This window comes from Camellia sinensis, unplaced genomic scaffold (genome assembly GCF_055761805.1).
Source record: "Camellia sinensis isolate YWXY unplaced genomic scaffold, ASM5576180v1 Unanchor4, whole genome shotgun sequence".
Classification (NCBI taxonomy): domain Eukaryota; kingdom Viridiplantae; phylum Streptophyta; class Magnoliopsida; order Ericales; family Theaceae; genus Camellia; species Camellia sinensis.
The window spans coordinates 4,936,328-5,008,416 of NW_028129277.1; the positions used below are offsets into that span (position 1 = coordinate 4,936,328).

The 72,089-nt window shown below is 39.2% G+C and overlaps 1 long non-coding RNA gene across 1 annotated transcript; it reads left to right on the plus strand.

Annotated features, from left to right (window-relative positions):
- Positions 1-21,416: 21,416 nt before the first annotated feature.
- LOC145816714 (uncharacterized) lies at positions 21,417-23,267 on the plus strand. Its single transcript, XR_014358802.1, has 2 exons — positions 21,417-21,985; positions 22,977-23,267. It is a non-coding gene; the product is annotated as an uncharacterized LOC145816714 (long non-coding RNA).
- The last annotated feature ends 48,822 nt before the right edge of the window (positions 23,268-72,089 follow it).

Genomic DNA, 72,089 nt, shown 5'->3' on the forward strand with positions numbered 1-72,089 from the left:
CTCTTAATCACTTTTTTCCATAAAGGACTTTTAGGTGAAGTCACAGTTTCATGGAAAGTTTGAGGTTCTCTCTCTAATATATAAGTCAAGAAGTCCGGATCAAAGGACTTGGAAGTCTTAGCCCTCTTACTTCTTCTTGGTTTATCTACTTTATCATCGTGATTAATATCACCAGGATCATTTTCAAGTTCCTTTGCAGAACTTTGATCATTTCCTCGGGTTTGGCAAGGAAACACGTCCTCATAGAAAGACGCATTTCTGGACTCCATAATGGTATTCTTGTGCATATATGAAATATCAGACTTGTACACAAGAAACCTATATGCACTACTATTCTGTACATAATTAATGAATATACAATCCACGGTTTTCGGACCTATCCTAACCCGTTTGGGTGTAGGTACCGCCACTTTGGAAAGACGCCCCCACATTTGTAGGAAATTATAATAAGGCTTGTGGCCTTTCCATAATTCATACAGAGTCTTGTCCACTTTTGTCACGACCTAAACCCATCCCTATAGGTTTAGCATCGTAACCAGCTAGTAATCCTAGGATTACCAAATGCCTTTGAACATAATATCATGTAATATAAGGGGACTGTAGAAGCAATTATATGAATGCAATGTCCATAGAGCTGTGTTGACATATATGGGACAGTAAAGTTAAAACTTATATACATATACCCACATATGACGTCATGCACATATCCATCTTACATCGTCATTAAGCACATAACACAAAAAGAACTGTTCGTTAAAACAAACAAAATCTTAAATTATAATTTGATTCACAAAACTTGACCAGTGACATTCCGAAAACCTCCTCGGGAGGGGCACAGGTTGGTCGACACTAACAGATCTTCATGCCATCATCACTGAGCCTGGCCACCCGACTGGTCACCTACATACATAAATATTACAGTGAACTGGAGCCTAGTGAATAATAATATAGTAAGGATTTTAATGAATGATGTCCATAACAGATTCAGAAATCAGATTTCAAATCTCTTACCAAGTTAGAAACATAATCATGTTCGTATTCGTATAAGAAACAGAATCATATTCATATTCAAATCAAGCGTGGTACATCCATTATCGTTAACAAATCACATTGGTCATTCATATCAAGTTCCATAATGGAACCTCTGGTACTAGGTGTCATATAACATATGTAGGCCACAGTATTGTTTCCCCTGGGTGAGGGCCTTATGACCATAAGCCACATTATTATTTTCCCTAGGCGAGGGCCTTTGCTAAGGATACCACTAATACATTTCAAAAAATTGCACTTTATGACCATAAGCCACAGTAAGGCTTCTTTTTCTTGCGATAATCAACCGCCCGATGCCCATCGCTTCCACAATTAAAGCACTTTCCATTGAACCTAAAAGTAGGTTCCTGCGGCATGTAGACCAGCCTTTTGGAGACATGCCTCTAGCTCCCAGCTTTGAGCTTTTGCCTGTCGGTGGCTTCTTCTTCACCCTCGAGGGCTGGCCATGCTCAACCATATTCGCTTTCACAATAGAGGTACTCCCCCCTTTCTTTCTAGTGTCTTCCTCAATTTGGAGCCGGACAATGAGCTCTTCGACTGTCATCTCCTTTCGTTTGTGCTTCAAGTAGTTCTTGAAGTCTTTTTAGCCGTTAGACAACTTCTTAATCAAAGCTGCTGCCTTGAATGATTCACTCAAGAACATTTCCTTTGCATGAATCTTATGCAGAATCACTTGGAAATCTTGGACTTAGCTAATGGCAGTTTTTGGGTCCATCATTTTGAAGTCTAGAAACGACCAATGATAAATTTCTTCGCCCCAACATCCTTGGTCTTGCACTTCTTGTCCAAAGCATTCCATAGCTCTTTTGCCCACTTCTTGGCATAAAACACGTTGAACAATGTATCTGCCAAGCCATTTAGAACATAGTTCTAGCAAAGGAAGTCTAACTGCTTACAAGCATCTAAAGCCATGAGCTTCTGCTTGTCTTTCTCATTCTCTTCTACGACTGGTGGATCCTTACTCAAAAACTTTGCAAGGCTAAGAGTAGTTAGGTAGAACTGCATCTTCTGCTACCACCTCTTGAAATTCACTCCAGTTAACTTCTTTGGGAACTCATGATGGTTGAGCGGTCCTCCCAGAACAACAGGAGTAGCAATAGAGTTGACCGTGGAGGTCACACCAATAGGGTTGACTACAGAGGTCACAATAGAGGTTGGTAAGCCAATTGTCCCAGGGTTTGGATCCCTATAAACATTAGCAGTAGCAGCCACATCAGTGATACTTTCCATTTCTGAAAAATACAACAGAAGTTCACTATTCTATGTTTCCATAAATTAAAATTAACACTAGAAAATCCCAAAGTTAGGAATTTAATTCAAAACTAGTCTCACCACTTACCCTAGAATCGAACACAGTCAGAAAAGTTTCTAAGAAGACTGGAGGGGTCACACTAGTCCCACTTAAGACCCAGTTAACCTTAGACAAAACTTTCAAGTGCATGTTGACTCCTAATCCATGGGAAACAAATTTAGAATTAAGTTTTCCAGAGGATAAACTAGGTTAAAACAAACCAAGTGACAAAACTTACAAGCAATTAAAATATTGCTAAGCAAATTACAAGCAATGAAAAAATTGCCACAACACTTGTAAGAAAATAAAATGCTTCCAAAATATTACAAGCAAACAAACTTGCTTCAACATATTGGTAAATTAACAACAACTAAAACTCAAGCAAAAATTGCTTCAATTAAAAGAAATATAAACCAATCCAAATAGGATTCTATTAATCTAAAACTCCTTTCCACACTTAGGTATTTTTGTTCAACAAAAATCTTAGCAATCCAAATTTTTTATTGCAATCCCAAATTCTAATCATTTGGTTTTGTATTTTCTCATTCCCTTTCGCATAGGTATTCCTGTAAAGAAAGTTAGCAAAAAACACAACAAAATACAAAACAAATAATCGAAAGAAACTGTAAAGGCAATAAATTATTTAAAACCTTTTAGAAATCTACTTAATAGCAAAATAAAGTATTAAAAAACTTTACAAGTTACACAATAAACTTATAACTCCCTAATAAAACTAGACAAGTCACAAGACTTATAACTCGAAAAAAATTAAAATTAGTTGGCAAGAGTTATATGCAATTACTACACAATAAACATGTAACTAATTCTAGCAATTATCATGTAAATGATTCTAGAAATAAAATCATGCAAATAATTTTAGAAATAATAAGCGTGTAACATAAACTAAAATCTAGAAAATAAAGAACATGCAAATTATCTTAAAAATTTAAGAAATAATAAACATGTGAATTAAACTAGAATGTAGTAGATATTAAACATGTTGATTATACTAGAACACTAGAAAATAGTTAGCATGCTATCTTTAACTAAAATTTGAGACACTCATGAGCATGCAAATTACATTACAAAATTATAAAATAAAAAGCATGCACAAGATGGTAGGAAACTAAGAATCATACCCATGAGATATAATGATTCTAGAACTAGACACCATGAAAATATATTTATTAGAATAAATTTAAATTGCTAATCACAATGTGTTCTGTAAAATTAAATTTATATTTAATCCTTAACAGCATGCAACTTACACATAAGGCTAAAACTATAGTTAAACCAATCACATGGAAAATATATTTATTCACTTAAATAAAGTTGATGAGATGGAAACAACATTTACTACCACAAATATGAAATTCAAGTCCATAGTCATTAGCAGAATAACATATATATAAATCCATTGGAATTCTAATCATGAATTGGTGAAACAGAGGGCTCCTAGGAAACAGTTTCGGTTTTTGGACACCAAATAGGTTCTGTAAGTTAATTTTTTCCAAATTGAATACTAGCAGTAGCAAGAAACTAATATGCAATTCTATGAATCTTACTAACAGAAGCAGACCACGAAGATGATGACATGAATTAATCTATTATATATATGAATCTATTTATCTAATTTCATACGAAACATAGAATCTATTTTAAGATTGTTGTACAAATTGTGTAATTAAAAGAAAACAAATAGATTCATATTTAATAAATTAAATTACAGAACATGAAATTAGGGGACTAAATTATACAACTTGATGAACAGAAATACTCAACAAAATAAAATGGTAAAAGAAAGCAAACTGAAGCCTGTGTGATACCATAGTCTCCTTAAAACAGATTCGCCGCCTCACCATGGGTACTAGAGGTATGTCGGCGTCTGTCTCCCAGGATACGATGGTATAGATCCGCTAAGGCAGAAGCACCTTCTGTTTAGTTCTGGTGAACTGACAATGGCAGCATTCTCTCACACAAGAAGAAGAATATAGGAGCAGACTGACTATATATGAAAGCCAAAAATTATGTGTACAAACAAAGGAAGATGGCCTCCTTTTATACATAATGAGGGAGAGAGGAGGAGCCTCCCAGCCATAAAGGCTGGCAACAAATGTAGTCAATTACTCCTACAAAACTGATGGAGTAATGCACAAAACTAAGGAGGAGTAAGTGTGCGAGTTATGCACTCTATATACACGTGTGTATATCTGCAGCCACCAAACAAACCTGACCCAAAAAGATTAGGTTGGTGGGCCACAAATCCAGCCCAACCCAAACCTAACCCATTCCAGCAAGCCTCGAGCTCGAGCCCGAGCCCGAGCCCAAGCCCAAGTCCTAATATCCAAGATCCACGGATCCGAACCTGGACCCGAACCTGGACTCAGACCCATCCCAGTTCGGTCCAAGGAGGCAAGCGGCGCGCGCGTATGGTAATTTTTGCATAACCAACTTGGACCATAGTTTTGGCCCAAGCCCATCCTTGAACCATCCATAACTCCTTTCTTTTAGAAAATTTGGACGCCCCAAAGGGCTCATGCCCTTATCAAAATCTTGAGATTTAAATACCCATCAATGATTTCCTCTACAATCAATGTGGGATTGGTAAATATACATAGTTCCCAATACCTCATTCATGAGGCCAACTTTATGAGACAATTTCTCATTCAATTTTTAATGGTTTTGGTCACTCTTTCTATGGTGTAAAAATCTTCTTACAAAGAATCTAAACCCATTTGATCCTATCTCAACCGAGGGTTAGGACCTACTTTAATTTCACATTAAAGTTACCATAAAACTATTTTTTTCTAGCACTATGTCCCTGTGTTCGACATGGATACAACACTTGTTTTGAAGTGTCGGTGCTTCATAGCTTGTAGTAGATTATTAAGAATATCAAAACTAAAGATTGGTTCAATAGGTAATTAGAAGCCCAAGACATATTTATTTCTGGAAGCACGGAACAAAAATTATTGTAGTATAGGAATCCACCACCAAGTGGCCAATTGAATTTTGTAATAAGGCAATAATTTTGAATATGTAGAGATAATAGAGACATAAAAGATAAAAGAAAGAACAAAAGGGTTTAACATGATCTAACCAATCTTGGCCTACATCCATACACACAAAGCCCTATGAGCTACATCTTTCATTCACTCAACTTAATCCTCTTTGATATATCATATATATAAAGTGAGACATACTAGCAAATCCCTTCAGTTAAGGAACTAAAATAAATCAAAGATACAAAAGAATCACAATATGCCCAAATCATTAGATCTCCATATATTCTGATATCTTTCATATCTTTTGATATCTTTGACAATATAATCTTGTTTCCAACCCTTCCCCTCAAGTTGGAACATGAAACAGTTGAAGTGAGGTGTCTAACTATGATGAAGTTATTGAAAGACAACAACAATTTTTAGAACTCCCTTCAATGACAACTTCAAAAAACATATGTAAGGAATCAATATCATGCAATAGAGAAATGTGCATGTGAATTAGTTATGATGGTAGCAAAAGAAACCAACTGAGAGAAAGAAAGCAACAAGGCCAAAGCAATGACAAATTACCACAAACAGAAACGTAGAAAAAAGTGGTGTCCCGAAAAGAATGCTACTGATACACCGGTAGCCCAAAAACCAAAAAGAACCAAATATATGCTTACCACATCAGCGTAAGGACCCTAAAAGGGTAAAGAAGTAGCCAAAAAATTTGGCGTATCACAGAATAATGCTACTGAACACACCAGCAGCCTTGAAACGAGCAAAAATCATAAAGTTTGCTTACCACATTAGCAAACTAGTGGTCAACACAAAGAAGAGGGAAAAGCGCCTTCGTAACAAAAAAGTGTGAACTGAGAAGCACTCCATAGAGAAACATACCTAAGGTTTGGCAGGCTCTGATACCAAGTTAAATTTTGTAATAAGACAATAAGCTTGAATATGTAGAGATAATAGAGACAAAAAATGTAAAATAAAGAACAAAAGGGTTTAATTTCGTTCAGCCAATCTTAGCCTACATCCACAGACACAAAGCCTTATTGGCTACATCTTTCATTCACTCAACTTAATCCTCTTGTTTACATGATACACCATATGTATAGAGTGGGAGATACAATCAAATCCCTTCAGTTAAGGAATTGAAATAAATCAAAGATACAAAAGAATCATAATATTCACAAATCATGGGATCTCCATATATTTTGATATCTTCCATAGTAAACACCTTTCAATATCTATAATTAGAATAGTAAGATGATAAAAACACTTGAATACAGAGTGAAGCGAGTTTGGACATCCTCAAAATTGATTAGTCCATTGTCAAACAAGTGTATAAGATTAGTATTGAATACCAACTTGAAATATACATGTGATCCTATTTATATCCTATATGTGGTTAATTGTTAATTGCTAATTGCATTGCATCATTTTAGAACTAAGGAAACACGCCTTATTGCATAATATCCCGGATACTATTTGGGCTATGTTATGTCAATAAGGGAAGTGTCAGAATTAGTACTGTTTGATCATTTCCTTGTGGAATGAGAGGTATATTGATAGTAATAACTGATGTAACATTTTGTGACCAAACCTACCTTTTGCATATAAAGAGCATTAACGCCTTCCAAATTAGGACAGGATACCACCCTTCTAGGATTGCAATGTTGTCTTTTTATATGATTTAGTGAATCTTAAATCATATTTCCAAAATTAGGATAGGGCAACCCTACACCCAAATAGGCATAAATGCAAATTATGTGCATATATGGTATCTTGTCTTGAATGGAAATGCTTTGATTTGATTCCAAGATCAACAATTAGAAAGATAGTGATTTCATTTGAAAATATGAGAGTTAGAAATGGCAGTGATTTGATTATGGGGCAATCTAAGTTATTTGGGGTAGCGATTCAATTACAAAAATTTGGGGGAATAATTAGGATTCTAATTAAGATTCTATAGAAAATTAGGGGATAGTTTTCCAAATAAAATGATCATATGATTTTGAAATAAAATTGGGCACTCTTATGGTAAAGCAATAAAATAATGGATAGACAATTGCTTGGGTTGATCATTCTAGTAGGAACCATTAGAAAATTCCTCAAAATTTTCTTGATTGGGAAACTATCACCTAATGGGTGATAATGATGATTATGAGGATCTGATGGTAAGCATTAAACAAAATTGACTAGGTCTATTCATCTATTAGCATGGTTGTTGCAAACATTGCTCTTAGAAATGGAAGCTTCCTAAGCTAAGTGGACCAGACTCTGTCGTTTGTCTCGTACTTAGGGCATGGTTTATGGAAAATTGATATTTGCCTCACTCGAGTCATTGGAGAGGAAGACTCACAAGCCCAAATCCAGAACTCTTCACGATTTCAAGCCTGAAGCCTTGGAGATGCAAGTCTTAGAAATGGTCAATCTAGTCCATACATCTATGGATGCCTTGACCATGACTATAGAACCCTAATCCAAATCCAAAACGAGCTGTAAACCCATATGGCCGCATCACCGCTGCTTGAATTGCGAAAGGACTTCAGTGATAATGCTATAAAATGGCAAGGAAAAATCATGTAAACAATGACTGCGTAATTCCACCAAGGACCATGTCAAGACCCCAGTGAGAAGCCTTTTCATCCACTTTGCATGTCATTATTCAGAGCGTTACAAATCCTCAAGGACAAGGGGTATTTGAAACTCCTAGATCCTAAAACTCTATCAAACTCTCTACCAGCCAAATATGATCCTACTCCATATTGTGATTTTTACTGACAAGTGGGCCACAAAATTGATCGATGTGTTCAACTCCATCATGAGAACTAGGATCTCATTGACAACAAAATCATAGCACCCCAGCAAAAGCCAAACATAACCACCAACCCTTTGCCTGAACACAACAAAATCGACCCTCCACCCTCCAATGTTAGTGCCATATAGACCACCCTAACCCCCTTTAACCGTAGCCAATACATCACATCATCCAACCTATCCGAACCAATAGCACTTATACCCGAAGAGATATGGGTAGATCTCATCTAGAAGAAGGTACAAATAAATGAGCTGGACCCATACTAGACCTTCATGATGCAAACAAGCTCAATGTGGGACCTCGTGATGTAAACAAAAGTGTTAGTCATATCGGAAGATGAGCTAAATCAGCTAGGATTACAGAAGGGAGAGAAAGGCCTTGCCATGTCTAGCAAAGTCAGACCAGTTGAAAAAATGTCGGCAAAAGAGCAAGAACAACCCACGGGGACATATGACCCCAACAAGTACATTGTACCCACTAGCGAGCCAAAGCTAGAAATGGTGCTCCCCAAGTCTTTAGACATAGACTTCTTAGATAATCTTTTGAGCCACCCTGATGATTTTAAAAGGCATCAATATGTTGAGAATCAAGAGTGGGAGCGATTTTGAGGAAAACAAAAGTGACAGTGATAGCAAAACACCAAAAGATGAGAGGTGAACAGACAGAAAATCAATGAAGGCTAAAAAAGTAGAGTACCAGGAATTTAAGGAATATAAGGCTAGACGGATCAAGGCAAGGATTGGAAAGGCATGGATAAGGAAGACACATAAGCTATATGTACACGATGAGGTTGCCATTTATCATTGGTACGAAGCTAAAGAGGTTGAAATTCACTACACCTTCAAGTTCACAGCTATACGGCGCTACATGAAGGCTCAGGAAAAGGAAAAGCAAACAAAAATTGACAAGGACTGGTTCATAGGGGCCTTGTTCGAGGAAGAAGAGTAAAAGGGGAATGAGAGAGCAAATCAAATGTGACATGGGCTAATGGCTTGAGTACTGAGACTAACCACTATACCTAGGGAGAACTTACAATCTGAGATGATGAGAATAAGGAGCTCGCAAAGGAAGTTGCCACTGGACACATAGTGGATGCAATGAGATGCCAAATTAATGAATCTGCCTATTGTAAATTTGTTTTGCTCATGGAATCTGATAGTAATAAAATAAGTCAAGAGAGCTGGGTGAGTTAGAAATCTATCGGATTATGATGCGTCAGTCTTATTGGGATAGTCAAGTTGAGTCTTTTCTCCTTTTCTTTTTAATTTATTTGTTTTATTTTTGAGTCGAAGTCGGATGTCAAGATTCCTCCCCCCCCCTCCGTCCTCCGTTTTTAACAATAATAAAGCTAGTGACTCTGGATACCTCACGGTGCCAAAGGTCGATTATTCTGAATCCAAAGATTTCTAAAGAAAAAAAGTGATATTTTTTTTTTAAGCTTTGAAAAGATTTAATTCAATGAGAAAAGGAAAGATGAGCCAAACTTGGAATGAATGAAATAACATTAATAAACTTGAGTAATGAAGGAAAATCCTCCTCTGGTCTATGACAAATCCATACGGTCTTTCCGGAACATAAGGGCTTAGTCACCCTTTACAAAAAAAGAATTCAAAGAAGCATCTTTTCATAGTCTTATAAAGGTATGCCTGAAATTGATCCAAAGACCTTGCAATATGAAGGCTCTCTTAGATCCTAAAACCTAACTCATAGCCAGAGTGTCAAGCATTGATCAAACTAGAGCAATTTTCCATTCCCTAGCACAAAGTAAAGAGCGCCCTTCATCATAAGAAGTGAAAGAGCGAGGATGGCACCATTACAAGAATGTGATTCAAGACATTCGAATTAGGTAAAAGCCAAGCCATCATGATAGGCAAGAACCATTGGTACCAATAAGTCTGAAGGGGATGAAATTCACGTAATATATTGACCTTATGAGAGCTCGTTTGGTTGAGAACCCCAAAATAAATAAATAAAAAGGGAAAAAAAAGTGACCTATGAAAAATTTAGAGTAGAAAAAGGAAAAAAGGAAAAAAGAAAAAAAAAAAGGGAGTAAAATTATGAAAGAATAAAAGAAAGCTCGCAATACCAAAAACTCAAAAAGACCAATCTTAGCAAAAGTTAGAGCACAAAAGGAGAGCATCAATACCCGAGTGAACCTGAGCCTGAACTACAAATGGCCTAATTCCCATCCATGGGATACTTAGACAACTTCACCCTGAAGTTTGGCCTTGTCTCATTCAGATTCTATCATCCATCAGCACCTGCCAGTACTTGAATATCCAACCGTTAGAAAAAAGGGTCTAGTTGTCGCATCCATAAGATTGCCTGATTATTGAATTTGCCAAGATTGTTATTTGGATTGTTTTCAATAAGAAAGTTGAGCGACTTGTGTTCTTTTCAACCAGACCAAGACACAATATATTTCAAAGTAAAAATGAATCAACCTCATTGCTCTATTTTATTGATAACAATTTTAAACATGACAAATGAAGGCAAACGCTAACTAATTCTCTTTCAATGAAAATCTTTAGAAGCTAAAAACAAAGAAAAAAATAACAAAGGAAAAATAAATTTAGGATTTAAACTGCAGGCACTGTGACTCAAGTCAAGGTCACTCGATTTTCATCCTCTTCGATGATCTCTTCTCGTATGTGTCGACCCACTGGATCTCGCGCTCGAGCCACTCAACAAATGCATGTGATAGTCTATAACTGAAGCCTTTCTCGACAATCATGAGAAGTTTGTTTTGCAAAGCCTTGGCATTTTTCTTCAAGTGAAAAGCTCGAAAAGCAAAGAAATGAGGGTATAAAGGAGAACCCAAATGAACCACTCGCTTATGTCCAAACTGCCTAAGAATCCAATGAGCAAAATAATGGACCATATGGATTAGGCCAACAACCTCCACTTCTGGGAACAGGGGCATCTCTCAAGTCATAGCAGGAAGTGTTAACCAAAAGGAATGCCAAGCTATGCCTTTGTGAGTTTGGGACCTCATTTAGCCATACCACTCTTCAACGGAGTCTATCTTCACTAGTTAGGCCCAAGTATGATATGAGATCACTGAGTAATGGATAAAAGCCACCTGCATCTTCACTAGTTGGGCCCAAGTGTGATATGAGATTGCTAAGTAATGGGTGGAAGCCACCTGCACCTTTAACTTGTCCATTAACCATATTTGGGAAAAGAGAGAAAAGGAAAAGAAATCCAAAAGAATAAATAGGTGTGAGATGAGCGAAAAAAGTGAGTTGGGGTGTGCTAAAAATAGAAAAGAGAGATAAAAGAATAAAGAGGTGTGAGATGAGAAACCAAGTGAGATGGGTTGTACCTAGAGTAATAATGGACTCCCACCAAACTGCGTGGTCCTACCAGCATGGATCTCATCTAAACCAAAAAACATAGAATTCAAACCATAGCCATGAAAATTGATGTCTTCGACACCATCTAGACTGTTCATCCAGGTCGATAAACTATCTTGGAAGACATAGTGCTAAACCAAAAATGACGTTTGGGACCAAGGGTTGATTGGAAAGGTTTAAATGAAGAAAGCATTGTGCAAGATGGGGTATTTATAGGCCAAAACATAGCAATGGTGGCCTAGGAGACAAAACCCTAAGACCTAGATACCCCGGCCAGTCGTACGTGTGTGCATGACTTGTACGTGTGCACATTCACAGTACGTGCACACAAGAATTGCACGTGAAAACATTATATACAAGCAAGAAAGTTGGGCCTATTTAGAGGCATGGCATGCCGAAGGTAGTTGAGGCATTCCGACATCTATGTTTGAGTCATTTTAGGTTGGTTGGGTTGTTTGTTCAAGTATTTTTACGTTGTAATTTTGGTTTTACTTTTTAGTTTTATTCGAAAGAGTCTCTACCAGAACCATGAAATAAACACAAAAGGCCAAGCATTCAAAAAAAGATACTCAAAAAAAAAAAAAAAAAAGGAAAAAGATTTCATTACATGAACTAGGTAAAATGTACAAAAGTTTTTTTAACAAAGTATGGGGCATCCCCCAAGGGCATCCTATACAATGTTTCTAAAAGGGAAAAGGAAGAGAGAGAGAGAGAGAGAGAGAGAGAGAGAGAGAGAGAGAGAGAGAGAGAGAGAGAAAAGAAAATACAAAGGGAAAGGAAAAGAAAAAGAAAAAAAAATGTGTGCAAACTCAATTAAACCCATTGAGGGCACTTCGAAGCACCTTAACAGGGACCCTCGTTATCATTACCCCTTCTACCAAAGTCAACGTAATCCTCACCATAATCACTCCATCCCGCATGCCTAGAGGGGCCAACACCCTGTCAGGAAACATAAAAGGCTCAGAATTAAAAAGAAATATGCCAAACTTTCAAAACAATTGGAATCACTGGAAGGAAGGATACCTGGCTCTAGACATGAGTGCCACTCTCGTACACTCAAACCATCTCTACCAGGCCTGCAATCATCTCTTCACATATGCCTTGGGGACCTATGTCAAAAAGAGGATCGGGGATCAGTACTAATGAAAAACAAAGGCAGAGAAAGCAAAAATTAAAAAGACAAATGCATACCTACACAATCCCAAGAAGGAGATTATATGGTACTATGGCTGGCTTTGGGATGGGCAATGCTACTATGCTTTCTCTCATCATCACTGAGTTGACAGAAGGCATCACCGGAAGACCCTCCAATATTGCAGCACCCACACCTCCAGTTGGCACTGCACCTAGAATTGGAGCTGGAATCTGGCCTCATCCTCGACCCCAGCCAGTTGGAAAGATGGAAAGACCCAAGGAAGTTCCCATCAATCGTCCTCCAAAATGGGCCCAAACGTACTCCACATAGTCCCCCTTCACTAGTAACCCCTCGACATCGGTATCATCGCAGACAAATAGGAGTTCCTTCTTGGTGAAAGAGTCCCTTGTCCTCATGCAAGCCAGGGGAGATGTAGCGATCCGTGGGTCGATCATACCCAAACACGGGCAACAAACCCGCTCAACCAAGTACCAAACCTAACAAAAAGGCAGCTCCAGTAAAAGTCGATGTCGAGTAACCATCTGAAGAACCAGATACCAAGCCTCGCCAATAGGAGGAACACTTGCCCGTGGATGCTACATGATATGAGAAATGCAGTACAATCGCCAGTATACCAGAGGAAGAAGAATATGGAAAAGAGGGTAAAACTCATGTGGTCATGGGTGATGGTGTCAAACATCTGTCGGTACTGTGCAATGGTAAAAAGAAGAAGGGGATGCTACCGATCCCTGTAGGCCCTCTAGTACCGGATGGCAAGAGAAAAGACTTATGGGGAGACACCTTGCACCTCAGGGCCTACCTCGGGGAAATACTTGAAGAACCACATCTACAATAAGGCATAAAGAACAGATAATCAAATAAACCAGCAACAAATAGATGGTACAAAAAAACAAAAAATTAATGGAAGAAAAGAGATGGAAAGCGTTATGCCTCCCATAGGCGCCAATATCCGCTAGCCCAGTGCCTTAGTTATGCGAGATGGCACTCGTATAACCGTACATAGTGGCCAGAGCAGTGCCACCCTAGTCAAACTCACCAATCTAGTCCATATCCATCACAGAGGCCAGAAGGCGGAAGTGGACTCTATTAGACCTATTCGTAAACAGAACGCTCTCGAATAGGTATAATAAGAAGCCCCTAGTATAATGGGCAATCTGAACATGGAAGATAGGATGGTGTGATGGAAGTAGGTGTAGAACTACTGGTATGGAACCAGCCCGCCCTCATGAGGTGGAGTAGCACTAAAGAAATACATCAAGGCATCATCCTAATAGGCTAAATCAGCGTCAATAATTACAAGGAAGCTGCCGACTAGAAGACGAGATATCATCGTGAAGTCCTTTAGTGCCATGGTTATCTCACTAATGCTAAGGAAATGAAAAGTGTTTGTGGTGTCCCACCATCTCTCCATCAAGGCCGCCAACAAGGCATGGCACACCTGGGTGTCATCCAAGGATGCATAAAAAGGACCAAGGCCATAACTGTCCACTAGAATATGAGAATGAGTTGAACTAATGAAAAAAAGAGTAAGACCAAACCAGCAGAAGGCATGAGAGTAGGAGGATTCTACCATACCCTGTAACCCGTATAAGATAAATATTGATTGGGCTTGCAAAGGACCACTGAGTGAGGACTGAGGTCGTCCACCTCAAGAAACCTATCTATCTTGGCCTGCCGGGCCTGGATGGAAGGAACATAGGTGGCTGGATCAAAGGGAGGGAACTATCTAGCCATAAGATGATTTGACAAAAGCAACAGAATGAGAATCTACGCAAAAGGTGGCAAAGACAATGAGATATGGTGCAAAGATGGCATAAATGGTGAAAAAAATGTAGAAAATGAGACAAAAAGCTTAAGTGTTAGTGTGTTTATGGACTATATGAAGTAATGATGGCAATGAGATGGCTTGCATAGACAAATATTCACATATATAAGGAAAGCATGCGAAAGACTCTTGGCATTCATGAACATTATCAAAAATCACTCAAAAAGCTCGTCTAAAGCCGTAAAAACATGCAACAATGAAAGAAAGGCTTAAAATAGTAGAAAGAGAGGGAAAATACCTATGAATGAGCAAAAAGTAGTCAAAACCCAGAATTGTTCGGTAGAAACAAAGGCCACGGCTTGAGGAGTCCAAACCACCAAACAATAAGAAAGCACCGAAGTGGAAAAGAGATAGCCTAGGAGGGAATGGAGGAAGTTTTCAGAAGCAATGGTGAAAGAAATAGGGATTTTTGAACAATTTAAACCCTCCCTATCGTGGCAAAACTACATACTATGGCCAAGTGTACGTGCGCACATTCTTTATACGTGCGCACAAGCGTCGTACTTGCGCAAATCGACAAAATACGTGCACATGCATTTTGTGTTGGCCCACATGCAACCCTCATGCATGGCCAATCTACGAGATTCTCGAGAAATTATCAAGGTACAAGTATATTCTAAACTCGAGCTTACACATTGGCACACCTTTCAAAGCACATCACTTTATCATCATCTCAGGCATTAACACACCTTTTGAGGCACGAGCATTGGCACGCTTCTCAAGGGATAATTATTTTATCATTTATGGCATTGGCACTAGCACACAAATCAGTTGGCATTGCAAAACCACCTTCGGTATCATAACATAATAACTGGCAAATTATGGCACCCATATGACCAACACTTAATGCATTTGGTCAACACTTAGCACTACTTATTAGATTTTGGCAAAATTGGATGGTTGGCTATCACTTGGCACCCATCTAAACGTTCATGTCTTGTCGACGCAAGCTTGAAAAGGAACCACTTGGCATTTAAATTACCACGTCTTGCCAATGCGAGCATGGAATAGCATCTAAACCTCCATGTCTTACCAATGCAAGCTTAGAAATGAACCACTTGGCATCTAAACCCCTACGTCTTGCCAATGCAAGCGTGGAAATGGAATCAAATAAGCCCCCATGTCTTGCCGATGCAAGCATGGAAAATGCACCAATTGGCATCTAAACCCCCACATCTTGCCAATGCAAGTGTGGAAATGGAATCAAATAAGCCACCATGTCTTACCGATGCAAGCATGGAAGTTGTGCCTTTAGAAATTATGTGAGATAGGTGTAGAAAATGATAGTTTTGTACTTATTATTAGAAGAAAATACAAGAGTTGAACAAGACTCAACTCTTTTCATTTTTAACACAAGAACACCATTAAAACACATCTGAAAATAATTTTTAGAACCTCTAAGAACATTTATTTGAAAGAGGAAAACGAAAGGTAGGGTGGTAACGTGGCTTACTTGTTGCCTAGATAGGATCTTTGCACAATTATTTACTCTCATTTCCTCTTCTTCGCCACCAAGCTCTCTATTCCTCTCTTTTCTCTCTCTCTCAGCCATGGGCGTAGTGTGTGAGTGTGTATGTGTGTTCAACTAGTGGGGATGAGTGGTATATTTATAGAGGAAAAAAAGAGCGGTAAAAAGACTACTTTACCCTTGGTTCCAATTTAATTGAATAGTGCTTTGATTTACTTTGAATATAATGGAATGAGGGATGTTTCAGACCTTAATTATGTACTTAATTATGATCTAGTCAGGCTTAGATCTTGTAGAGTTCCAGGTTCTTAAACCCAACTTGAACTCGTCAGTGTTGGTGCCCCTGTACACTTCTGGACTTGTGAATGTTTAGGTCGTGTTGTTATTACTTTTATGTACTTCCTTTCTTCTTGGGTTGTTGTTGGGAGCCATTTTTGTGCCTTAGGATTATTCCAGGAAACTGAAGAGCAGAATCTGTGTCAAAGTGGTCGCGTCCATGACCGTAGGCATCGGGCCTGCGAGTGTGAGGTGGTCGCGCCTGGGGAAGGCCGCAACCAAAACCCACCTTTAGGTTTGGGTATGGAGAGCTGGGTACGTGGCCCAGGATGAGTGTGTAGCCCACGGTAAGGGCTTGCGACCCTCATGATCATGCCCACGACCTGCCTTACTGACATGGTCGCGCTCGCGATGGTAGGTTCGCGCCCGTAATCTGTTTGATATAAAACAGAGCAATTCGTGAAAATATCTCATTTTTGTTCCACTTCCACTTCTCTCTCCACTCTGGTGACTTTTTCCCTAACGTTCTTAGGATTAAGTCTTGATTTTGAGGCCTTTAGGCTTGGGTTCGATCTCGGTTGTTAGAGAGCTTGATGAGGGCTTCTGTTTTATCTTGGAGGAATCTTGATGCGAACCTTGGTTGATACTTCTATCTTCTCATCATCTCTTCAAGAGGTAGGGTTCTATTTCTCTAGCTCAATATGAGTTTGTTAGTATATTTGTGATATTTTGAATGTTATTGTTGCTATATTAACGTTATTTGGAAAATCATAAGTTGTGGGTTAATGGTTTAGTTGAATTGGGTGTTGATTATTAGTGTTCTAGTGGTCAAACTTATTTTCTATATATAAATTTGCATATGGATGGTTTTATTTGGAAGAGCCCTAATTTGTTGAAAAACCCTAAGTATTTATGATTTGGGAATTTGATGAATTGATGAGCTTGTGTTGAAATTGATAAATCGTAATGGGTATTATGTTATGAAAGTGAAATTGGTGAAAGGTGAATATGTTGAGAAATTGAAGATATAATTTATGGAATTACGTTGTGGGTAAAATTGTCATAATCATTGGAAAAGATAATGATTTTGATAATTGTTAATAACTCACATAGTATTGTCGAGATGTTTTGAAAAAGAATGAAAACTCGTTGTTAAACGAAGGTATGAGGTGCACATTTTGTAAGGTTTGAATAACGCTATGATACATTGGTTAAACGGAGGTGTAAGGTACACATTTTGTAAGGTTTGAATAACGCTATTATACATTGGTTATAATTAAGAAAACCATTTGATCTCAATTGAATTGTTAAGATTTGATTGTGATGGTTGGATATTGTGCTCAACGATGGCCACAGGATTACGTGACGCTTAGCAATGGTCACTGGCAGAATGTGACTTCTAATAGTGCACTAGTTTGAGTGGTGCTTAGCGATGACCACGGTTGGGTTGATTTGACACGTGCATATATAAGGAGTTACTAGGAATTGAAATTGATAAGAGAATGGTTTAATCGAACTAAGACTTGTGTTAAGAAAATATTTTGAATTTGTTATATGTGTATAGCATCATGACCATTTATGCTTGTAGGGTTGTATTAGTTTTAGAAATGTTCCTTACTAAGCTATATGCTCACCTTATGTGGATGAAATCTTTTTCAGATGTTGGTAACATGCCAGACATGGAGATGAACACTTGGAATATGTGTTTGGAGCAGGGTGAGGTTGCTCTTTTATTTGTAGGCCTTGGGCCATTTATGTATAGGCTGAGTGCCATTCTTGTAAGGGTTGTACCCTTTTTTAAATGAATGTAACCCACTGGGCATTCCATTAAATATATGAAATTATTGTTTATCTTTGCATGAAGAATGTCACAACACCTAGAGCTTGAAGGTAGGATGTATGTAATCGACCAACTCGCACACTGCATGTCATTATATTACCCATTTACATAAGAGATATCATTGTCCTGTAGCTTAGGGTCATCTTTTCTTTGTTATTTAATTGTTTATTCTTGTGGGTTGGATCTTGGAAATTCAGGGTGTTCCAAGTTGGTATCAGTACTAACCAGGTTTACAAACCTTGGCCTTGTAGGAAGTGGATTAGCCACAGTGGGTTTATCATGTTTGGTGAAGACATTTGTATGTTATGTGCTTAGTGACAACATGCTTATATGTTGCATTTTATGTGAGTATGGTGTTGAGACTCATAGATATTATTTCGTGTCTAGTTAACGAAGTTAGAGGTCTTATTGGAAACACGCTTGATCAAGTTGTTTCTAGTGGGAGTTCTAAGTGAGTGTTGGAACGAATAACTATCTTTGTGCACTTAGCTCGATTATGTTTTAAGAATGACGTGGTGGATATTTTGTAGACTGATTGGGGTTTAAATGTGTTGGCTTGAGGAGTAAGGTATGTTGGTTAGAATGCATGAGCATTTTGGTGAAGGGTGGTTGTGTTATGTGTTTTAAAGTGCAAGTTTATTTTGTATTGAGGTGTTTTGAATTGAGCACACATTTTGGGAGAACACTTTAGTATGTACTGAGTGTGGTGGGTTAGCGTTGTTTGCATGGTCATTGTGGACTTACCTTTGGTGGTAAGTCATGCGTCTTTGAGAGACATTTGTTTCTTGGGTTATGGGTGTAATCGTGTTTGAGGGTTGCATAGTTACGCTCACTTGAGCAGCATCGTGTAGGCGTTGTGTAGTGGTTAGTCTTTAGACATGGTGTGCCTTGGGAACTAGTATGTGATAGTAGTATTGTTGTAGATTTCTCACGTCGGTGTTAGTAACCTAGATGTAGGTATCTAGGAATGTTGTTGATTAGGATGTGTGTAGTGGTTGTGAGTTCCTTCAGGATTGGTGGAGTTAGTTATGCCAGTTAAGGCTTGGGTATTTCCATTGTAAATTATGGTTCGCTGGTTGAAATAGGTAGTAACTATTTCCCTATAGTGGAGTAAAGCAGTAGGTTAAACCCTTTGTAAGGTTTAAAATGGTTGTGGTTAGCGAGAATTTGAGTGGGGCATGGTGTGCACTAGGATGTTACAGATGGCGTAGTTGAATTTAGAGTTGGTATGCTTGGAGGGTGAGCTATTAGTAGTTAAACTTTCTAGGATTTACTTAGTGTATTGGGAAGATGTGAGTGTTAGGATGTATTCAGGGGAGGAGTGTCACCGTTGGTAACTGAAATATGAGTTTTATATTGAGTTTTAGTTCCATCCTGGGTATAGGGATTCTAGACTTGGTGTCCGGGTAGCTAAGGCATGGGTACCTCATTTCTGGTTGACATAGGAGATATAATCCGAAGTAGTTGATTGGGTATAACTGATGGCTGGAGTGGTGATCTATAGTTATCGCCATAGTAGTTTTGTGTGTATGTTGGTCGAGGTTATGGGATGGCATTAGGGATGTGATTGTCCCACAGGGTGAGTCGTTGACCTTGGATCATAGAATTCCAAGGGTTGGTTAAGAGGGTAGCTGATGGTGTTAGGTTGTGGCTCAGATGGTTGTGGGAGTTTGATGTTCTTTTTTTATTTTATTTTGTGGAGTTGGAATAGTGTGACTTTTGGAAGTCTACAAGCATAAGAGTATCTCGCGATGGATTTTTCAGGGTACTTGTTTGTTGAAATGTTAGAGAATCGGTGAGTGTAGCCATGTAGATGGTGTCCTTGTTGGAATTGTGTATAACATGTGCTAGTGTAGTTATGTTGAGCCAAGGTTTGACCTTATCGGTTAGTTTGGAAGTGAGGTAAGGTGTTTGAATGTTACCAGGTTTGAGGGTAGGGGCTACGATGTACCATTTGTTTTGAGAGGAGGTACCCCTTTGTGAGATTTGGAGGAAATAATCTGGTGTGTTTGGGATCTCGTACGGATTAGAGAACAGTAGTAGAGCTTGGTCTTTAATATTGTGTCGGTGTAACCCACTTGGGTTAATAGGGATGGTTATGTGGCTTGTAACTGTGTTAGTGAGTTCGTGTTTGTTGATTAATGTGTAGAGGGGGATAGGTCATGAGACTATCTCGGGAAATTGCCTTGGCTTTGGGCAATAGTGTACTATGTCTGATCACGTTGATATGTGTCCAAGATATGTGTTTAGTTCTGTTTGGGTTGGTGTGGAATCCTTGGTATTGGGACGATTTCTGTTGGTACTTTTGGTTTGTGTGTGTAACTTTGGGGTGTATAGAAATATTGTGTGAAGTGAGTTGTGTTTGTGATGACGGTGGGATGAGGATCCCTAGTTTTGCTATGTGGTTATAACGACTTTGTATTCTATGTCTTATCTTATTGCTTGTCATTTTGCGCTTTGTTATTTTGATATTACTGTTGAGATCGGTAATGAGATGGGGTTGTTTGGGATGACAGTTGATGGTCACCAGACGAGACGTTTGGTAGTGCTCTTGCGGAGAGTCCATTTGATTGCTTCGAAATTTTTTATGTAAATGAAAAAAAAACAATAAACTAACAAACCAAACAAATATTTTCAAAAGGAGGGGGGGGGGAAAGGGCAAAAACAAAACCAATAGGTGTTTTTATGTTCACTTGGCTATATTACTTTGCTGTTACTTTGGTATACTAGAAGGGTTATGTATTTATTATGTGTTGTAGTCGATTACGGGGTGTGTGATGTAAGTGTGCTTTCAGAAAATCTTCTTTGTGAATTCTGGTTGTATGTTGTGGGTTGGCATTCGTGGTTGTGTTTTGGTACTTGATGAGAGTTTGGAGATCCTTGTAGGGATTCAACGATGGTGGAAATGGTTGGTTTGGAGGTTTAACCTCAGGGAATGTTTTGGTGTTGGTTGTTTGACCTTTGGTATTAGGTAGTGAGGGCATTAGTTGCCAACGTGGAGGTAGTACCTTTTGTGTTATGGTTTGTTGACCATTGTACGTATGTAGGTCGATTGCACCTTAGTGGTAAACTTTGTGGGTCTTAGATGACTTCTTGTGGGAGATAGATTATATCTCTAGAGAATTAGTATTCTCAGCTTTCGTGTTTAGATTTGACTCTGAGGTTACTACTTGGCCTTACTTGCTTTTGTTACCGTTAGTTTGAATTTTTGGAATGAAATTTCCTAAGGCAGGGAGATTGTAGAGTCCTAGGATCTAAAACCCGACTTGAACCCGTCTGTGTGGGTGCCCCAGTACACTTTCGGTCTTATGAATGTTTAGGTCTTGTTGTTATTACTTTTATGTACTACCTTTCTTCTTGGGTTGCTATTGGGAGTGGTTTTCTTGCCTTAGTGCTGTTTTAGGAAACTGAGGAGCAGAATCTGTCTCAGAGTGGTCACGCATGCGAGCATTAGGCGGTCGCACCTGCAGAAGGGCACTACCAAAACCCACCTTCAAGTCTAGGTATGGGGAGCTGGGTGCGTAGCTAGTGATGGGTGTATGGCCTGCGGTGAGGGCTCGCGACCCTTATGGTTGTGCTCATGGTATAGATGATCGCGCCCGCGACCTGCGATGTTAGTATGGTTGTGCCCGCGATTGTAGGCTCGCACCAGCGATCTGTTTGGTATAAAACAGAGTAGTTCATAAAAATATATCATTTTTGTTCCACTTCCTCTTCTCTCTCTGCTCTGGCGACTTTTGCCCTAACATTCTTGGGCTTAGTCTTGATTTTGAGGCCTTTAGGCTTGGGTTTGATCTCTGAACCCTTCTCCGTTGTTGGAGAGCTTGATGAGGGCTTCGGTTTAATCTCAGTGGAATCTTGATTCGGACCTCAATTGATGATTCTACCAACTCCTCTTCTCTTCAAGAGGTAGGGTTCTATTTCTCTAGCTCAATATGAGTTTGTTAGTATATTTGTGGTATTTCAAATACACAAACCGTGTTATTGTTGCTATATTAACATTATTTGGAAAATCATAATTTGTGGGTTGATGGTTTAGTTGAATTGGGTGTTGATTATTGGTGTTCTAGCGGTCAAACTTATTTTTTGTATATAAATTTGCATACGGATGATTTTATTTGGAAAATCCCTAATTTGTTGAAAAACCCTAAGTATTTATGATTTGGGAATTTGATGAATTGATGACCTTATGTTGAAATTGATAAATCGTAATGGGTATTATGTTATGAAAGTGAAATTGGTGAAAGGCGAATGTGTTGGGAAGTTGAAGATATAATTTATGGAATTACATTGTGGGTAAAATTGTGGGTAATCTGTAAAAGAAAATGATTTTGATGATTGTTAATAACTCACACAGTATTATTGAGATGTTTTGAAAGAGAATGAAACTCATTGTTAAACGGAGGTGTAAGTTGCACATTTTGTAAGGTTTGAATAACACTTTGATGCATTAGTTATAATTAAGAAAACCATATGATCTTAATTGAATTGTTGAGATGGGATTATGATGGTTGGATGTGGTGCTCAATGATGGCCACGAGTGAGGCAGTGTAACTCATGTTGTACATTGGTCGGTGGTGCTTAGTGATGTCCATAGGATTAGGTGATGCTTAGCGATGGTCATTGGCAAAGTGCAACTTCTGATAGTGCACTAGTTTGAGTGGTGCTTAGCGATGACCACGGTTGTATTGATTTGACACGTGTATGTATAAGGAGTTACTAGGAATCAAAATTGATAAAATAATGGTTTAATATAAGTAGGGCTTGTGTTAAGAAAATATTTTGAATTTGTTATATATGTATAGCATCATGATCATTTATGCTTGTGGGTTTGTATTAGTTAAAGAAATGTTCCCTATTGGACTATATGCTCACCCTACGTGGCTGAAATCTTTTTCAGGTGTTGGTTACTTGCCATACTTGGAGATGAAGACTTGGAATGTGTGTTTGGAGCAGGGTGAGGTTGCTCTTTTATTTGTAGGCCGTGGGCCATTTATGTGTAGGTTGAGTGCCATTCTTGTAAAGGTTACCCTTTTTAAATGAATGTAAGCATGTTGGCATTCCATTAAATATATGAAATTGTTGTTTATCTTTGCATGAAGAACGTCACAACACCTAGAGCTTGAAGGTAGGATGTATGTAATTGGACAAATCATATACTATATGTCATTATATTACCCATTTGCATGAGAGATATCATGTTTCTGTAGCTTAGGGTCATCTTTTCTTTATTATTTAGTTGTGTATTCTCGTGGGTTGGATCTTGGAAACCCAGTTTGTGACAAATCTAATTTAATTCCTTCTTGTTACAAGTACATATATATATATATATATATATCATTATCTACAATTGGTACCAAAGTCATAATTTTCTTTCCATGATTTAAGGGATTATGTCTGATTTGTACATCCTATGTGTACCCCTAGGCAGAGGTGGCTGGCCATCATCTAGATGTGGAGGGACTTCATTGATTTATTTTGTGTACAATTGCATATTTTACAAAAAAATCTTCATGTACGTACTTATTTATTTAGAAAAATTGGTACAAGTATGTATATATATATAATGGTACTAATGTGATGACCCCAAATCGTATCGTATTTTTATATATTATTTTGTGTGAGTTTAGATGCTTAATTATGTGACTAGTAGTGTGTATATCTTTTAATGCATTGAATATCTATTTGAAAACCAACATAGAATCCAAAATTGAAAGCCCAAACGGTTTTAAAAACTGAAATTGGCTGGCCCAATAGGCTAATTAGAATATTTAGATTTTTATGGCAACTTTAATTGAAATTTAATTCAGATCAAAATAATTAGAATAAATTTATTAGAATTAATCAAAACTAAGTGGGATTAATTAGTCCTAAGTAAGCTTAATTAGCCTAAGCTAATTACACCTTCTATAAGGTCTTAATCATGTTTTTGAGCTCGTATTTTACAACACATGGGTTGAAATTGTTGAGAGGGAGAAAAAGAACTCAACTTAGAGAGAGAGTGTAATACCCCTGTTCCGTAATATGTTAATTGGTCCTTAACATGATGTGATTATGTATTTTGATATGATTTTGTGTTCCACTATGTGAAAATATGTGGTTTGAAATTTTATCTGTTCATCGTAGGAATATCTGTTTGAGTAGTCTGTTTTGGAAATTTAATTGAGGGCCTTATCGGCCACGGAACCCGAAATTGATTACGCCATTGTGGTTGGCATAATTTTTAGGGCCTACGGTGAAATTTAATTGAAATTTGATTCTGGTCAATTTAAACTGATTAAATTGATAAATTAAGTACCCCATTATTTTATATTAAAATATTTGTTAGTGGGGCTTGTTGTATATTTGTATTGCACTCTCCTTTAGCCCTCTTAAAACTCAAAATCTGAGTTAGACAATTGAGAGTGAGAGAGAGGCCGGCCATGGAGAGAAAAAGGGAGAGATTTGTGTAATTTGGGCTCAAGACTTGGGAATTTGAAGATCTAGCTCAAGATTTGGCTAGAGCTTGTGGGAATTTGAAGATCTAGCTCAAGATTTGGCTAGAGCTTGAGTGTTGAAGCTCTTAGGTAAGTGATTTCTTGAACTCTTACTTGTAATTTGTAAGTTCAAGGGTTGTTTGTGATCAAGAACATATAATGAGTTGATTTTGTTGAGATTGAAGTCTTAGAACTCATGCATGTAAGAAATTACTTTGAATTTGCATGTTTGAGCTTGAAACACATGATTCATGTGGAGTTTTGGGTAAAGCTCATGTTGTAGTCACCATTTGTACCATCTAAGTTGAGAATGATGAGCATCTCCCACATGCATGTACAAATCATGGGAGTATAAGTCTTGAATGTTTGAATTTGAGCATGTTAATGATGGGTTTGAGACAATTTGGGACATGCATGTAGATAATTCATGTAATTGAGCTTCCTAATGTTGTAATCTTGCATTAGTAGCATGTTAGCATGTGTAAATGTGTAATTTGAACCATTGCATGCAAGAAATGTAGATGGAAAACTGATTTGGAGCTCAAAAACACGATCTGGGAAACCCAGATTTTTGAGGTCCGCTCGAGCGGGGTAATGGCCGCTCGAGCGGGAAAATCGTGCTCCCAGCATTTTTGCAGAGTTGGATGCCCGCTCGAGCGGGACACTTCACGCTCGAGCGTGGATTTTTGTAGACGGACCTTCAGCTCGAGCGCTCTATTCCACGCTCGAGCGCATCTTTCGTGCAACCAGTACTTTGCAGGCCTTAAGGGTCCGCTCGAGCAGAGAAGTTTACGCTCGAGCGGGGACCCTGTTTCCTGGAATTTTGTTCATGCATTCTGTGATTCGTTTTCCGTTCTCTTTCACCTGTAAGCACCCTTAGGCATGTGTTAAGCATTGTAAATGAGTTAATGAGATAAGAACAAAGCCTAAAGAGGAATATGTGAATTAAAGAACGGATTGAACTGTTAGTGACCCTTTTGTATTCATGAAATGTGTAGGGTCAAGCTCCAGGGCGCATCCACAAGCCGATCACTGTGAGTAATATCAATATTTGAAAGCTTGTCAAATGTCCAATTGTTATTCCCCTATAAACTCTATAAGTTGTTAATTGGGATTGTGGACAAAAGTCCGACAGGAGTAAATGAATGGACCGAAGGTCGTTTTGATAGGAATGGACCGAAGGTCGTTTTGATAGGAATGGACCGAAGGTCGTTTTGGTATAAATGGACCGAAGGTCGTTTGATAAGAACGAATGGACCGAAGGTCGTTTTGATGTAAATGAATGGACCAAGGGTCATTTCGATAAGAATGAATGGACCAAAGGTCGTTTTGATGGAAATGAATGGACCAAAGGTCGTTTTGACATGAATGAGTGGGCCGAAGGCCGTTTTGGTATGAAAGAGTGGGCCAAAGGCCGTTTTGACATAAAAGAGTGGGCCAAAGGCCGTTTCGACATAAGTGAATGGGCCGAAGGCCGTTTCGCCATGAATGGAAATCCGAATGGGCCGAAGGCCAGAATGTTTAGAACTACAGTTACTTGTTTTGAATTTCGTATAGTTATATATATTCGTTAAATAGAAGTAAGAATTGGGCCCAAGGCCGTTTAGAGCATGTTGTTCTACATATTGTTATGTAACTGCTATATTCGATATTATTCACTGGGCTATCGCTCACGCTCATTCATGTGTTTGTAGGTGAGCCAAGGGAAGTCCAAACCCAGCCCCAGTGAAGTCTGCTAGGATAAATCCGAGTTTTGAGGAAGTCAGCCTTGCGTCTCACTCTTGAGACCTACCCTTGCCTTTAGCTATGTATTTATGTTTCGTCTTGTCGGCAGGGACTTTATGTAATCATGTAAATGGTCTGTCATAGGTTGACTCGTTTTGGATGATCCTGTTTGTAATGAATTCTATGAAACTGTACTTTTGAACTGTGGGTTATTAACGTAACTAAATGTGGTCTGTTAATGTGCATATAAGCACGGCTCTATGGACAAAGTTTTTATTTATTGCTTCCGTTTGGCCCCTTTCTCTGACAAGATATGTCTGTTTTGGTCTGAGGCCGTAGGTAATCCCAGGATTACTGGCCGGTTATGTCCTTAACCCATAGGGGCGGGTTCGGGTCATGACAGAGTGGTATCAGAGCACGAGTTAATAACTCACACACTTGTCCAAAAAGAGCAATAAGCGTCTAGATAAGATCTAGGATGCATTCATGTGATAAGTACGAGTTTGGAAGCATTGATTATATGCTTAAATGTTTTGTTATGAATAATTATATGCGTAAGTTGTGAACTACTTGCATTGCAAATCATCTGGAAATATGTGCTCCTTAGTGTATGCGTACTTGTGTACCTTTTGTATGAAATATAATGCAAGTTTAATCAGATGGTGGATGTTGATGAGGGAAAACCACAGAGATATTGATTGGGCGAAATTTTTGGAAATCTTCTATGACAAGTACTTCCCGCAATGTGTCCGGGATAGGAAAGTGGCAGAGTTCATGGAACTCAAACAAGACAGTATGACTGTAGCTGAGTATGAGGCCAAATTTACTGAGTTGGCCAGGTTTGCACCACACGTAATTGACACTGATTATAAGAAGGCAAGGCATTTTGAAGGTGGGCTCCGAAGTGACATCCTAGAGCGAGTGAATGTCCTGAAGTTGGAAACCTACATCGGGGTGCTTGACCGGGCCATCATATCAGAGGCTAATATAGCTAGACAAGCTAAGCCAACAACCGAATGGAGAGGCAACAAAAGACAAGGCTTCTTTTCGAAGAAGAAATTTCTGAAAAAGCAAAACACGGGCTCCTCAACTACCTCAAGTTCTTCCCGAGACACGGCTCCCATGTGCAACACTTGTAGCAAAAGGCACCGTGGAGTCTGTTACCGTGCGTCGGGAGCCTGTTTTAAGTGTGGGAAACAAGGGCATATAGCTCGAGATTGTAATCAGAATAGTGGGAAGGTAGCTGCTAGCTCCACTGCATCGATCCCAAAGCCGGGAAACACTTTGAGATCTGCTACTACTGGGGATACAGTGAGACAAGGGAGAGTTTTTGCACTCGTTCCGGGCGATACGCGGAATGCCAATACCGTTGTCTCAGGTACTATTTCAATATGTAATCAGGATGCCTTTGTATTAATTGATTCTGGATCGACGCACTCATTTGTGACATATGCATTTGCATCTAGACTGAAAAGACCCCTAGAATTGTTGCCATATTTGTTATGTGTGTCTGCTCCATCGGGGGAATCTGTGTTATGTGACTATATATATCGGTTTTGTGACATGCATATTGAGGATGCTACCCTATATGTAGATTTGTTGCCCTTAAACTTTAGACACTTCGATGTAATTTTGGGCATGGATTGGTTGACCAAATATTGTGCCACTATAGATTGTGTGACAAAGAGGGTTGTGTTTAGACCCCCAGAACAGAAAGAGATAGTGTTTGTAGGAAATGGGGTAGTGCCTCCACCATATTTGATATCTGCAATGAAAGCATGCAAATTGATCAGGAAGGGGTGCCAGGGTTATTTGTGTTATGTATTGACTGAACAATCCGTGAATGTTGAATTGAATAAAATTCCTATCGTTAGAGAATTTCCAGACGTGTTTCCGAATGAACTACCAGGGGAAGTGGTAGACAGAGAAATAGAGTTTACTATTGAGACTGTACCAGGCACCCAGCCTATTTCTAAAACTCCCTACAGAATGGCTACTGCCGAAATGAAAGAATTAAAGGAACAGTTGCAAGACCTTCTTGATAAAGGGTTTATCCGGCCTAGCGCTTCGCCTTGGGGTGCACCAGTGTTATTTGTAAAGAAGAAGGATGGTACTCTGCGCCTGTGTATTGATTACCGGGAATTGAACAAGGTAACGGTAAAGAACAAATATCCCTTACCCCGTATTGATGACTTATTTGACCAGTTGCAGGGATCACAGGTGTTTTCTAAGATTGATTTGAGATCCGGGTATCATCAGCTGAAGGTTAAAGCAGAGGATGTTGAGAAAACCGCATTCAGAACGAGGTATGGTCATTTTGAGTTTCTTGTTATGCCATTTGGAGTGACTAATGCTCCGGCAGCATTTATGGACCTAATGAATAGAACTTTTAAAACCTACCTTGACGAGTTTGTTGTAGTCTTCATCGATGATATTTTGATATACTCTAAAGATAGACTTGAACATGAACATCATTTGAGGACTGTTTTACAAATACTTCGGGAAAGGAAATTATTTGCTAAACTAAAGAAATGTGAGTTTTGGTTGGATGAGGTTGTTTTCTTAGGGCATGTGATCAACAAGGAAGGAATTTCAGTGGACCCGCAGAAAATAGAAGCAATTGTGAATTGGCCTACACCAACTAATGTGACAGAAGTTCGCAGTTTCATGGGTTTGGCAGGGTACTACAGGAGGTTTGTAAAGGACTTTTCGAAATTAGCCGTGCCTCTTACCCAATTGACACGTAAAGGACAACCATTTGAGTGGAATAGTGAAAGAGAATCAGCCTTTCATGAATTGAAGACAAGATTGACCACCGCACCAATTTTGACACTACCTTCAGGTACGGAAAATTTTGTGATTTTCAGTGACGCATCTTATAAGGGTTTGGGTTGTGTGTTAATGCAGAACGGAAAGGTTATTGCTTACGCCTCCCGACAGTTGAAGCCACATGAGAAGAATTATCCAACACATGACCTAGAATTGGCCGCGGTTGTTTTTGCTTTGAAAAATCTGGCGGCATTACTTGTATGGGGCAAAGTGTGAAGTCTACACGGATCATAAAAGCCTAAAATACTTCTTCACGCAGAAAGAGTTGAATATGCGCCAGAGAAGATGGCTGGAATTGATAAAAGATTACGACCTAGAAATTCAGTATCACCCCGGAAAAGCTAATACAGTGGCTGATGCCTTGAGCAGGAAATCAACAGGGAGTATGGCTTGTTTGCTTACTGAACAAAGGGAGATTTTGCAAGACTTTGAAAAGTCTGAAATTGAAGTGGTAGTGTGTGAACAGGGCGGATTGATAGCCGCTATTACAGCCGAGCCGGCAATTGTTGATGAAATCAAGCAAAAACAGAAAGAGGATGAGTTCCTCAGAAAGGTAATTGATGAATTTGAAGTCAGCCCAAAAGCAGAGTTCAGCATCGAGAATGGAATGTTGAAATTTCGAAACCGAATATGTGTTCCAGTTATTCTGGAGCTAAAGAAGAGGGTCTTAGATGAAGCCCACAGATCCGTATTTGCTATGCATCCGGGTAACAATAAAATGTATCGGGATTTGAAACAAACCTATTGGTGGCCTAAAATGAAGAAAGAGATTGCAGAACATGTGTCCAAGTGCCTTCGGTGTCAGCAAGTTAAGGCTGAACATCAGAAACCAGGCGGTCTACTTCAACCTCTCCCCATTCCTGAGTGGAAGTGGGAACATGTGACTATGGATTTCGTTGTTGGCCTACCTCGGACTTCCCGCGGTATGGATTCTGTTTGGGTTGTAGTTGATAGACTGACTAAATCTGCACATTTTCTGCCTGTCAAAACTACATTTACTGCTTACAGGTTGGCTACTATTTATGTTGATGAAATTGTCCGCTTACATGGAGTTCCAGTATCCATTGTGTCGGATAGAGATCCGAAGTTTGTATCTAGATTGTGGAAGAGTTTGCAGGAAGCTATGGGAACAGAACTAAGGTTCAGCACTGCATTCCACCCACAGACAGATGGGCAGTCAGAACGAACAATACAGACTTTGGAAGATATGCTTCGCATGTGTGCTTTGGATTTTCAGGGGAGTTGGGAAGATTACCTGCCACTTGCAGAATTTGCCTATAATAATAGCTTCCACTCCAGCATCGGTATGGCACCATACGAGGCTTTGTATGGTAGGAGGTGTAGATCACCTATTTGTTGGACAGAGGTCGGGGACAGAGCTTTGCTCGGGCCTGAAATTGTACAAGACACCTCTGAAAAGATCAAGACTATTCGGCAAAGGCTCAAAACAGCTCAAGACCGACAGAAGAGTTATGCAGATGTCCGGAGAAGACCTCTTGAGTATGAGGTCGGCGACCATGTGTTCATCCGTGTTTCTCCAATGAAAGGCCAAGTCAGGTTTGGGAAAAAGGGCAAGTTGACGCCCCGTTATATTGGACCGTTTCAAATTTTGGAGAAACTTGGTCCAGTTGCTTATAGAGTTGCTTTGCCACCGGGATTTGAGCAAATCCACAATGTGTTTCATGTGTCAATGTTGAGGGGTTACCTCCGAGACCCGCTGCATGTGATTGATTATCACCGGATTGCTATTGATGAAAATATGGAATATGCTGAATGGCCGGAAAGAATTCTTGACCGACAAGTAAAAGAATTGAGAAACAGATCCATTCCAATGGTGAAAGTGGAATGGAAGGAACACTATGGGACAGATGCTACGTGGGAAAAAGAGGAGGAAATGCGTCTACGCTATCCACATTTGTTTCCCGACGAAGGTAAATTAAGTTTGGAGGACCAAACTTCCTAAAGGGGGGAAGACTGTAATACCCCTGTTCCGTAATATGTTAATTGGTCCTTAACATGATGTGATTATGTATTTTGATATGATTTTGTGTTCCACTATGTGAAAATATGTGGTTTGAAATTTTATCTGTTCATCGTAGGAATATCTGTTTGAGTAGTCTGTTTTGGAAATTTAATTGAGGGCCTTATCGGCCACGGAACCCGAAATTGATTACGCCATTGTGGTTGGCATAATTTTTAGGGCCTACGGTGAAATTTAATTGAAATTTGATTCTGGTCAATTTAAACTGATTAAATTGATAAATTAAGTACCCCATTATTTTATATTAAAATATTTGTTAGTGGGGCTTGTTGTATATTTGTATTGCACTCTCCTTTAGCCCTCTTAAAACTCAAAATCTGAGTTAGACAATTGAGAGTGAGAGAGAGGCCGGCCATGGAGAGAAAAAGGGAGAGATTTGTGTAATTTGGGCTCAAGACTTGGGAATTTGAAGATCTAGCTCAAGATTTGGCTAGAGCTTGTGGGAATTTGAAGATCTAGCTCAAGATTTGGCTAGAGCTTGAGTGTTGAAGCTCTTAGGTAAGTGATTTCTTGAACTCTTACTTGTAATTTGTAAGTTCAAGGGTTGTTTGTGATCAAGAACATATAATGAGTTGATTTTGTTGAGATTGAAGTCTTAGAACTCATGCATGTAAGAAATTACTTTGAATTTGCATGTTTGAGCTTGAAACACATGATTCATGTGGAGTTTTGGGTAAAGCTCATGTTGTAGTCACCATTTGTACCATCTAAGTTGAGAATGATGAGCATCTCCCACATGCATGTACAAATCATGGGAGTATAAGTCTTGAATGTTTGAATTTGAGCATGTTAATGATGGGTTTGAGACAATTTGGGACATGCATGTAGATAATTCATGTAATTGAGCTTCCTAATGTTGTAATCTTGCATTAGTAGCATGTTAGCATGTGTAAATGTGTAATTTGAACCATTGCATGCAAGAAATGTAGATGGAAAACTGATTTGGAGCTCAAAAACACGATCTGGGAAACCCAGATTTTTGAGGTCCGCTCGAGCGGGGTAATGGCCGCTCGAGCGGGAAAATCGTGCTCCCAGCATTTTTGCAGAGTTGGATGCCCGCTCGAGCGGGACACTTCACGCTCGAGCGTGGATTTTTGTAGACGGACCTTCAGCTCGAGCGCTCTATTCCACGCTCGAGCGCATCTTTCGTGCAACCAGTACTTTGCAGGCCTTAAGGGTCCGCTCGAGCGGAGAAGTTTACGCTCGAGCGGGGACCCTGTTTCCTGGAATTTTGTTCATGCATTCTGTGATTCGTTTTCCGTTCTCTTTCACCTGTAAGCACCCTTAGGCATGTGTTAAGCATTGTAAATGAGTTAATGAGATAAGAACAAAGCCTAAAGAGGAATATGTGAATTAAAGAACGGATTGAACTGTTAGTGACCCTTTTGTATTCATGAAATGTGTAGGGTCAAGCTCCAGGGCGCATCCACAAGCCGATCACTGTGAGTAATATCAATATTTGAAAGCTTGTCAAATGTCCAATTGTTATTCCCCTATAAACTCTATAAGTTGTTAATTGGGATTGTGGACAAAAGTCCGACAGGAGTAAATGAATGGACCGAAGGTCGTTTTGATAGGAATGGACCGAAGGTCGTTTTGATAGGAATGGACCGAAGGTCGTTTTGGTATAAATGGACCGAAGGTCGTTTGATAAGAACGAATGGACCGAAGGTCGTTTTGATGTAAATGAATGGACCAAGGGTCATTTCGATAAGAATGAATGGACCAAAGGTCGTTTTGATGGAAATGAATGGACCAAAGGTCGTTTTGACATGAATGAGTGGGCCGAAGGCCGTTTTGGTATGAAAGAGTGGGCCAAAGGCCGTTTTGACATAAAAGAGTGGGCCAAAGGCCGTTTCGACATAAGTGAATGGGCCGAAGGCCGTTTCGCCATGAATGGAAATCCGAATGGGCCGAAGGCCAGAATGTTTAGAACTACAGTTACTTGTTTTGAATTTCGTATAGTTATATATATTCGTTAAATAGAAGTAAGAATTGGGCCCAAGGCCGTTTAGAGCATGTTGTTCTACATATTGTTATGTAACTGCTATATTCGATATTATTCACTGGGCTATCGCTCACGCTCATTCATGTGTTTGTAGGTGAGCCAAGGGAAGTCCAAACCCAGCCCCAGTGAAGTCTGCTAGGATAAATCCGAGTTTTGAGGAAGTCAGCCTTGCGTCTCACTCTTGAGACCTACCCTTGCCTTTAGCTATGTATTTATGTTTCGTCTTGTCGGCAGGGACTTTATGTAATCATGTAAATGGTCTGTCATAGGTTGACTCGTTTTGGATGATCCTGTTTGTAATGAATTCTATGAAACTGTACTTTTGAACTGTGGGTTATTAACGTAACTAAATGTGGTCTGTTAATGTGCATATAAGCACGGCTCTATGGACAAAGTTTTTATTTATTGCTTCCGTTTGGCCCCTTTCTCTGACAAGATATGTCTGTTTTGGTCTGAGGCCGTAGGTAATCCCAGGATTACTGGCCGGTTATGTCCTTAACCCATAGGGGCGGGTTCGGGTCATGACAGAGAGCAAGGAGAATTTGAAGGAGATTGGAAGAAGACTTGGAGAATTAAGCTGAGATACACTTGAATTCGCACTCTAGGTATGGAATTCATCCTTAATCCTTGAAAATAAAACATATAGAAGTTGAATTCATCAAGTCCTAAGGTTCATTTGCTTGTATTTGTATAAAAGGAGTTAGGATTACCATGAAATTGGAAGAAACAAGCTAATCATATACGTGCATGCATAACCCCTCATCTTTGAGTTCAATTTCCTATGAATTCTTACTTGCATGGAATTTTTACACATTTATTTGAAGAGTTCTTCATGTTTTTACACTTTTCATGTAATTTGGTCAAGTTTTGAAAAGAGACCAAAAAGTTCAACTCTTGCATGATTTAAATGGTAATTTAAGTTTGAATTTGGAAATTGGTTCATGATTTTGAGCACTTGGTTCAAAGTGACTAAGTTTTCATGTTATACAATGTTTTTCCATGTTTTTGTACCAAACATGCAAGCTTTGAACTTTTGGATTCATGTTTTGAGCTTCCAATTCAATTCTAGAATTTCTAGAATCCGTGTAGTTCGCTTGAGCGCACTTCACAAGCATCCAGTAGTTTTTCAGACAATTGCACGGTGGCTCGAACGATCGATTGTCCGCTCGAGCAAACTCCCTTTTACTTAGTACTTGGCTCAAGCGACTGCTGAGCGACCGTCGAGCATGAAAATCCAACATCTAGTACTTCTGCAGAGCTTTGCAAACCGCTCGAGCAACTAAAGGTGCACTCGAGTGAAGACCCTGTTTTCAACAACTTTCAAAAAGCTTTCATAAGTGCATCATTGCATCCTCATGCTTATTAGAGCATTCTTAGACATTGATTAAGACATCAATAATGAGGAATTGATGTAGAAACACATAAGAAGAGAATTGAATGCATATTAAACATTACATCGAAATGGAACCTCAGTGTGTTTTTGTTATGTATTTTGCATAGGTGGACGTCTGAGGCATAGGATCCATTCAACCCACTGTGAGTAGTAACTTATTAAAGATACGTTCAAGTTATATCTATTTTCGAAATTATTATGTGATTGGTTTATTGAAATGCCATTTTCTTTAATGAATGAAGTTCTCTTTGAAATTGTATTCGTGGCATCCTTTAGAGAAGCCCTTGCCTAGGGGAAACAATACTACAACCATTGATTATATACCCTTGCCTGGGGGTAACAATACAACGACCATTGGATTAATTGAAACACAGAGATCCCTGTTGTTAGACCTTAATGGTCCACTGGATTTTAACTGACCCTTGTGATCCATTGTTATTGACCCTTGTGGTCCATTGATATTCAAATATTGTTACTTTACGGATGTACCACGTAAATTGTTATTGTATTGATTACTGATATTGAGAAAACATAGATCATTGTGAATTGAATTGAAATGAGAATTGTATTTGAAATGATACCGAATTTCATTGGTTTAACTCCTTTATTATGTTATTTCTCGTTGGGCCCTAGCTCGCTATTTATATGTATATGTAGGTGAGCAAGCCGAGTAAGCCGAGCAACAAGGTTAGAGAAAGCCCGGAGTCTACCCTTTTGTTAGCCTTTTGATGAGCTTCCGGAATGAAGCAATCTGTGGGTCGAGCGAAGCCAAGCAAGTTAAAACCCCTATTTGTTATGATCTTTTGTTTTATACTTTTGTTTTTGCTGCTGGGGGTTGTTTTAAATTTTAAAGCTATGGATATTTAAAATGTGTATTAAATGTTAAAAAACTATTGTGATGAATGGATGCACATATGTAAATGATGGAAGTATAATTATGCTAAGAGGATGTTTTCATATATGCACAGCCCAATGGATTATTTTTATGTCTTAGATTGCTTCCGCTTAGCCCGTAAATTATACAAAGATTGATTTTTTTTTTAATAAAGGTTGTAGGTAATTTAAGATTACTGGCCGGTCATGACGCTAAACCTATGGGGGCAGGTTTGGGTCGTGACAACTAACTTGGGGTTAATTTGTAATTCAAGTAAAATTTGAGAGCTAGTGCCTTAATTTATGAGTTGGAACATTTATTTAAGTGTAGCATTTAATTAAATTATGATTTGAAAATTCAATTTAGTTAAAATTTCTTTGTTTTGAATTAAACAGTGAATCCTAGGGTTTTAAGTGGAAAATATAATTAGGAAATCAATTTAATTATTATTAGGGCTTTGGAAATGATCCCTGAGTTCCAAGGCTTGATTAGGGTTTGCGAGTTTTCGCTTGGTGTTTTCAACTCTAAAGTTGAAATTAAAATTAATTAAGGAATTTAGGGGCTTCATTCAAATAATTTAAAAGTAAGGGTCTAAAAAAGAAATTAAAAAAGTCAAGGGCCTCACAGCCTATTCCCCTTACACAAATTTCGTCCCTGAAATTTAACTATACATTATTTTCAAACAACTACGGGTAGTTTGACTTCATCAAGTCCTCATGCTCCCAAGTGAATTCTTCAATCTCTCAATGATGCCAAAGTACCTTTATTAAATGGACTGTCTTGCCTCTAAGGTTCTTCTCTTGTCTGTCTTGAATTGTTACAGGCCCTTCTTCGAAAGTAACATTATCATCAATTTACTGCCAATTGATGACGTGTGACCAATCCGCAAGGTACTTCCGTAACATAGATACGTGAAAAATATTGTGTATAAAGCCAACTATGGAAGTAAAGCTAGTCTGTATGCAACTTCTCCAACTCGTTGTAATACTTCAAAGGGTCCGATATATCTAGGCAAAAGCTTTCCTTTCTTCCCAAAACGTATGATTCCATCTCAAGGATGAACTTTCAAAAATAGATGGTCACTAACCTCGAACATTACAGGCGTTCTTCTTTTATCCGCATAACTCCTTTGGCAATCTTGGGCCATCTTCAATCGTTGTCGAATAAGTTTGACCTTCTTGGCAGTCTTTACAACAAGTTCTGGTCCCACTTGACTTGTTTCACCCACTTCAGTCCAATAGATCGGTGATCGACAAGGTCGTCCATACAATGCTTCAAAAAATGGCATCCCAATACTGGCTTGGAAACTGTTGTTGTACAAGAATTCAATCAATGGAAAGTGTCACTCCAAACTTCCTTGAAAATCCATTACATAAGCTCTCAACATGTCTTCAAGTGTTTGGATGGTGTGCTCAAATTGCCCATTTGTGTGTGGATGAAAGGAAGTTCTAAAACACAACTCGATGACCTGGGCTTCTTATAAACTTCTCCAGAACTGGGAGGTAAAATGTGGGTCGTAGTCTGACATGATGGTTATTGGGATTCTGTGTAATTGAACAATCTCTCAAATATAGAGGTTACACAAGGACTCCAAAGTGTTAGTTATCTTATAGGGTAGAAAATGCATTGTTTTCATCAGATGGTCCACTATAACCCAGATAGCATCACGACCCCTTGGAGATTTGGGTAACCTAGTCACAAAGTCCATTGTCACATGTTCTCACTTCCATTCAGTTATTGGTAGAGGCTGCAACATTTCTCCTAGTTTCTGATGTTCGGCTTTCACCAGTTGGCATGTAAAGAATTTTTCCACAAACTTAGCCATATCCTTCTTCATACCACTCCAGCAATATTGTTGCTTCAAATCTTGGTATATTTTAGTCCCTCTTGGATGTACCACAAAAGCAGAGTGATGAAATTCCTTGAGTATTCTTTCTCTAAGTGACTCACTATTCGGCACAAATAGCCTGCCTTGGTACCTCAATTTTCCATCCGAGTGAATTGACCAGTTGGACATTGGTTCCCCTGATTCCAGGCGTGTCTTGATGAAGGCTACTTCTTGATCATGATCTTAAGCTTCCATGACTTCACTCATCAACTTAGGCATCACATTTTGTGCACTAAGGTACCCTTCCCGTTTTGAACCTTCACTTGAACTCCAAATTCATTGAGAGTTTTAATCATATCCCCCTCTTTCACTGCCAGTCTAGCTATTATTCCCCTACTGTAGACACCCCATTTTTGACCGTCCTCAAGACTTGGACGTCACCGTTTGAACACCCGGTGATCATCCATGTTTGTGTTCGTTTGGAGTTCCCGGAGGTCTCGGCCACGCGCCTTGCCTCAGGATCTCCGAACTCGACTGTTTAGTGTCTGGTTTTGCACCAAACACTTGTGTTTTGCCTTGGAGGGGCAGGGAATGCCTTGTGAGGCATCCCCACACATCACCGGCCATGGCTAGAGGCCACCGGCTGGTGTTTTGTTGCCATCGGCAATATGTACTGTCGGTCAGCACTATTTGTTGCCGGTCGGCAGTCCATTTTGTCAAAATGGCATTTTTGAGCAGCCGACTACTGTTCATCTGCTTTTGCAGATATTTTAATACAGCTGTATGGCATTTTGTTCCCCTCCATACACGTGTATGGAGGGATGGCTTCCTTGTTAGCTTACCTTGTAAGCTTTACAAGATTGGCTCCTCTATAAGAGGAGCCCTCCCCTCTTGACTTTAGGGTTAGACATTTTAGAGACAAAAAATTCAGAGGAGAGCTCTGGTTCTAGGGTTAGTATAGTTGTAGCTATTCTATCTCTCGTTTTCTCTCTTGAGTGTTCTAGGTGCATTTGTTCTTAGTATTGCACACAAACACCTACCGTTACACCTTCCCTTGGCTATTGAGGTTCTAAGGGGCTGTTTTCAGAGTTTTGGGGTTGGTTTAAGCTCAAGGAAGCAGCTGGTCCACCATTTGTGAAGAAGGTCTTCAAGGGTAACAATCTTTCCCTTTTATTCCCCATTCTTGCATATTGTTTTTGCCTATCTTAGAACTGTTTTTGAGCTTAGTGTATAATACAAAAAAGTTCTGTTTTTAGGCCCTCTAAATAGTTTGTTTAGAGTGTTTTGTGGTTTGGAGGTGTTTGACCCCTCTTAGGCCTTGAGAGGCCCCATTTTGAGCCATTTTGAGTGAGCTCCGGGACTTTGGTGTTTGGGCCTCCTCACCACTGAAATCTTGAGGGATTTCAGTGGTAAGGATGGTGCCTTGAAGTCCCAAAAAGGAGAGGGTCACCCCCTCTCCTTGTTGTCCTTGAAAAGGACCATTTTTGGCCTCTTGAGGGAGCACCTAGCTAAGCTTCATGTTGACCATGCCTTAGTTGTTTTTTGTGCTTATTATGTCATAATATGCCTCTGTTTTTAATTGGTTTTGGTACACCATGCATGCTTAGCATACCTACCTTGTAATGCCATGTTTAGGCCTTAACATGCCTTAGGTTGTAAACCATTGTTCAAGCATGTTTTAGGTTTAGCTTTGTGAAGCTTTTGTGCTTATTTTGCCATGCTTGAGGTCTGTCCATAGTTGTTTGGGTCGGCCATGGCATGCATTGTATAGCCCCCTTTGCATTTTTGGCTTGTTGGCCTTAAGTGTGTGAATGTGTAGCATGCATCCTTGCCTTAATTTAGTGATTTGGGACCATTTGCCATGTTATTTCAGTCCCTTTAACATGCTTGTATTCTTGCCTTGGATGCCTCTTTGAAGCTTTGGAAGCTTGTCTTGCATGCTCCATGTTTTGGTCATTGTGCATGCTTTTGAATTTGAGCCACTTAGGTGCCATCTAGGTGTCCCTTGGGTGTTGTCTAGGCCTGCCTTAGACCTATTTTGAGTCCTCTTAGCCTTGTGAGGCTTGGTTGACTTAGTCTTGGTTTAAGCCTCTTGGCTTGTCTTGGGTTTTGGGCTTTATTTGCATGTCTTGTTTATCTTGTTTTAATTGGCTTAGCACCTTTTTGTAACATGATTTTCAATGCTTACCTTGCATGCCATTAGTCCATGTTATGCCTCTTGAGTGTGCTCGAGAATTGCTCTTTAATGCTTAAGTGTTGGTCCTTGTGTGCATGCATGTTTGCATGTCATTTGGCCCTCATTTCCTAGCACTTTGGCCACTGTTTTGGGCCTAGCATAGGGCTGTCCAAATTAGTGTAAGACCATCCTCTTATGTTATTGTATGCATGCCTTGCACATTATCACATATTCACTCCATTTCACCTTGTGTTGCATGCCATACGTAATTGCATTTTGTTGTAGTGCTTGAGTTGCATGATATGTTGTTGTATGCTTAGGTTGTAATACATTTGGCATGTATTCTCTCCTCTAGCCACTTAACATGTTGTTGCATGTTTGTGCATTGCCCATGTTCATGCTTGCATGCTAGTTTACATGATTAGAGTTGCATTGCATTGGCACGCATGCTCTACCTCTTGACCAAGTCATGATAGAGGTAGAAGCCTCTTGGTTTGATTGTGTGCATTGCATGTCATTTGACATCAAAATGTGCACGCTTGGTCTCTTGGGCCATCACGCATTGAAATGCGCGATTGGTGGTCCGAGAACCAAGAAGCATGTCCCTTTGACTCACTCACATGATGAGGGACATGATTGGTGCATATATGGTTTGAATTGCATTGCCATGCAAAGTTCTGTCCTCTGCTGCTGTCAAACAGGTTCTGCAGGCATTCTCTGCCGATCGACTTCATGGAGTGCCGACCGGCAATAAATTGACAGCCGATGGATTCATTATGTGCCGAGGGACACCAAACCATTGCTGGTGACCATTCTACTCAGCCGGTGGTGTCTCCCAATGTCCAGAGAAGCAATTATGAGATTTTGGCAGTCTTCAGAGGAGCAGAGCAGGGAAAACAGAGGCAGCTTTCGCATGGCAGTGTACTTCCGAGTAGGACCGAGCACGCATTGCATTGAGCTCTCTTCCCGAGGCGGTTTACTGTTTTTCCTAGCTTAGTTAGTTTGCTAACTAATTAGGTAATTTGTAATAATTAATTAGCTAGGATAGTTAATTTATTATTCAATTTGTATTATTCTTTTGGTCCCTCTGAGCGAGGGCAAATCTGTAATAAGTGTGGGTGCGTGTGTGTGCATGTCTTCCAATCCCCACTTCTTTCTTCCCTTTTACTTACCTGCTTTGATGGTTAGTAATAGGACATGTTTAATTTAGCATACCTTATGCTACGCATGTGTGCATCCATACATTTGTCTTGCATGCACCAGGCTCGGTACATCATGCTAACCGCATTCGTACTTCAATTCCAAATTGAATATGTGCATCAACTGACTGCATTTCACATGCCATGCTTAGGTTAGCCGAGCCTATTCTAAGTGCATCTTGTATGTGTTGCATTAGGCAATTTGACATGAACTAGGACCATGCATGTTGGCTAACTAGTTTATTGTTTTGGCACGGAGTACGATGTAAGTATTTATGCTTTAGCATCTCGCATAAGTGTGAATGCTATCATGACAGCATGCTTACCATGTGGCTAGATGCTTATGTGATAAACTGTTTGAATGCCTGTGAGTGAAAGTTGGATTGTTTGAATTGGAAAAACTCATTGAAATCCGTGTTTTAGCCTACTTGCGAGTAGCGAATTCCAAAATGTTTTTTTCAAAGACAAACGGATATGCAATGCTTATTTCCAAATTAGGCAATCTAATCTATACTTGTTTGATGTGCGCATAACATAGTAATGCTAGGCTAATAAATGGAATAAGAACACATAACGTTTTCAAAAACAGATATCACGGTTAGTAGAGGCCGATCTTCGGATCGGGCGAGAGGGGGTGCTCATAGCTGACCTTCCCCAATCGTACCCAAGTTCCCGAGCCGAGGCAACTTTGGTGATGACGGACACGTGGCCTTTGGCACCGAGTCAGGGTTTCCTAAATTCTCCCATTTTAAAATATTTAGGTGGCGACTCTATATCTGGCAAAGCAGTCCATGTTTGGCACTTCTTTTCAAAAATCTGTTTCTCAAAACGATTTGCCGGATTTGGACTCTTTGGTTCAGATTAAGAACCGTGACACAAATCGAGTCTGAACTGTAGCGAGGGCCCCACGCGGGCGCATCTACACCTACTCTTCCGACTCAGCACGTCTACTACTACGTTGTCCTTACAGAGATAATACGAGAGAGTGAACTATTAGTCTTCGAGATACTCCATCCACTATCTCTACCTCAAGTTTAGGTCCTTCTGTGTAAATAGATACTTCAAACTGTTGTGATCTGTGAAAATCTCAAACTATTCTCCATACAAGTAATGTCGCCATTGTTTTAGGGCAAAGACCACGACTGCCAATTCCAAGTCATGCATTGGATAATTTTGCTCATCCGACTTTAACTACTTGAAACCATACGCTACTACTTTTGTGTTCTACATAAGTATGCAACCTAACCCTTCCTTGGATGCATCACAATACACGGTGTACCCCACATCTCATTCCAGAATGATTAGTATTGGTGCGTTGGTTAATCTTGTCTTCAACTCCTACAAAGACTTTTCATAAGCTTCATCTCATTCATACTTTACTCATTTATGCGTCAAATGTGTCACTGGCTTGGCTAGTTTAGAGAAATCTTGAATAAACCTTCGGTAGTATCCATCCAATCCTAAGAAACTATGGATTTTCGACATGGTCCTTGGTTGCTTCCGATTCAAGAGTACTTTCACCTTGGTTGAATCTATCGCAATCCCTTTCTCAGATACTACATGTCCCAAAAATTTTACTTCTTTTAACTAGAACTTACCCTTACTTGCTTTGGTGTACAGCTGATTATCCCTAAGGACTTGAAGAACAATTCTCAAATGTTGTTCATGCTCCTCTTTTGACCTTGAATATATTAGAATATCATCAATGAATACCACCTGCAAGATGCTTTTGTAGTTACCAAGCACGCCCAACAATTCAAACTGTTGATCTCCTGATCTAGTCTCACTAGTCCAAATCTGACAACTTTTATAGAAAATCCATTTATTAAAAAATATGCCAGAAATGAACTACATCACCGGATCTCAAAGTCAGCACCTAATCTTTTGAAAAAATTAGGAAACTCATGACTCGTGCCAAAGGCCACTGTTCGTCATAACCAAAGATGCCTCAATTCAGAACCTTAGGTATGAAGAGGGAAGGTCGTGAATTGAGCACCCCCGCTCACCCGATCAAAAGATCAGCCTCTACTAAGCCACGATATGAGTTTTATAAATATTATATGCTTAAGTTCCGGTTATTTTAATAATGGTAAAATTACTATGTGAAGCATGCAATTATAGATCATGTTGCTCATTTTGGAATGTTTTGATCTCATGTATTTTTTAAAGACCTTTGGGATAAATGTACAACTCAAAGAAGACTAAGCTCACAAGCATATCAATCAACATCATTCTAACTTGAGCAACTCAACCTTCATCCACTGGCATTCAAGGAGGTATATCATTTAAGCACTTAGTCATATGGTAAGATGCTAAACATGGTAAAATAACATACACAACCGGGATGCTAAAATTGTCACGACCCCAAACCGCCCCTACTAGTTTGGTGCCGTGATGGCCAGTAATCCGTAATTACCGAAGGCCAACTTTCAAAATTCACACACAATCAGAGTATAGATATAGGGGGCTCACAAGTGCGGAAGCAATAATCTAAAATACAAGTGGTCCATAAGAGCAGTGCATAAGTCAAATGGAATGGCATACATCTTTACAGAGCTTTACAACTTGAACACAATTAAAGCCAAGTACAAAAATACATATTACATCTTACAAAGGGCTTTCACAAGCCGACATAAACAAAATACATGAAATGCAAGTTAAGAAATATAATCTTCGGATTGCCGACATAAACATTGCCGACATAACATGCATCCAAAACATCTTGCAAAACACACATCTCGGCGTAGCCGACTTCTTGCTTGCTACCTACATATATACATAGGGAGGGTGAGCTTGGATACTCAGTGAATGGTATAAGTAATAAAGGGGTTAAATGAATGATTCCCGAGGTCCTTTCAAAACAATACATAGTATATCTTTGTCAAAATCATACATAACATAGCTTGTACAAAATATGAGATAAATCTTGTTCATCAAACTTGATCTTACAAAACTTACATACTTAACATGCGTCAAATCTGAAAACATGGGGTGACAACATTCCGGACAAAACAAACAAAGGTGCCACGAAAGCTTAGAGTCCCCTGGCACGTACAGACTTCACATGTGTGCTACTAATGCTTATAGTCCCTTGGCACGTACGGACTTCACATGTGTGCTACTAATGCTTATAGTCCCTTAGCACGTACGGACTTGTGCCACAAATGCTTAAAGTCCCCTGGCACGTACGGACTTGTGCCGCAAATGCTTAAAGTCCCCTGGCACGTACGGACTTTCAAAGATTGACGTCAAAACAAAGCTCACTTGATAACTTGCCATTCAAAACAAAGCTTATACTTGATACATAAAATACGGATATCATTCATGCTTAATAAATACTTTTATCAAAACAAGGCAAAGCTTTATCAAAACCTTAAGAGCATATCTTTATTAAAAATACCACTCACATAGTTCTTGGGACGTCGGGATCAAGGCAAAGGTCCAAGTCCTACAAACACATGGCAAAGTCTATTGAATGTACTCTCAAAAACAAGCTTTACATGAATGCAAATGATCTAGGGAAAACATGCTGGAAAACATCTAGGGAAAACATGCTGGAAAACATGTTAGGAAACATCTAGGGAAAACATGCTGGGAAACATCTAGGGAAAACATGCTGGAAAACATGCTGGAAAACATCTAGGGAAAACATGCTGGGAAACATCTAGGGAAAACGTGTTGGGAAAACATGCTAGGAAACATCTAGGGAAAACATGCTGGGTACCAACCAGGTCCTGGAATGAATGCACAGAGATGATCTAGGCTAAAACGACCAAGCTGCGTGAACTCAGGAGGTCTTGGCCGAGGTCCCACACCTCTTGGCCGAGGTGTGGTTACCTAGGCTTCAGTATGCAGCTGCCTGCCGAGGTGTTACAAGGTGCCGGCATGGGTGTACCATGGTCGGCCTAGGTGTGCAGTGGTTAGCCTAGGTGTGCATGTAAGATAAACTAACGTGCAAGCGATCATGCAAGGTAGACCAAGGTGTGTGATCTAGGCAAGAGTGGTCTCAGTGATCACACCTAGGGAAATGAAGCCTGGAAATCTGGGTTTCCTCCTTGAAGAACATGAAGAACATGAGCATGAAGAACATGAAGAACATGAATGCTAAAATCATAACTTGTTATTACAAGATCTGGGATTTCATGCTATAAGTTCGAAAACATGGACCTTGGTACCCATGCTTGAAAATCATGTGGAAACAAACACAAAAACATGGATCTTGGCATGAGCTTTCGGATCAAAACATGACTTTTCTTGAAGAACACATGAATGCTATTTTCTCTTTCTAAAACCGAACTTCAAAGCAATGCATGGCTTACAAATCATATTCAATCATGCAATGTAATAACATGAACATAAAGAACAACATAAGCAGATCAAGAATCTAACCTTAGAACACGAATCTAACGGTTCGATCTCTAGGGATCAAGCTTGCAAATCTACCCTCCCTCAAGAACTCCTCTCCCTCTTCTAGAGATTCTCTCTCTTCTTCAAAACAAGGATATAAAAAATGATAGGTTTCTCTCTCTGCCGCCTGACTTAACACTCAGCTCGGACACGTGGCGCTACCGGGTTGGTTCTCCACAAAAAGGTGATAGATTGATAAGACAAGACTGACAAAGTGTGCTCAACAAGCTAGATGGCAAGGGAACTCCGGCAAGTAATGATCTCGGCTTAGGACAAAGCTTCGGCAAGTAAGGTTCCAATGACCTCGGCTAGGAAGGATAACACTTGACCTAGCTGTGCCACACCTCGGCCTAGATGTGCCACACCTCGGTCTAGGTCATTCCAGTCCCAGAACAAGATCACTAGGTGCAAGGATTAAGGATCTCGGATGCCTAGGTGATAACATCTCAGCCAATATGCCTAGGTGATGGTGGAGGTCACAAAAGCGGTTCCAAGATGGTCCAAGGTGTAAGAGGTTCAAAGGTGTGACCTAGGCTTAAGATGACCTCGGCTTGGCATGACCTATGCTTGACATGACCTAGGCTTGGCGTGACCTAGGCTTGGCATGACTTAGGCTTAACATGACCTAGGCTTGGCATGACCTAGGCTTAACATAGCAAGGAAGGAACAAAACATGCATACAACACTTAGGCAAAACAAGTCAAAGTCTGCAAATGCAAGCTTAACAAGACAAAATCACGCAATGTACATGAACATGACTAAGACATGAATGTGGGATATTACATACTTCTCCCCTTAAAGAAGTTTGGTCCCCAAACTTCACTTATCTTGTTCCCAAAACGACTCCCGATGTCAAGTTCTTATCTCTTCTTATCATCCTTAGCTTTTACCTTGGGACAATCCTTAATACGATGACCCATCTCACCACATTCAAAGCAAGCCCCCGATGCCCAGTGACAAACTCCAAAATTTCGCTTCTTGCAACTTGTACACGTTGGCCTGGCGCCACCTTCCCGATTCGTGTTATTGGAACTGTCCACATTCGTCTTCTTCTCGGCATTATGCTGGTCTTGGCGATTGTCATAGGTCTGCCTCTTTTTCTGATTCTCCCCTAAACTCTGACTTCTGTTCAAGTTGGCTTCTGCAAGGATGGCTTTATCTAACACTCCAGCATACGTCGGCATGTTAAGCAAATTAACCCGATCTTGAATTGGCCCTCGAAGTCCACTCTCAAACTTGCGAGCTTTCCTGTATTCGTTGTCGACCATGTGAGGTGCATACCTTGCCAACTCGGTGAAAGCACGATCATACTCCGCCACTATTTTTCTACCCTGGGTCAACATCTGAAATTCTGTGGTTTTGCGATCTCGGACACTGAGCGGGAAATGCTTGTCATAGAACAGCTCCAAAAATCTAGCCCAAGTCAAGTCTGGGTTACCTTCTCGGATCATCATCCACCATCTTCGAGCGTCGTCTTCCAAAGTGAATGCTGCTAATGACATTTTCTGAGCGTCGGTGCTGGGAAAAACCTCGAACAACTTCTCCATCTCAAGAATCCATGCTTCTGCCTTCATCGGCTCTATACCTCCATGGAACTTTGGCGGTTTCATCTTCTTAAATTCTCTGATCAGGGTCAATGTGTCATCTCCATACAAAGCTGGCTGCGGAGGCACTTGTGGTACTGGCGGTGGTGGAACTGCATGTCGGCCATCTGTCTGCTCGGCCTGGGTGGAGGTGGTACCGGTGTTCTGCTGCCTTGCCTGCCTTAACTCGTCGGTCAAACTTTCAACCAATCTTTCTAATCTGTCTATTCTGCCCTCGGATTGATCTCGGCCAACTGGTGGTCTACCTCTTCTCATGATACTGGGGGTATGCAGGATGTGACTCTTAGAATAAAATGAACAAATGAACGTGTATGCAAGTAAACATGATCATGCCGATGTAACAAAATGCTCATGCCGAGATGATGCACACCTTTTCAAGTAGCAAGCAACATGATGCAATCCTAACATTCTTCTAAGGGACATCCTATGCTCTTTAGGACTCAAAGTGTGTGAATAACGTACTATAAGGATCTTGTGCTCTGATACCATTCTGTCACGACCCCAAACCGCCCCTAGTAGTTTGGTGCCGTGATGGCCAGTAATCCGTAATTACCGAAGGCCAACTTTCAAAATTCACACACAATCAGAGTATAGATATAGGGGGCTCACAAGTGCGGAAGCAATAATCTAAAATACAAGTGGTCCATAAGAGCAGTGCATAAGTCAAATGGAATGGTATACATCTTTACAGAGCTTTACAACTTGAACACAATTAAAGCCAAGTACAAAAATACATATTACATCTTACAAAGGGCTTTCACAAGCCGACATAAACAAAATACATGAAATGCAAGTTAAGAAATATAATCTTCGGATTGCCGACATAAACATTGCCGACATAACATGCATCCAAAACATCTTGCAAAACACACATCTCGGCGTAGCCGACTTCTTGCTTGCTACCTACATATATACATAGGGAGGGTGAGCTTGGATACTCAGTGAATGGTATAAGTAATAAAGGGGTTAAATGAATGATTCCCGAGGTCCTTTCAAAACAATGCATAGTATATCTTTGTCAAAATCATACATAACATAGCTTGTACAAAATATGAGATAAATCTTGTTCATCAAACTTGATCTTACAAAACTTACATACTTAACATGCGTCAAATCTGAAAACATGGGGTGACAACATTCCGGACAAAACAAACAAAGGTGCCATGAAAGCTTAGAGTCCCCTGGCACGTATGGACTTCACATGTGTGCTACTAATGCTTATAGTCCCTTAGCACGTACGGACTTCACATGTGTGCTACTAATGCTTATAGTCCCTTAGCACGTACGAACTTCACATGTGTGCTACTAATGCTTATAGTCCCTTAGCACGTACGGACTTGTGCCACAAATGCTTAAAGTCCCCTGGCACGTACGGACTTGTGCCGCAAATGCTTAAAGTCCCCTGGCACGTACGGACTTTCAAAGATTGACGTCAAAACAAACCTCACTTGATAACTTGCCATTCAAAACAAAGCTTATACTTGATACATAAAATACGGATATCATTCATGCTTAACAAATACTTTTATCAAAACAAGGCAAAGCTTTATCAAAACCTTAAGAGCATATCTTTATTAAAAATACCACTCACATAGTTCTTGGGACGTCGGGATCAAGGCAAAGGTCCAAGTCCTACAAACACATGGCAAAGTCTATTGAATGTACTCTCAAAAACAAGCTTTACATGAATGCAAATGATCTAGGGAAAACATGTTGGAAAACATCTAGGGAAAACATGCTGGAAAACATGTTGGGAAACATCTAGGGAAAACATGCTGGAAAACATGTTGGGAAACATCTAGGGAAAACATGCTGGGAAAACATGCTGGGAAACATCTAGGGAAAACATGCTGGAAAACATGTTGGAAAACATCTAGGGAAAACATGCTGGAAAACATGTTGGGAAACATCTAGGGAAAACATGCTGGGAAAACATGCTGGGAAACATCTAGGGAAAACATGCTAGAAAACATCTAGGGAAAACATGCTGGGAAACATCTAGGGAAAACGTGCTGGGAAAACATGCTGGGAAACATCTAGGGAAAACATGCTGGGTACCAACCAGGTCCTGGAATGAATGCACAGAGATGATCTAGGCTAAAACGACCAAGCTGCGTGAACTCAGGAGGTCTTGGCCGAGGTCCCACACCTCTTGGCTGAGGTGTGGTTACCTAGGCTTCAGTATGCAGCTGCCTGCCGAGGTGTTACAAGGTGCCGGCATGGGTGTACCATGGTCGGCCTAGGTGTGCAGTGGTTAGCCTAGGTGTGCATGTAAGATAAACTAACGTGCAAGCGATCATGCAAGGTAGACCAAGGTGTGTGATCTAGGCAAGAGTGGTCTCAGTGATCACACCTAGGGAAATGAAGCCTGGAAATCTGGGTTTCCTCCTTGAAGAACATGAAGAACATGAGCATGAAGAACATGAAGAACATGAATGCTAAAATCATAACTTGTTATTACAAGATCTGGGATTTCATGCTATAAGTTCGAAAACATGGACCTTGGTACCAATGCTTGAAATCATGTGGAAACAAACACAAAAACATGGATCTTGGCATGAGCTTTCGGATCAAAACATGACTTTTCTTGAAGAACACATGAATGCTATTTTCTCTTTCTAAAACCGAACTTCAAAGCAATGCATGGCTTACAAATCATATTCAATCATGCAATGTAATAACATGAACATAAAGAACAACATAAGCAGATCAAGAATCTAACCTTAGAACACGAATCTAACGGTTCGATCTCTAGGGATCAAGCTTGCAAATCTACCCTCCCTCAAGAACTCCTCTCCCTCTTCTAGAGATTCTCTCTCTTCTTCAAAACAAGGATATAAAAAATGATAGGTTTCTCTCTCTGCCGCCTGACTTAACACTCAGCTCGGACACGTGGCGCTACCGGGTTGGTTCTCCACAAAAAGGTGATAGATTGACAAGACAAGACTGACAAAGTGTGCTCAACAAGCTAGATGGCAAGGGAACTCCGGCAAGTAATGATCTCGGCTTAGGACAAAGCTTCGGCAAGTAAGGTTCCAATGACCTCGGCTAGGAAGGATAACACTTGACCTAGCTGTGCCACACCTCGGCCTAGATGTGCCACACCTCGGTCTAGGTCATTCCAGTCCCAGAACAAGATCACTAGGTGCAAGGATTAAGGATCTCGGATGCCTAGGTGATAACATCTCAGCCAATATGCCTAGGTGATGGTGGAGGTCACAAAAGCGGTTCCAAGATGGTCCAAGGTGTAAGAGGTTCAAAGGTGTGACCTAGGCTTAAGATGACCTCGGCTTGGCATGACCTATGCTTGACATGACCTAGGCTTGGCGTGACCTAGGCTTGGCATGACTTAGGCTTAACATGACCTAGGCTTGGCATGACCTAGGCTTAACATAGCAAGGAAGGAACAAAACATGCATACAACACTTAGGCAAAACAAGTCAAAGTCTGCAAATGCAAGCTTAACAAGACAAAATCACGCAATGTACATGAACATGACTAAGACATGAATGTGGGATATTACAAAAATGGTAAATACTCACCTAGCATTCATCTATGGCAAGCCAAAATAATATGTTATATACATATGCATGATCCTATATAAAAACAGTTAATGCCATAAATACGCAAGAATGAAACTATAGATTCAGCTGCTAAGTACATGATATGTGAATCATTTCCAGGCATGAATTAGCACACAAAGGCACATAAGAATTGATGAAACCCACAGATGCAAATTAGTCGAATCTCAATGCATGAAAAATGGATGCCAGTCATGAATATGATAAGTAAAACATAATGCTATGTATATACAGAAAACATATAAATAAAAAAGGATAGAAAGACGTGGGGTTAGAAGTTATTACAACAATTCGAATAAGAAAGGGGGGGGAGAGAGAGAGAGAGAGAGAGAGAGAGAGAGAGAGAGAGAGAGAGATTATTACAACACTTTAAATAATAAAAGAAAAGAAGGGGGATTGAAGAAATTATTACAACAATGAATTAATTCAGCCAAGTTACTGCTAAATCTAACAAATCATACTGAATAAAGAAAATAAACCATCCAGAAGCTTTATAACTACCCAGGAGAGCACTCCCCAAAAACTGTTTGCTCTTTTCTTGGGATGAGTCATTTAGCCAAACACAAAAGGGGTCGGTCGAACAAGAAAGTGGCCGGCTGAATTCCTTTTCAGCTTAGATTTAGGTCAATACTAATTTCCAGAACATAAAAGGGAAAAAACACTTTCTGAGGGGTGCTCATCCCTTTTACCCCCTTTGCTCACAGGGATCACTTGGGGAAGAGGTAGCTGGGCTATAACCCTCAACAATGATATAAACAGATATGTAAACAGATATTTCACAAAAAATAAAAAAAAATAAAGTAAATGGATCAAAATCAAGAACAAATTCAAGTCCAAGAAATGGATAAGAACCTACATCTTCTCTTTATGAATAAAGGCAAATTAATACCCAAATCCATGCTATTAAGTGAAGATCATAGATTAATGCAAATCATTTCTTGGTGGAAGCCTTGCTTTTAAAACAAGAGATTCATCAAAACCATTGAAAACTCCTTATCTAATCGTAGAACAATGATGCTTCCACCATTTTCTAGGTTCTCAAGTGATTGAGAAGGGAGATTTCAATGTCTTTTGACCTAAAATATCTTGTTTTACTTCCAAAAACAACTCATAAGAAGGAGAAACAAAATCCTTTCAACATCAAATCCCAAGAATCCCCTAAGTAATCTCATAAGACAACCCCTCTACTCATTATCATTGAGTATAGGTTGAAACACATATATTAACAAGCTTAAGGGAGAGGATAGATGAAGAATAAGGGTATAACAACACAAAGGAAGCTATTCTATATATTGAACTTGTGAATGGATGGCTAAAAGTTACTCCCAAACACATCCATAAGGGTCCAAGATACATAATAACTTGAAGTTAAAGCCAAAGAAAGCAAGCAAGTAAAGAAAAAGCTATCAACACAATGGATGGGTGGCTAAATCTACTCCTTCCGCATCCATGAGGATTTAATTACATGATTACACAAGCTAATAATGATGTGAAAAACTTAGAAATGAAGAAAAAGGGAGAGAAGATGAGAAAAATTTCAAAAGTTCACCTCTTGAAAAGAGGATAAGCTTTCTTGTTTACAAAGTTTCTCCTAATACCATCAAAATTCTTGATTAAGTCCAAGAATCCTTAGCAAGGAGCTCCAAGTCAAGGTTTAATGGTGTTTCGGTAATGGGTGTATGAAAGAAAAGGTGGAGAAGTTGTAACCTTTTGAGTTCAAGGTTTAAGCCTTTGAAAAATGATTTTTCCACACTGAAGAAATGAATTGCCAACTCTTGAAAACATTTTCTAACCCTTGAAAATGAGATGGAGTGGTTGTATTTATAGAGTTTTGGAGGCAAAAATATCTAAGATATTTTGAGAAAGATATTTGTGGAAACAAAATATCTCCGAAAAAAATATCTCTGAAAAATATCTCAAAAAAATATCTCAAAAACATATCTCTGAAAATATATATCTGAAAAATATCTTACGTGTATGGAAGCTAAATGCAAAATATCTAGATATTTGTACAAAGCTTACAAAGGAAGCTAAATATGAAAATATCTTAGATATTTGAAGAAATAGTCGAAATTCCTGAAAATGCTCTGTACCGAACAATTTTACTGACCGCACCATTATTCATCTGGCCAACTACATTTTGTATCCGACCATAAATTATTGGACGGCCAGATAAAAAATATATTGTTAGATCAATAGGGTAAAGTTAGCATGATTTGACAGGAGAAACAGGTATTTCAAAGAATTTCACCCCTTCCATTTATACCCATTATATCCTCTCTGTCTACTAAAAAAAGATAGCATTTGAAGTTTGAAAAGGCGAGCCTTGGAACTTTGTAGAAATATTTGGATCCACACAAAAAAAAATTATTTTGAAAAAGATTTTAAAAAAAACTTGAACTCAGCTCTCCTTTTAAGAAATTCATAAAATAACCCATTCCAACTTTCATCATTAGGTGTTCGGAAGAAAGCGCCCAAGTTTTAGAACTGGTCAAAATGGGGTGTCTACACCACCATAAACTGGTCGAGATACGGTGTGAAGATCTTGTTCTTTAGGCTCATAAACACTGTTGGTGCGTTGGTTAGTCCAAAGGGCATTACTACAAACTCGTAGTGACCGTACCTAGTCCAAAATGTAGTCTTCAGAATATCCTCATCCTTGACTCGTAGTTCATGGTAGCCTGACCTGAGATCAATCTTCGAATAACACTTTGAACCTCTAAATTGATCAAAAAGTTCGTCAATCCTCGGGAGCAGATACCAAATCTTGATCGTAACTCGATTGAGTTAACGATAGTCGATGCATAACCTTAACGCCCCATCCTTCTTCTTAGCAAACAAATTGGGTGCTCCCCATGACGAGGTACTTGGTCTGTTAAATTCTTTTTTGAACAATTCGTGTATTTGTATCTTTAACTCTCGTGGTTTCACAGGTGCCATACGATAATGGGCCATTGATATTGGAGCAATCCCGACTTATAGCTCAATACTAAAGTCTACTTTATGGAATGGTAATAAACCTGGTAATTCCTTAGGAAAAACATCTGCATACTCATAGACTATTTGAGGGAGTCCCAACTCAACTCAATCTTCCTTATTAATAATCAAACTTGCCATCCTTTCCACAAGTTGATTGTGCCATCGTGTCTTACGTTAGTTGTGGTTAGGGAGTCTTGCATATCCCTCTTAAACTGGAAATGTGTACCATTGGGCTTATAAGCCACTATTTTCTTTTGATAACAATCGATAATTGCTCTGTGGGCGGATAACCAATCCATACTCAGAATAATGTCAAAATCATACATTTTCTTAACCTGTAGGTCGCAGGTTAGGAGCAAGTCTGAGATTCCTAGTTCACAATTTCTATAAATCATTCCTATTTGGACACTTCCCCCATAGGCAACATTACACTTCAGGAAATCTCTAAGGGTTTACATTCAAGTTTCACAAATTCAACACAAGTTGAAGATGTAAAAGAATGCAATGCTCCTATATCAAATAAAACAAGTGCCCAAGAATTATAAAGTACCAAGTTACCTTCTATCACAGACGGATCCTCCTCCCCTACTTCATAAAATGCAAAGACCATGTCGGTTGCATTCTGGTTACCTTTACTATTTTGGTATTGTTGCCCAATTGGTCCTGTCTTGTTTACCCATGGCTTCTGCCCTCCAACAGCTTGGGCATTTGCTCCAGATCCCCCTCTTTGATATCTCGATGGAGGGAGTTAGGGTCACTCACTCTTCTGATGTCCTAAATGTTGGCAATGCAAGGATTGGATATGCCCTACTGGCCTTTGTTGAAAACTTCCCTTTTGATTCTGCTATTTTGGTTGCAGCTTGGAGTAGGGCTTTGGTGCCGCGTTTCCCTTGTGACTTCATTGTGGTCCTACAAATGATAGACCTGCCTTCTGCTTACTATAAATTCTTCTTGCGTCAGACATTTCCCTCTCAGCATCTAAAGTCGGGTCTACTACTGCAGCGTATGATCAGAGGCACTGAGGTAAGACTCTTCCTCTGATTGTAGGATCCAGTTCCCATTCAAATTTTCTTGCCTTTTCATCATCATTTTCAACATATCGAGTGGCGTAGCGAGCCAATTCCTCAAAATTTGCAGCGTATTGTGCCACGGTCATGTTTTCTTGCTCCAGTCTTTGGAAATTCAAAACCCATTCCTGCCTAATGGTGTTTGGGAAATACTTCTTGAAGAATAGATCTTTGAATTGCTGCTAGGTCAATGTTTAAGTGTCACGAGTATTTTTCATCAATGTCCACCAGTGATCAGCTTCATCGTCCAATTCATTTACAGCTAGAGAAATTCGATCAACATGTTCAGTAATTCCCATTGTATCCAACATTTTTCTCAATTTGGCAGAGCCAATTCTCTGCTACCCTCGGGTTTGGTACTCTGGTGAATTTTGGTGGCCTCTTTGTTCTAAATTCAAAGAAAATATGGGTTTTATTATTCCGCCTATTTCCTCTTAACTGTCTCAATTCCTCCAGAATCTAGTTTCCAAGATGATTAGGGATTTTAGCTCCTGCAAGCACTGGGCCATCCTCTATGTAATGGTTCCTAGGTATAGCATTTATGCGTTGTTGTTTGTGGCTCCAGTTGTTATTTCTTGTTTCCGGGTAGTCGTTAGCATGAGTATCCACCATTTTGTTCATAATTTGGTGAGGCATAAGTCATGTTCTACTAACGGAGGTGATTCCCTAAGATTAATTTAACTAATCTTGAAGTTAAAGTTCAATTATCCTAGGGTGTTTGAAACAATAAAGCATGCAATAGATAAGGGATACATGAAATCATATAACACAATTTCATATATTAATAGTAGGCTTCATACAAAAGGTTACATCTTGTTAGTTAAAGTGTGGCTATCACACTTCCCTCTACTATTCTTAGAGTTACATTAGACAATACTACATATATATTGGCACATAAGTAACTAGGGATTCCTAATTACCAATCTAAGCCTGGTTGATTCTATACCGGTCGGGGCTGCTTGCCCTGGCATGAAGCACGGTGATCCCAGTGCGTCTCTTACTCTTGATACTTTTTGAGCATGATCAAAGGGAATCTCAGTTAATCCAGTTGGGCGGAACCCTGGTTCGAGTACTATCTCCGAATAATAAAAATCCCGGCTCTCAACTTGTGGAATGTGCCAAAACCCTAGCCCGTTTTGAAGTGCCTCGAAAGTTATTTCTATAAATTTTTGGTCATCTTTCTCAAGCTCGAGTGCATGTTTGAGGACCCGATACTGACTCTTCAGTTGACGTTGGATCATGGCTCTCTTTTGATCAGGGTGAGATAAGGATGCACTCCCTCCAACTTTCTTACCTCTTTGATTAACCTTTCCTTCCCCGCTCTATTACACTCGAGGTCATAAACTTGCAGATCAAGAAATTCAATGTGTTATTTCCCTTGAAAGCAGTAACAACCCCAGAGGTCATGGTACTAAACGTTTGACGAGTTATCGGCCATCCTATGTTAAAGAAGGGAAATCTATTATTAGTCCCTTTTTAAGTTAATATAAATAATAGTGTTATAATAATTCACTAGTGTATGAGGAAAAAGGTAACTACAGTTGAAAATCGGGTTATGCGGGTTAAGGTTGAACCTAGGTCTGATACCTAGTTATGACGCCCCAAATTCTACTATAAGGGTTGAGATCAAGGTAACGCCACTAAAGAATCCTTTGGTGAATAACCAAGTAAGATCCCAAGAAGATCAGAAGATTCAACGTAGCCTCCCTTCTAAATCTAACCACCTTAGATGGCAAGCTATCTTTTTATCAGATCTTAAGAGGTATTAACATAAGGTCACATAAGCAACGCGGAGATAGGTATAGGATTACAAAAAGATATATATGTATATAACAGCAAGTAATAATTACAAAGTTACAAATTTTAATTACAAAACAAGTTCCATCACTATCACAATTCCAAAAAGAAAATAAAAGCACAGATGGACTTATAACAAAACGGCTTCTAACTTCAGCCAAAAATCTTCAAATGTCTCTAGCTCCTCGTCAGCCCCATATGTTTCTTCAACACTTTCCATGAAATGCCATGATCTTGGAATTCCCAATAAGTGCATGCACACCCCTTCCCTTTTTACTAATCAAATACACTTACAAGTATACAACAAGTAAGAAAGTAAACAATTAGAGAGTTACACGGTTAGGTATTAGCATCTAGAAATCCCCAAAGAGATTCCATCCTACCAACCACAAGAATCGGACTTAGATTATTCTGTATGCCCCTCTTTTGTTGCTTTGCAGACCTTTACCCTGGGTGCCTAGAACAGTTACATACCGCATAACACCAACCGAAGACCTCAAGAAAGATGGTAAAATTAAAGGCCTTGCCCAATCCCTCCTAACACCAAGCACCTAGGGTTTGAATACAACTGATCCATTCAAGGGTTCCAAAATACCACTTGCGCAAGGCTTTACTTCAAATCAAGAACACGTCCGCCAACTAATTCAATTCAAATAGAACATTATCTCATAATATTATTTAAATGATCGAAACCCAATTACCACATGCAAATAATAATTTCTACATAAGCATAAGCATCATCGAAGGATTATGGTAAGGAACATAACCAAAACACATGCAAATATCATACCAAGACATGAACAAGTGATAATAAGCACATTCATGAGGTTAATAAATAAATTCATCAACAAAAGTAAATTTCTAGATTTGGTGCACTTCAAAGATTGCAATTAAAGAGATATTTTTAGATTTTTCCTAAACTTGGCCTTCATATGGTTTGTAGAGAATTTTATCTAGTTTTTAGAACAATTTTTATCACAACCCGAACCCGCCTCTAGAGGTTTGGATCATGACTGGCCAGTAATCATGAGATTACCTACGGTCTCAAACAGAATTTCAAAATATAATTAAATATACAAGACCTAAATCAGAAACAAATTGGAATAATGTTGTCCATTGAGTTGTGCTTATATGATTGAACAGAAATAAACAAAAACAATTCTTTATATACTTCAAATATTTACAAACATTCATCTAATATACATAACCCTAGATCATACATATAGCTTAACAAGACATGACAAAACTAGAGCTTCACAAAGCTTGGCGAAAGGCAATAGCAAAAGCCTCAACGCAGAGGCACATCTCGAGTGACTTCATAGTAAGGGTTAACTTTAAGCAATCTCTAATACGAATCCTTCAGATGCTCACCTACATATATATAAGAGTGAGCTCGAAGCCCAATGAGTAATCTAAATATAAAGAGGTTAAATGAATGAGTTCCTTAATTATTCAAATAAAGAGAAGTTAACATGATCAAAGCATTTTCAAATACATATAATAACAAATAAAATGCATCAAACATTCATAAAACCTTTCATAATTTCACAAATGACGTTGTTCATTTCCAAACGCCTTATTAAAACTTGACAGAATACCATATGGAACGTTTACGACGGAATGAAGCATTCAGAACATCCTCATTGGACAGCTCATACAGAACGCCCACATTAGACGACCTCATACGAAACACCCACATTGGACGAGCTCCTACAGAGCACCTACATCGGACGAGCTCATACGAAACACCTACATTGGACGAGCTCATACGGAATGCCACATTAGATGACTTATACAGAACGTCTATAACAAGTCGATATCATACAGAACATACATGAAGGCACGAAGTCATGCAGAATGATCGTATAAGATCAAAGTCATGCAAAACGATCATCAAAGATCAACATTATACAAAACATTTATGACGAATCCATAACTTATATAGAACGTCCAAGATGAGTCAAAGACAGAACGAAAGTTTCCGGAGATCAAGGTACATTTTCTAGTTGTCACAATAGTTGATCAAAATGAATCTCATTCATTCTTAGCAAGCATCATTTTCAGAAAACTTATCATATTGGTCGGAAAACTTATCATATCACAAACTTGTCGAAAGCTCATAGCATATTTATCATTTCAAAAAATACTTATCATATCGAACATTTCATAAACAAAACATAGATTTCACAAAACATCATATAACATTGTCGTTTTCAAAGTCATTTATACAAAAATATCTTTACAAAGACATTACTCACCTTGACTAGTTCAACGTTCCACCTCAACATTTCAACCCACACATTGCACAGAACCATACATATTTAAACACGTCATTCAAATCAAATAACTCTTTTCTCTTTTCTAATTCATTTACTTATGTCGATCTCATACTTATTAATTTCCTAATGAGTCATAAATCATGCCTAAGAATGCTCAGAAAGAGATGGGAACGAAGATATGAACACAAAACAACTTTCCAAAGTATGCTAAACAGAGATGTTTGCTCAAGCTCACCTTTGGTCGCTCGAGCGGTCAGAGAAGTTTACAAAACTGCTAGATGGTCTTAAAGTACACTCAAGCCATCCACTTGCTCGCTTGAGAGAGATGTACGAAAATACTGAGTTCACTCGAGCGATCTATAAAGACTACAAAAGTGCTAGAAGCTCTCAATGTGCACTCGAGTGGTAACTCCACTGCTCAAGCGGGCTGCAAATTTTCTGGGTTTCAAAAGTGAAAGATTGAGCTTCTAAACACAAATTGAAAATGTAAAAGCTTGCATGGCTTACTTAAAATCATGGAAACACTTTGATGAACACAAAAACTCTTTAGAAAACATGAATTCATAACCAATTATAAACCATTTGCTCAAAACCTCTTCAATTTAACAAAATTGAACTCAAAATCTCCATGCATGTATGATTTTCAAACTCTTTTCTCTTGTTTTTCAAATTATAAACTTGACTCATATATTCATGAAGTAAAATCCTTAAAACTCTAGAAATCAATGATGCATGTGCAATTTAACTTTCAAACTCAACAAAGATGATAGAAATCAAACTCAAAATGATAAAACATTACATAATCATGCATGCATGTAGAGCTACTTCAATTTTCATCTTCTTTGAACCAAATCTTTTCCAATCTCTTTGAATTATTCATAATCAAGCAAAATCTCTTCTTAAATACATGAGCTAGATAGATTATCTACATGAATTAGGCTTCAATTGCATACTTAGTCTTTAACTTGAATAATTCTTGTAAAAGTCTTGGGTTTCTTCCTTCAATCTTCAAATTCTTGAGCCTCTCTCTCTCTCTCTCACTCACTCTTTCTCTCTCTCTCTCTCTCTCTCTCTCTCTCTCTCTCTCTCTCTCTCTCTAAAATGTTCTCCAGCACAAATGAATGAAAAATGAGTTCAAATCTCTCTTAACACACACACACACACACACACATATATATATATACAAAGGATTAACTTAAGTTAATTAAGCAAGCTTAAGACTAATTAAACACAACTTAATTTTACTAAACCGAATCAAATTTTAATTAAACTTTTCAAAATATTCTAAATATTCTAATTAGCTTATTAACCTTGTCAATTTTGGTTTCTGAATTCATTTAGGCCTTCAATTTTAATATCATAACTGAATTTCTAATAGATAATTCACAAATCAATTAGAGCGTACCGGTTCGAATACTTTGGGTACGTGGGGAGTGGTTAGCACCACAGTGGGTTTATCTCGCTTGATAGAGATATCTGTATGATGAGGTGCTATGTGATAGCATGCTTATGTGATTATATGGGTATGGGGTTTGATTTCTGAGATGTTGATTGGGTTTGTGAGTTCCTCGAACTCTAATCAGAAGAGCACTTGATCACTGCTATTTCTGATTGGAACTCTAGCAACGTCGTGGGACAATCATTATCTAGAAAGAAAATCAGTATGTACTTATGTGACTATGAGCTTATGTGGAATGAATTAACTGTTGTCCATTGCCCTAGGACGTGAGTGAGTTGGCTTCGGCACAATTGTGATTGTGCTAATTTCGAGTGTTACCTTTATTAGGATGTCAGGACGCAGAAGGGGCAGTGGTAGGCGTGGTAGGCCTAGGAGGCATGAGATGCCAATACCAGATGAGATTCCAGCGCAGGAGGAGGGGACAGGGCAGGCAAATGTGGCTGAGCTAGCTGGGCAACAGGCCATGGGTGCTTTGGCACGAGAGATAGTAGGGGCACTAAACATACTGAAGGCTGAGAACCTAGCGCAGACCCCAGCTGCCCCAGTTGCAGAGACAGGACCACTCCCGTTAAAAAGGGAGTTCTTCCGGACCAATCTGTATATTTTTGTGGGAGATCTTGGGAAGCCACTGAAGGCTGATGAGTGACTAGAGCAGACGGTTAAGACGTTCGAGATGCTAGACATTGAAGACGACACTCAGAGAGTGACCTTGGCATCCTTTCAGCTGAAGGGAGAAGCGGGTCAGTGGTGGAAATACGCACGGGGATGTATTGGGGTGACATGGAAGGCCTTTGTCAACACCTTTCAGAAGAAGTATCTGTCTGCTACTGTCAGAGAGAGGTTGAGAAAATAGTTCAAGAACCTCAAACAGCAGCTTGGCACACTGGTGGCGGAGTTCGAAGCCACTTTTGCTAGTTTGTCCAGATTTTCTCCTGAGCTTGTGGAAACAGAGGAGTGCCATTGTATCGAGTTTGAGTCTCGAGTGAGATATGAGCTTGCCTACTATGTGGGTGGGTCTATGACAAGGGGTTACAGCTGTCTTGTTGAGGCAACGGCACATATGAAAACCCGGTTAGCAGTTGGAGAGAGAGAGAGAGAGAGAGAGAGAAAGAGAGAGATGAGGGATTTCAGGCAGAGAGGCCAAGAGATGCAGGGTGAGGCTCGAGATAGTAAGAGACAGAGGGGTTTTACACCACAGTAGTCTCATGGGTCACAGTCTGGGTCCACTTTTCTAGTGCCAAGTTCAGGGGCAGGGAGAGGTGGCTAGGGAGGATTTTCTTGTTTCAAGTGTGGCCAGTTAGGCCACAAGTCCTTTTCTTGCCCATAAAAAGGGGGAGGACAGTGGTCTGCTCCGTCTTCAATTCGCCCACCGAGCCAGAATCAGGAGATGGGGCAGTCTTTGACTTGTTTTCCATGTGGACAGGCAAGACACATGAAGAGGTACTGTCCACAGTTGGGTGGCACACCTGGTGCATCTGGATCGAGGCAGACTCATAGTTACCAGCCAGCACAGTCGACACAGGCCTCGAGGGCCACTCCAGGAGCCTCTTCGGCTCAGTCTGTACATCCGGCTTATGCTCCGAGAGGGGAGCAAGTGGATCAGAGACCTATGGGGCGTGTGTATACTATTACCACACTAGAGTTAGTGTCAGCACCTTCGGTTGTGAGAGGTACCTTCTTGTTTTGCAATTCTATTGCCAATGTATTGATTAACAAGGGTGCATCACATTGCTATATCTCATCTGCATTTGCATCGGCATTGGGGTTAGCGTTGGCTCAGTTAACATTGCCACTCTGCGTAGAGTCACCGCTTATGGATGAGATTGTGTTAGAATAGGGATGTCGGGGTTGTGATATAGAGGTTACTAGTCGTCGACTTCCATTTTCTTTTGCTTTGCTTGATATGTTGAGTTTTGATGTTATACTGGGTATGGATTGGTTGTCTACGTAGCGGGCTGTTATAGACTGCTACCGTCAGAGGGTTACTATGTATACCTCAAGCAGTGACTGCTTTTATTTCTTGGGGGATCAGGTTGATAGAGCTTTGTTACCGGTTTGTGACCCGCGTGGTCAGGGCGAGCTTAGCCACTTGCTTGCTGCATTCTTGGGGACAGAGAGTGATATAGTTCGGGTTGAGTTGCCGAGGGTAGTCTGTGAGTACCCAGATGTCTTTCCTGAGGATCTTTCTGGTTTACCACCTCACCAAGAGATTGAGTTCTCTATTGACCTAGTGCCGGGCACGACACCGATTTCCATGGCTCTGTATAGGTTTGTACCTGCTGAGTTGAGTGAGTTGAAGATTCAACTCCAAGAATTGCTAGACAAGGGTTTTATCCGCCCTAGTACTTTGCCTTGGGGAGTTCCAGCGCTCTTTGCTAAAAAGAAAGGATGGTACATTACAGCTTTGTATTGATTATCAGAAACTGAACCGGGTGACTGTTAAGAACAAATACCCATTGCCCCGTATAGATGATCTGTTTGATCAGTTAAAGGGGTCTTCTTACTTTTCAAAGATAGACTTGAGATCGGATTATCACCAGTTGAGAGTGAGGGAGGAGGACATCCTGAAGACGGCATTCCGTATGCAGTACGGCCACTATGAGTTTCTAGTCATGCCTTTTGGGTTGACTAATGCACCGGCCTTGTTTATGGACTTGATGAATCGGGTTTTTCATGAGTATCTTAATCATTTTGCGGTTGTCTTTGTTGACGGCATTCTGATTTATTCACCCTCTGAGGAGGAGCACGACGAACACTTGCGGTTTGTGTTGGAGTTGCTGAGTGTCCATCAGTTATATGCTAAGTTCGGAAAGTGTGAGTTTTGGCTGAAAGAGGTGAAATTCTTAGGCCATGTGGTATTTGGGGAAGGGGTGACTGTGGATTTCTCCAAGATAGAGGCAATGCAAGTTTGAGGGCAACCCAAGAATGCCTTTGAGATCCAGAGTTTCTTGAGGTTGGCTGGGTATTATTGTCGTTTTATGAAAGACTTTTCTAGTTTGGTTGCTCCATTGACCAGACTGACGAGGAAGGGAATCAAATTTGTGTGGAGTGAGACTTATGAGAAGGCATTTCAAGAGTTGAAAATTAGACTCACTACTGCTCTAGTTTTGATTATCCCGGAGAGGGGGTTGGGTTATGCTGTATATTGTGACACATCTTGGGAAGGTTTGGGTTGTGTCTTGATGCAGGAGGGGATGGTAGTTGCTTACGGTTCACAGCAATTAAAGATTCACAAGAGGAAGTACCCTACTTATGATCTAGAGTTAGCAATAGTGATATTTGCCCTAAAGATCTGGAGGCATTATTTATATAGCAAGAGATTCGAGGTGTTGTTGGATCATAAGAGTCCGAGGTACTTGTTTTCTCAGAAGGATCTGAATTTGAGACAGAGGAGGTGGATGGAGTTCATGGAGGACTACGACTTTGAGTTACATTATCATCCTGGGAAGGCCAATGTTGTGGCCGATGCTTTGAGTCGAAAATCCTCTGGCAGTGCAGCTTGTATTGCCGTCCGGGAATGGAGATGTTAGGTGCTATCGGTGAGTTTGACTTGCATCTTGGTGAGTCTGCTAAGTTGGCTACCTTCTTTACTGTAGTTGCACAGCCTACACTAGTGAGCCAAGTTATTGAGGCACAGAGGGGTGATCCGGAAGTTGAGACAATCTGGGAGAAAATTGCTAGTGGTAAGGTGGAGAGGGGTTTGAATGTGCATTCTGATTCGAGTATTAGATATGTTGACTGACTTTTTGTGCCAGAGTCTTACCAAAAGGAGGTACTCTGTGAGTTTCATCACTCACGCCTTGCGGTGCATCCAGGAGGTACTAAGATGTACCATGATCTTAGCCGCCAGTTTTGGTTGAAGGGGATGAAGAGGGATGTAGCATTGTTGGTGTCGAGATGCCTTACTTGTCAGCAAGTGAAGGCCGAGCACCAGAGGCCAGTGGGTTTGCTGTAACCCTTGTCTATATCCAAGTGGAAGTGGGAGCATGTCACTATGGACTTCGTTGTGGGTCTTCCGAGGACTCAGTGAGGTAGTGATGCCATTTGGGTGATTATGGATCGGTTGACTAAGTCAACACATTTTGTACCTATGCGCATAAGTGACTACGTAGATCATCTTGCCAACCTTTATATTCGAGATATAGTCTGACTTCATGGGGTTCCAATGACTATTGTCTCGGATAGAGATCCACGTTTTACGGCTCGGTTGTAACAGAGCCTACAAAGTGCCTTGGGCACTAAGTTGACTTTTAGCACCGCCTATCATCCCAAGACCGACGGACAGTCAGAGCGTACTATTCAGATCCTGGAGGATATGCTTCGAGGTTGTGTTCTTGATTTCAAGGGGTCTTGGGAGAAACACTTTCCTTTAGTGGAGTTTGCCTATAACAACAGTTTCCAGTCGAGTATTGACATGGAATCATTTGAGGCCTTGTATGGTCGACCGTGTAGATCTCCAGTGTGTTGGGCCGAGGTGGGTGATGCACCTATGATAGGCCCAGAGCTGGTTCGGGAAATGACGAAGAAGATTGCTCTTATCCATAAAAGGTTGGTTACAGCTTAGAGTCGTTAGAAGAGCTGCACCGACAATATGAGGAGGCCGTTATCTTTTGAGGTTGGAAATCATGTATTTCTTAAGATCTCACCTAAGTGGGGTTTGATGAGGTTTGGGAAGAGGGGGAAGTTGTCTCTGCGCTTTATTGGGCCTTTTGAGATTTTGGATCGTATTGAAAAAGTGGCATATCGGTTAGTTTTGTCGCCACCACTATCTGGAGTTCATGATGTTTTTCATATTTCTATGCTTCGGAAATACGAGCCCAATCCATCACACGTGTTGGATTGGACTGAGTTAGAGGTGGACGGGGATCTCTCTTATGAGGAGAGACCATTGAGGATCTTAGACACTCGGGATCAGGTCTTGCGTGGCTAGACAATTCCCTTGGTGAAAGTGTTGTGGAGACACTGCGGGGTTGACGAGGTGACTTGGGAACGTGAGGCTGAAGTCCGTGAGAAGTATCCGGATCTTTTATCGATGTTTGAGAGTTCTAATAGAAATGCTATTTTGATATTAGGATGTACATTGTATAAGTTATGGAATAGTGTGAATTCTTATGTTTGATTGGGAGGTCGTGTTATCATGCCATGATTGCGTTTCTACGGTTGTAATTGATTTTGATTCAGCAAGGTTATTTAGTTTAAATTTCGGGGACGAAATTCCTTAAGGGGGGAAGGTTATAACGAGTTGAATCAAATTGAATTTATACTTTAATCTCAATTGGGGATTTATTTAAAACTATTAAACTTCTTTCATTTTGGACCCAATTGATTGAATCGTGGCCTGTTAGTAACCATGTAATATTGTTGTGGTTTTATTATTATTATTTGATTACCATAAAAGAGTTGTGAATATTTATGGTGTGCACCATTAAACGAAATATATTTTGTGGTGAGAAAATATTATATTTACTTTTGTCATTAAAAATGTTAAAATGTATTTTTAATTGATATATATATATATATGTGTATATATATATGGTTAGATATTTGTTTAGTTAAAAACAAAACAACAAAAAAAGAAAATATCTATAAATAGTAACCTACTAGATTTTTTTTTCTTCATACTTTTGGGAGTTCTTGCCGAGAGGAAAGAAAAAAGGGGTTCCAATTTGGTTTTTCATGGGCTTGATCTAGTGTAAGTCATTTTTGACCCCTAGTGCTTTGGATCAAAACGTAGAGGGCAAAAAAGGCATCGTTTGGCTCCGAACAGATTTAATTTCTGTTGCCAAAAAAATTTGAAAGCTTCTTGGCTTGAGGTAGGGATTTTTCCTACACTTTTTTATGCACTTTTACGTGATAATATGGAGCTTAGAATTGTATATAATTTAATTAAAGTTTTTGAAATTTTTGTGATTTATTTGCTCAAAAGAGAAATTTTGAGAAAAATAAAGCGTTGATGCCCAAATTGCAAAACTGTAAATTTGGAATATGTTTGTAAGGTTATGAAAGAACTATGTTTTAAATTTGAACAAAAATGGACTCCGACTCGATTGGTTTTGAAATTTTTACCGGTTTGCGACCAAAATAGCATTTTTAAAGAAAACAAAGGAATTTTGTTTAACTTTTGGGGCTTTTGATCAAAATAGGATGTCATAGTTGAATAATGCTTGGAGAATGAGTTTGGAAAGAAAATGATGTTTTCTTGGGCATTAACAGTATTATTTTGCTTAATGTATCTGTTGGAATAAAACCGTCACGGTTAGAAATGGACCTTGAGAGGTTACCAGACGTGATTGTGATATGAAACTAGTGTAGTTGTTCATATTTGATGAGATATAGAATAGATTGTATTTATTAGAATTTTTAGAATTTAATTGTTTAAATATTTATTTAGAAATATCTGTTTTGGGCTATCAGTGAAGGATAGCCATGATTGTCGTAGAAATGCATGAGACTTAGGTAAATTGAACCACATTCCTCATTTGTTACATTGGACATTGCATTACATTCATTTCATTGGAAATGTATCTATTTTTTAGAAATGTTAGATGTATCTGTTTTCAAAAAGATAAATACTTGGTGAATCTGGGTAGGGGGTCTAGAACCGCGTGGTTAGGTGTCGAGCCTTCCAGTTTACTGGTAAAAATGATAGTGGTAGTGCATTAGGGCCTACTTGCAGACACTCGCCTAGAGATTCACAGAGCCTGTATTCATATAACAGATATGATTCAAAATGGAAATGGTTTTATATCTGTTGTTGCATCTCAGCATTGCATGCTTTATAAAAAGAGAGATAAATTGTTTTATCGTGAGCATATCGTGAGCATACTCCCTTTTACTCTTGTCATGGTCCATATGTTGTGTAGTATATCTCTATTGGGCTGTGGCTCACCTTATAAGGGAAAGCATTTTAGGTACAGGTGTTATGCCTCCGCCAAGGCACTGACTTGGGAGGACTCGGAGCTGAGGCTTCATTTTTGTTTTATGGTTATTTATTGAATGTAAGCCCAGGGTTGTATTTGCGTTGAGTTGAAACTCTATTTTGTGTAACCAAGAATGTTCTTGGATAAATTTGTAAACCTGTAGAGCACTTATTAACTGTTTGGCTTCCATTTCATACTTGTTGTAAAATGCATGCTTGGGATTGGAACTGGGGCATTGAGATGTGAACAACATGTATTTGGCATTTGGGATTAAATGGAAATGGATGTATGGAATAGTTAGCTATATGTATGTGTTTTTTTATCAGGTAGGTTTGTTGTATAAATAGATATACCCTGCCCAATTTTTTCGGGGCGTTACAAGCTAGATAGATTATCTACATGAATTAGGCTTCAATTTCATACTTAGTCTTTAACTTGAATAATTCTTGCAAAGTCTTGGGTTTTTTCCTTCAATCTTCAAATTCTTGAGCCTCTCTCTCTCTCTCCCTCTCTCTCTCTCTCTCTCTAAAATGTTCTCCAGCACAAATGAATGAAAAATGAGTTCAAATCTCTCTTAACAGACACACACACACACACACACACACACACACACACACATATATATATATACAAAGAATTAACTTAAGTTAATTAAGCAAGCTTAAGACTAATTAAACACAACTTAATTTTACTAAACCGAATCAAATTTTAATTAAACTTTTCAAAATATTCTAAATATTCTAATTAGCTTATTAACCTTGTCAATTTTGGTTTCTAAATTCATTTAGGCCTTCAATTTTAATATCATAACAGAATTTCTAATAGATAATTCACAAATCAAATAGATACATACAAATTAATCTCAAAGCACACAATTAAAATTCAAATCTCACACAGATTAAATGAATATAATGATTCACGTGGTGGGGTTATCACATTTTTCAGAAGTGGCATAACTTTCCTAGACTTGCAATTATTTAAGAAATACTCTAGCGTTGTCCAAATTCGTCAATTGTTACGAAAATCAAATTTTCTCTCAAACTGCTCACTCTTTTTCAATAAAAAAATCTTCTATGAGAGCTAAAAAAAAATTATGCATTTTTCTAGGATTTTTACAAGTGGGCAGTAAATACTGGTTCTTTGAGAACAAAGCTTAAAATAAGAGAAAAAGTAAGAAATGAGGGTAACCATGGATAAATTTTTACTTTTATTATGATGAAAACATGATAAATAATATGTATTAAACTCAAGATTTTGGATTGAAGGTGTGCCTTTGGATATTATATGAGATAGGTGCAGAAAAAGATAGTTTTGTACTTATTAACTAAAAATACAAGTAAGGGTGTAAGAAGGCTCAACTTATTTCATTTTTAACACGAGAACACCATTAAAACATATTTGAAAATAATGTGTAGAACCTCTAAGAACATTTATTTGATGGAGGAAAATGAAAGGTAAGGTGGTAATGTATCTTACTTGTTGCCTAGATAGAATGTTTGCACAATTCTTTCCTCTCCATTTGTACATCCTATGTGTATCATACGGAGGGGTGGCTGGCCATCATCTAGATTTGGAGGGATTTCATTGATTTATTTTGTGTACTATTGCATATTTTATAAAGATCTTCATATACAAACTTATTTATTTAAGAAAATTGGTACAAGTATGTATATATATAATGGTACTAACTTGGAGTCAATTTGTAATTCAAGTAAAATGCGAGGGCTATGGCTTTAATTTATGAATTGGAACATTTATGTAAGTGCAGTATTTAATTAAATTAGGATTTGGAAATTTAATTCGGTTAAAGTTTCTTTGTTTTGAATTAAACGACGAATCGTAATGAGAACCGGAAACCTAGGGTTTTAAGAAGCAAATATAATTAGGGAATAAATTTAATTATTATTAGAGCTTTGGAAATGATCCTTGAGTTCCCGAGTTCGATTAGGGTTTGTAAGTTTTCGATTGGCGCATGTTTTCAACTCTAGAATTAAAATTGAAATTAATTAAGGAATCATGGGTCTTCATTGAAAAAATTTAAAAGGAAGGGCCTAAAAAAGAAATTACAAAAGTCAGGGGCCTCACAACACTAATCTAATTCCTTGCAGTCAAGGATATGTAGGCAACCTACGAGTTTGACCACTTGCGGCACTGCCTTAAGCCTTAAGGTTATGTCAACTAGGATGATCTCGAATCTTAGACGTTTGTTTTTCATCACTTCATGAATGTTTGAGCTCTATCAAAGAGGGGCAACTATAAACACCCCATTTTGATTGACCCTAAGATTCCGGGCGCTTGCAAGCCTCCCAATGATGAAATGTTACTTATTTTATCATTAGAATGTTTAAGGATTGTTGAGAGTTGTTGTACAAACCTATTTTGGCCAAAAATCAATTTTTTTCCCGAAAATGACCATTTTACCTCTAGGCCCGTTTAGCTAAAAATTAGCTTTTTAACCCTGGAAAGCCCGATTTTGCTTTGATTGATCGTATTTCCCAAAATTAGTGACTCGTTTTTATAAAAAAATTTAATCAGAATGCAATTTGGGCTTACTAGTGCCACAAATAGGCCAAGAGCATAGGGCCACATACTTGTGCATGCATACATGGCACATGTATCAAGGCAAAATGTGCATGCGCACATTAGATGTGAGTGCACACGTTGTTTGTACATGGGCATCATCGTTGTGCATGCACACATGCTCCATACGTGTGCACATTGAAGCATCACAGTGTTATTTTTTGTAACTCAATTTTGGTGCAAAATTGGTAGGGAACGGTAGAGGGAGAAGTGATGATACCCTAGAAGGGTTCTAGAGGCTTCCTCTAGTTCGATAAATAAAGCCCCTCCCCCTTTCTTTGAAGGGGTTGAGAAGATAAAGCATTTTTGAGAGATTTGAGAGCAAACACACCCCATCCTCTCCTCCTTTTGCCCTGGCTCTGAAATACACACCCTCTACAGTAGCCAAACAACTCTAAAAAACCTCTAAGGACTAGAGTATATCAACCCTAACTTGGAACCAGAGCTTGAGGGAGGCTTGCAAGCAAATAACTTGGTGTCTCTGGCTCATTTCTTAGTGTGCTCCTCGATTTCTTAAAACTAGAAGATAAACCCTCTTCTTTTATTAATTTCAGTACATATTCTTGTTTATTTTCAGTAGGCAATAATGCTTAGGGCTTTAATCTGTTCATATGCCATGTAGTTAGGTCATTTTTCTAACTTTCTCACCTTTTCTTGCATCTTCTTCTTATCTTCATTAGAACAACATGTTTTAGGCCTCATTTAGTCATATAACAATCATACATGGCTCGGTTTGGATCATCATGTAGTTTAGTTTGTATTTATGCTTTTTACTTGTTTGTTGTATTCCATGCATATTCATCATTTTAGTAGCCTCAAACCGGACCTAGGTTGCATTAGTTGCATATTTTAGGACATATTTACTTTATGTATTGCATGTAAGATGCGTGAAGTGGGCGACCGGGGTAAATCTTTTCATCCTTCTTGGCATGTGTTTGTGGTTCGCATTGTCTTTTAAATAATGCAAGTTTCTGTGCTCTTCTATGCAAAATTGTATGTTTTGTATGCTTTTTATGAATATAGTGTATCTTAGTTCATGTTTAAGGCCTGGATTGTCAAAAATCCATTTTTCCTAACAATATAAGAAAGTCCTTTTTTATTTATTTATTTATGAATATGGCCTTATTCATTTAATCTAAAATACATAATATTTACTTTTTCTTCAAATCACATAGTTTAGGTTAGTAAAGGATTTGTAGATCTAAAATGAATTTTTGTGAACATTCAACCACTATAATCATAAAATAGAAAATGACTAGAAGCCAATCTTCAAATTGGGCAAAAGGGAATGGGCTTTCCCTTTGTACCTAAGCTCTCCTGAACCCAAAATGTTCTTGGTTAAGATGGACTGGGCCTTAACTTAGTTTTCATTGTTAAAGATTTCTTAATTCCCTTTTAAAAATCAAGTGGCGACTCTATGTTAATAAAGCAAGTCAATGTGGGAAGCAATGCCTTAGACTTGTAAAAGGCACAACACCCACAAGTTTCATCCTTGTGCCCAAGACTTTGCCTTGTTTCTCCTCCATACCTCTGTTGGTTTTGTTGCCTTATTACAGTATGTAGATGATATGATCATCACTAGATTTGACTTTTTTGCTATCTTTGAGGTCAAACAGCATCTCTTCTGCACTTTCGATATGAAGGATTTAGGACTATTGCGGTATTTTCTTGGTATACAGGTGGCTTCTTCTCGGCTACTTTCTATCTCGAGCCAAGTATGCCAATGAGGTTATTCACTGTGCTGGTCTTACTAACACTAATATTTCTAATACCTCCCATTGAGCTTAATGTGAAGCTCAACACTACTAATGGTGTCCCTCTAGATGATCCTACTTTATATCGAGGGCTTGTGGGTTACTTAGTCTATTTGACAGTTACTCGCCTTGATTTTTCCTATGTTATTCATGTGGTTAGCTAGTTCATTTCTGCTCCTCGCTCTACACATTGGGTTGCTTTGATTCGAATTCTTTGCTATCTTCGTGGTACTATCTTCCAAGGCTTGCTATTGTCTAATACTTCTTCCTTGGATTTGGTGGCCTATGCTGATGTCGATGCTAATTAGGCTGGTGATGTTAATGATCATAAGTCTACTTCTAATTTATGTATATTTCTTGGCGAACCCTTGACTTCTTGGAAAAGCAAGAAATAAACTGTTGTTGCATATTCTACTGCCGAAGCTGAGTACCATGCTGTGGCTCATGCTACTACTAAAGTTGTCCTGCTTCATTGTCTCTTATTTGATTTGGGTGTCTCTCAGTCTTCTCGGATATCTCTCTATTGTGAGAACCGTAGTGATATTCAGATTGCCCAAAATGCTGTCTTTCATGGATGGACGATGTACATTAAGATTGATTGTCACTTTGTCCGTCAGTGTCTGCAGTATGGCTTTATCTCACTTCCGTTTGTCACTTCGTTTTTCGCGACTTGCCGATTTCTTTACCAAGACTCACATTACTACTCGGTTTCATTTTTTTCTTGACAAACTCTCAACATTTTCTATTAAAACACCTTGAGTTTGAGTAATGGTGTGAGAATCTATTAGTATATATTCTGTATATCTTTTATATTAGGCATGTTTGATTGTGTAGATATTCCTTTGATTGTATAGGGATTCTATTTCTCTTTTCTTTTTCTTTTTCTTTTTCTTTGTCTTAAGGCTATATGAACAATTGTGTACTTTGTAAATATACAATTTGAATATATAGAATTATTCATTCAGAAATCTTACACCTATAATTGGTTCTTTTTCTCTTTGTCTTTTTGTGTTTGAATTAAAATCTGGAGACATCTC